Source organism: Triturus cristatus, unplaced genomic scaffold, assembly GCF_964204655.1.
Source record: "Triturus cristatus unplaced genomic scaffold, aTriCri1.1 SCAFFOLD_222, whole genome shotgun sequence".
Classification (NCBI taxonomy): Eukaryota; Metazoa; Chordata; class Amphibia; order Caudata; family Salamandridae; genus Triturus; species Triturus cristatus.
In genome coordinates this window covers 659,122-726,946 of record NW_028187493.1, presented here as the reverse complement: position 1 = coordinate 726,946, position 67,825 = coordinate 659,122, and positions in this window count along the sequence as shown.

Genomic DNA, 67,825 nt, shown 5'->3' with positions numbered 1-67,825 from the left:
GTTTTCTGGCTCTAAAGCAGCTCTGCTGACCTGGTTCTCTGGCTCTAGAGCATGTCTGCTGACCTGGTTCTCTGGCTCTAGAGCAGCTCTGCTGACCTGGTTCTCTGGCTCTAGAGCAGCTCTGCTGACTTGGTTCTCTGGCTCTAGAGCAGCTCTGCTGACCTGGTTCTCTGGCTTGGAAGCATGTCTGCTGACCTGGTTCTCTGGCTCTTGAGCAGCTCTGCTGACCTGGTTCTCTGGCTCTAGAGCAGCTCTGCTGACCTGGTTCTCTGGCTCTAAAGCAGCTCTGCTGACCTAGTTCTCTGGCTCTAGAGCATCTCTGCACAGCTGGTTCTCTACCTCTAAAGCAGTTCTGCTGACCTGGTTCTCTGGCTCTAAAGCATCTCTGCTGACCTTGTTCTCTGGATCTAGAGCAGCTCTGCTGACCTGATTCTATGGCTCGAAAGCAGCTCTGCTGACTTGGTTCTCTGGCTTTGAAGCAGCTCAGCTGACCTGGTTCTCTGGCTCTAAAGCAACTCTGCTGACCTTGTTCTTAGGCTCTAAAACGGCTCTGCTGACCTGGTTTTCTGTCTTTGAAGCCGCGCTGCTTACCTGGTTTTCTGGCTCTAAAGCAGCTCTGCTGACCTGGTTCTCTGGCTCTAGAGCAGCTCTGCTGACATGGTTCTTAGGCTGTAGAGCAACTCTGCTGACCTGGTTCTCTGGCTCTACAACGGCTCTGCTGACTTTGTTTTCTGGCTTTGAAGCAGCGCTACTGACCTGGTTTTCTGGCTCTAAAGCAGCTCTGCTGACCTGGTTCTCTGGCTCTAGAGCAGCTCTGCTGACCTTTTTCTTAGGCTCTAATCAGCTCTGCATTCCTGGTTCTTAGGCTCTAGAGCAGCTCTGCTGACCTGGTTCTCTGGCTCTAAAACGGCTCTGCTGACCAGGTTCTCTGGCTTTGAAGCAGCTCTGCTGACCTGGTTCTCTGGCTTTGAAGTATCTCTGCTGACCTGGTTCTCTCGCTCTAGAGCATCTCTGCAGACCTGGTTCTCTCCCTCTAAAGCAGTTCTGCTGACCTGGTTCTCTGGCTCTAAAGCAGCTCTGCTGACCTGGTTCTCTGGATCTAGAGCAGCTCTGCTGATCTAGTTCTAGGGCTCTAGAGCAGCTCTGCTGACCTGATTCTATGGCTCTAAAGAAGCTCTGCTGACTTGGTTCTCTGGCTTTGAAGCAGCTCAGCTGACCTGGTTCTCTGGCTCTAAAGCAACTCTGCTGACCTGGTTCTATGGCTCTAACGCAGCTCTGCTGACCTGGTTCTCTAGCTTTGAAGCATGTCTGCTGACCTGGTTTTCTGGCTCTAGAGCAGCTCTGCTGACCTGGTTCTCTGGCTCTAGAGCAGCTCTGCTGACCTGGTTCTCTGGCTCTAGAGCAGCTCTGCTGACATGGTTCTCTGGCTTTGAAGCATGTCTGCTGACCTGATTCTCTGGCTCTTGAGCAGATCTGCTGACCTCGTTCTCTGGCTCTAGAGCAGCTCTGCTGACCTGGTTCTCTGGCTCTAGAGCAGCTCTGCTGACCTGGTTCTCTGGCTTTGAAGCATGTCTGCTGACCTGATTCTCTGGCTCTTGAGCAGATCTGCTGACCTGGTTCTCTGGCTCTAGAGCAGCTCTGCTGACCTGGTTCTCTGGCTCCAGTGCAGCTCTGCTGACCTGGTTCTCAGGCACTTGAGCAGCTCCACTGACCTGGTTCTTAGCCTCTAGAGGAGCTCTGCTGACCTGTTTCTTAAGGCTCTAAAGCAGCTCTGCTGACCTAGTTCTATGGCTCTAAAGCAACTCTGCTGACCTGGCTCTATTGCGCTAAAGCAGTTCTGCTGACCTGGTTCTCTGGCTTTGAAGCAGCTCTGCTGACCTGGTTCTCTGGCTCTAGAGCAGCTCTGCTGACCTGGTTCTTAGGCTGTAGAGCAGCTCTGCTGACCTGGTTCTTAGGCTGTAGAGCAACTCTGCTGACCTGGTTCTCTGGCTCTACAGTGGCTCTGCTGACCTGGTTTTCTGGCTTTGAAGCCGTGCTGCTCACCTGGTTTTCTGGCTCTAAAGCAGCTGTGCTGACCTGGTTCTCTGGCTCCAGAGCAGCTCTGCTGACCTTGTTCTTAGGCTCTAAAGCAGCTCTGCATTCCTGGTTCTTATGCTCTAGAGCAGCTCTGCTGACCTGGTTCTCTGGCTCTAAAACGGCTCTGCTGACCTGGTTCTCTGGCTTTGAAGCAGCTCTGCTGACCTGGTTCTCTGGCTTTGAAGCATCTCTGCTGACCTGGTTCTCTGGCTCTAGAGCATCTCTGCAGAGCTGGCTCTCTCCCTCTAAAGCAGTTCTACTGACCTGGTTCTCTGGCTCTAAAGCAGCTCTGCTGACCTGGTTCTCTGGCTCTAAAGCAACTCTGCTGACCTGGTTCTATGGCTCTAACGCAGCTCTGCTGACCTGGTTCTCTAGCTTTGAAGCATGTCTGCTGACCTGGTTTTCTGGCTCTAGAGCAGCTCTGCTGACCTGGTTCTCTGGCTCTAGAGCAGCTCTGCTGACCTGGTTCTCTGGCTCTAGAGCAGCTCTGCTGACATGGTTCTCTGGCTTTGAAGCATGTCTGCTGACCTGATTCTCTGGCTCTTGAGTAGATCTGCTGACCTCGTTCTCTGGCTCTAGAGCAGCTCTGCTGACCTGGTTCTCTGGCTCTAGAGCAGCTCTGCTGACCTGGTTCTCTGGCTTTGAAGCATATCTGCTGACCTGATTCTCTGGCTCTTGAGCAGATCTGCTGACCTGGTTCTCTGGCTCTAGAGCAGCTCTGCTGACCTGGTTCTCTGGCTCCAGTGCAGCTCTGCTGACCTGGTTCTCAGGCACTTGAGCAGCTCCACTGACCTGGTTCTTAGCCTCTAGAGGAGCTCTGCTGACCTGTTTCTTAAGGCTCTAAAGCAGCTCTGCTGACCTAGTTCTATGGCTCTAAAGCAACTCTGCTGACCTGGCTCTATTGCGCTAAAGCAGTTCTGCTGACCTGGTTCTCTGGCTTTGAAGCAGCTCTGCTGACCTGGTTCTCTGGCTCTAGAGCAGCTCTGCTGACCTGGTTCTTAGGCTGTAGAGCAGCTCTGCTGACCTGGTTCTTAGGCTGTAGAGCAACTCTGCTGACCTGGTTCTCTGCCTCTACAGTGGCTCTGCTGACCTGGTTTTCTGGCTTTGAAGCCGTGCTGCTCACCTGGTTTTCTGGCTCTAAAGCAGCTGTGCTGACCTGGTTCTCTGGCTCCAGAGCAGCTCTGCTGACCTTGTTCTTAGGCTCTAAAGCAGCTCTGCATTCCTGGTTCTTATGCTCTAGAGCAGCTCTGCTGACCTGGTTCTCTGGCTCTAAAACGGCTCTGCTGACCTGGTTCTCTGGCTTTGAAGCAGCTCTGCTGACCTGGTTCTCTGGCTTTGAAGCATCTCTGCTGACCTGGTTCTCTGGCTCTAGAGCATCTCTGCAGAGCTGGTTCTCTCCCTCTAAAGCAGTTCTACTGACCTGGTTCTCTGGCTCTAAAGCAGCTCTGCTGACCTGGTTCTCTGGATCTAGAGCAGCTTTGCTGACCTGATTCTATGGCTCTAAAGCAGCTCTGCTGACTTGGTTCTCTGGCTTTGAAGCAGCTCAGCTGACCTGGTTCTCTGGCTCTAAAGCAACTCTGCTGACCTTGTTCTTAGGCTCTAGAGCATCTCCGCAGACCTGGTTCTTAGGCTCTAGAGCAGCTCTGCTGACCTGGTTCTCTTGCTCTAAAACGGCTCTGCTGACCTGGTTTTCTGGCTTTGAAACCGAGCGGCTGACCTGGTTTTCTGGCTCTAAAGCAGCTCTGCTGACCTGGTTCTCTGGCTAAAGAGCAGCTCTGCTGACCTGGTTCTTAGGCTGTAGAGCAACTCTGCTGACCTGGTTCTCTGGCTCTACAACGGCTCTGCTGACCTGGTTTTCTGGCTTTGAAGCCACGCTACTGACTTGGTTTTCTGGCTCTAAAGCAGCTCTGCTGACCTGGTTCTCTGGCTCTAGAGCATGTCTGCTGACCTGGTTCTCTGGCTCTAGAGCAGCTCTGCTGACCTGGTTCTCTGGCTCCAGAGCAGCTCTGCTGACCTTGTTCTTAGGCTCTAAAGCAGCTCTGCATTCCTGGTTCTTATGCTCTAGAGCAGCTCTGCTGACCTGGTTCTCTGGCTCTAAAACGGCTCTGCTGACCTGGTTCTCTGGCTTTGAAGCAGCTCTGCTGACCTGGTTCTCTGGCTTTGAAGCATCTCTGCTGACCTGGTTCTCTGGCTCTAGAGCATCTCTGCAGAGCTGGTTCTCTCCCTCTAAAGCAGTTCTACTGACCTGGTTCTCTGGCTCTAAAGCAGCTCTGCTGACCTGGTTCTCTGGATCTAGAGCAGCTTTGCTGACCTGATTCTATGGCTCTAAAGCAGCTCTGCTGACTTGGTTCTCTGGCTTTGAAGCAGCTCAGCTGACCTGGTTCTCTGGCTCTAAAGCAACTCTGCTGACCTTGTTCTTAGGCTCTAGAGCATCTCCGCAGACCTGGTTCTTAGGCTCTAGAGCAGCTCTGCTGACCTGGTTCTCTTGCTCTAAAACGGCTCTGCTGACCTGGTTTTCTGGCTTTGAAACCGAGCGGCTGACCTGGTTTTCTGGCTCTAAAGCAGCTCTGCTGACCTGGTTCTCTGGCTAAAGAGCAGCTCTGCTGACCTGGTTCTTAGGCTGTAGAGCAACTCTGCTGACCTGGTTCTCTGGCTCTACAACGGCTCTGCTGACCTGGTTTTCTGGCTTTGAAGCCACGCTACTGACTTGGTTTTCTGGCTCTAAAGCAGCTCTGCTGACCTGGTTCTCTGGCTCTAGAGCATGTCTGCTGACCTGGTTCTCTGGCTCTAGAGCAGCTCTGCTGACCTGGTTCTCTGGCTCTAGAGCAGCTCTGCTGACTTGGTTCTCTGGCTCTAGAGCAGCTCTGCTGACCTGGTTCCCTGGCTTGGAAGCATGTCTGCTGACCTGCTTCTCTGGCTCTTGAGCAGCTCTGCTGACCTGGTTCTCTGGCTCTAGAGCAGCTCTGCTGACCTGGTTCTCTGGCTCTAAAGCAGCTCTGCTGACCTAGTTCTCTGGCTCTAGAGCATCTCTGCACAGCTGGTTCTCTACCTCTAAAGCAGTTCTGCTGACCTGGTTCTCTGGCTCTAAAGCAGCTCTGCTGACCTTGTTCTCTGGATCTAGAGCAGCTCTGCTGACCTGATTCTATGGCTCTAAAGCAGCTCTGCTGACTTGGTTCTCTGGCTTTGAAGCAGCTCAGCTGACCTGGTTCTCTGGCTCTAAAGCAACTCTGCTGACCTTGTTCTTAGGCTCTAAAACGGCTCTCCTGACCTGGTTTTCTGTCTTTGAAGCCGCGCTGCTTACCTGGTTTTCTGGCTCTAAAGCAGCTCTGCTGACCTGGTTCTCTGGATCTAGAGCAGCTCTGCTGATCTGGTTCTAGGGCTCTAGAGCAGCTCTGCTGACCTGATTCTATGGCTCTAAAAAAGCTCTGCTGACTTGGTTCTCTGGCTTTGAAGCAGCTCAGCTGACCTGGTTCTCTGGCTCTAAAGCAACTCTGCTGACCTGGTTCTATGGCTCTAAAGCAGCTCTGCTGACCTGGTTCTCTAGCTTTGAAGCATGTCTTCTGACCTGGTTTTCTGGCTCTAGAGCAGCTCTGCTGACCTGATTCTCTGGCTCTTGAGCAGATCTGCTGACCTGGTTCTCTGGCTCTAGAGCAGCTCTGCTGACCTGGTTCTCTGGCTCCAGTGCAGCTCTGCTGACCTGGTTCTCAGGCACTTGAGCAGCTCCACTGACCTGGTTCTTAGCCTCTAGAGGAGCTCTGCTGACCTGTTTCTTAAGGCTCTAAAGCAGCTCTGCTGACCTAGTTCTATGGCTCTAAAGCAACTCTGCTGACCTGGCTCTATTGCGCTAAAGCAGTTCTGCTGACCTGGCTCTCTGGCTTTGAAGCAGCTCTGCTGACCTGGTTCTCTGGCTCTAGAGCAGCTCTGCTGACCTGGTTCTTAGGCTGTAGAGCAACTCTGCTGACCTGGTTCTCTGGCTCTACAGCGGCTCTGCTGACCTGGTTTTCTGGCTTTGAAGCCGTGCTGCTAACCTGGTTTTCTGGCTCTAAAGCAGCTGTGCTGACCTGGTTCTCTGGCTCTAGAGCAGCTCTGCTGACCTTGTTCTTAGGCTCTAAAGCAGCTCTGCATTCCTGGTTCTTATGCTCTAGAGCAGCTCTGCTGACCTGGTTCTCTGGCTCTAAAACGGCTCTGCTGACCTGGTTCTCTGGCTTTGAAGCAGCTCTGCTGACCTGGTTCTCTGGCTTTGAAGCATCTCTGCTGACCTGGTTCTCTGGCTCTAGAGCATCTCTGCAGAGCTGGTTCTCTCCCTCTAAAGCAGTTCTACTGACCTGGTTCTCTGGCTCTAAAGCAGCTCTGCTCACCTGGTTCTCTGGATCTAGAGCAGCTTTGCTGACCTGATTCTATGGCTCTAAAGCAGCTCTGCTTACTTGGTTCTCTGGCTTTGAAGCAGCTCAGCTGACCTGGTTCTCTGGCTCTAAAGCAACTCTGCTGACCTTGTTCTTAGGCTCTAGAGCATCTCCGCAGACCTGGTTCTTAGGCTCTAGAGCAGCTCTGCTGACCTGGTTTTCTGGCTTTGAAACCGCGCTGCTGACCTGGTTTTCTGGCTCTAAAGCAGCTCTGCTGACCTGCTTCTCTGGCTAAAGAGCAGCTCTGCTGACCTGGTTCTTAGGCTGTAGAGCAACTCTGCTGACCTGGTTCTATGGCTCTACAACGGCTCTGCTGACCTGGTTTTCTGGCTTTGAAGCCACGCTGCTGACCTGGTTTTCTGGCTCTAAAGCAGCTCTGCTGACCTGGTTCTCTGGCTCTAGAGCATGTCTGCTGACCTGGTTCTCTGGCTCTAGAGCAGCTCTGCTGACTTGGTTCTCTGGCTCTAGAGCAGCTCTGCTGACCTGGTTCTCTGGCTTGGAAGCATGTCTGCTGACCTGGTTCTCTGGCTCTTGAGCAGCTCTGCTGACCTGGTTCTCTGGCTCTAGAGCAGCTCTGCTGACCTGGTTCTCTGGCTCTAAAGCAGCTCTGCTGACCTAGTTCTCTGGCTCTAGAGCATCTCTGCACAGCTGGTTCTCTACCTCTAAAGCAGTTCTGCTGACCTGGTTCTCTGGCTCTAAAGCAGCTCTGCTGACCTGGTTCTCTGGATCTAGAGCAGCTCTGCTGACCTGATTCTATGGCTCTAAAGCAGCTCTGCTGACTTGGTTCTCTGGCTTTGAAGCAGCTCAGCTGACCTGGTTCTCTGGCTCTAAAGCAACTCTGCTGACCTTGTTCTTAGGCTCTAAAACGGCTCTGCTGACCTGGTGTTCTGTCTTTGAAGCCGCGCTGCTTACCTGGTTTTCTGGCTCTAAAGCAGCTCTGCTGACCTGGTTCTCTGGCTCTAGAGCAGCTCTGCTGACCTGGTTCTTAGGCTGTAGAGCAACTCTGCTGACCTGGTTCTCTGGCTCTACAACGGTTCTGCTGACCTGGTTTTCTGGCTTTGAAGCCACGCTGCTGACCTGGTTTTCTGGCTCTAAAGCAGCTCTGATGACCTGGTTCTCTGGCTCTAGAGCAGCTCTGCTGACCTTGTTCTTAGGCTCTAAAGCAGCTCTGCATTCCTGCTTCTTAGGCTCTAGAGCAGCTCTGCTGACCTGGTTCTCTGGCTCTAAAACGGATCTGCTGACCAGGTTCTCTGGCTTTGAAGCAGCTCTGCTGACCTGGTTCTCTGGCTCTACAGCAGCTCTGCTGACCTGGTTCTCTGACTCTAAAGCAGCTCTGCTGACCTGGGTCTCTGGATCTAGAGCAGCTCTGCTGATCTGGTTCTAGGGCTCTAGAGCAGCTCTGCTGACCTGATTCTATGGCTCTAAAGAAGCTCTGCTGACTTGGTTCTCTGGCTTTGAAGCAGCTCAGCTGACCTGGTTCTCTGGCTCTAAAGCAACTCTGCTGACCTGGTTCTATGGCTCTAAAGCAGCTCTGCTGACCTGGTTCTCTAGCTTTGAAGCATGTCTGCTGACCTGGTTCTCTGGCTCTAGAGCAGCTCTGCTGACCTGGTTCTCTGGCTCTAGAGCAGCTCTGCTGACCTGGTTCTCTGGCTCTAGAGCAGCTGTGCTGACCTGGTTCTCTGGCTTTAAAGCATGTCTGCTGACCTGATTCTCTGGCTCTTGAGCAGATATGCTGACCTCGTTCTCTGGCTCTAGAGCAGCTCTGCTGACCTTGTTCTCTGGCTCTAGAGCAGCTCTGCTGACCTGGTTCTCTGGCTTTGAAGCATGTCTGCTGACCTGATTCTCTGGCTCTTGAGCAGATCTGCTGACCTCGTTCTCTGGCTCTAGAGCAGCTCTGCTGACCTGGTTCTCTGGCTCTAGAGCAGCTCTGCTGACCTGGTTCTCTGGCTCTAGTGCAGCTCTGCTGACCTGGTTCTCAGGCACTTGAGCAGCTCCACTGACCTGGTTCTTAGCCTCTAGAGGAGCTCTGCTGACCTGTTTCTCAAGGCTCTAAAGCAGCTCTGCTGACCTAGTTCTCTGGCTCTAAAGCAACTCTGCTGACCTGGCTCTATTGCGCTAAAGCAGTTCTGCTGACCTGGTTCTCTGGCTTTGAAGCAGCTCTGCTGACCTGATTCTCTGGCTGTAGAGCAGCTCTGCTGACCTGGTTCTTAGGCTGTAGAGCAACTCTGCTGACCTGGTTCTCTGGCTCTACAGCGGCTCTGCTGACCTGGTTCTCTGGCTTTGAAGCAGCTCTGCTGACCTGATTCTCTGGCTGTAAAGCAACTCTGCTGACCTGGTTCTCTGGCTCTAAAGCAGCTGTGCTGACCTGGTTCTCTGGCTCTAGAGCAGCTCTGCTGACCTTGTTCTTAGGCTCTAAAGCAGCTCTGCATTCCTGGTTCTTACGCTCTAGAGCAGCTCTGCTGACCTGGTTCTCTGGCTCTAAAACGGCTCTGCTGACCTGGTTCTCTGGCTTTGAAGCAGCTCTGCTGACCTGGTTCTCTGGCTTTGAAGCATCTCTGCTGACCTGGTTCTCTGGCTCTAGAGCATCTCTGCAGAGCTGGTTCTCTCCCTCTAAAGCAGTTCTACTGACCTGGTTCTCTGGCTCTAAAGCAGCTCTGCTAACCTGGTTCTCTGGATCTAGAGCAGCTTTGCTGACCTGATTCTATGGCTCTAAAGCAGCTCTGCTGACCTGGTTCTCTAGCTTTGAAGCATGTCTGCTGACCTGGTTTTCTGGCTCTAGAGCAGCTCTGCTGACCTGGTTGTCTGGCTCTAGAGCAGCTCTGCTGACCTGGTTCTCTGGCTCTAGAGCAGCTCTGCTGACATGGTTCTCTGGCTTTGAAGCATGTCTGCTGACCTGATTCTCTGGCTCTTCAGCAGATCTGCTGACCTCGTTCTCTGGCTCTAGAGCAGCTCTGCTGACCTGGTTCTCTGGCTCTAGAGCAGCTCTACTGACCTGGTTCTCTGGCTTTGAAGCATATCTGCTGACCTGATTCTCTGGCTCTTGAGCAGATCTGCTGACCTGGTTCTCTGGCTCTAGAGCAGCTCTGCTGACCTGGTTCTCTGGCTCCAGTGCAGCTCTGCTGACCTGGTTCTCAAGCACTTGAGCAGCTCCACTGACCTGGTTCTTAGCCTCTAGAGGAGCTCTGCTGACCTGTTTCTTAAGGCTCTAAAGCAGCTCTGCTGACCTAGTTCTATGGCTCTAAAGCAACTCTGCTGACCTGGCTCTATTGCGCTAAAGCAGTTCTGCTGACCTGGTTCTCTGGCTTTGAAGCAGCTCTGCTGACCTGGTTCTCTGGCTCTAGAGCAGCTCTGCTGACCTGGTTCTTAGGCTGTAGAGCAACTCTGCTGACCTGGTTCTCTGGCTCTACAGCGGCTCTGCTGACCTGGTTTTCTGGCTTTGAAGCCGTGCTGCTAACCTGGTTTTCTGGCTCTAAAGCAGCTGTGCTGACCTGGTTCTCTGGCTCTAGAGCAGCTCTGCTGACCTTGTTCTTAGGCTCTAAAGCAGCTCTGCATTCCTGGTTCTTATGCTCTAGAGCAGCTCTGCTGACCTGGTTCTCTGGCTCTAAAACGGCTCTGCTGACCTGGTTCTCTGGCTTTGAAGCAGCTCTGCTGACCTGGTTCTCTGGCTTTGAAGCATCTCTGCTGACCTGGTTCTCTGGCTCTAGAGCATCTCTGCAGAGCTGGTTCTCTCCCTCTAAAGCAGTTCTACTGACCTGGTTCTCTGGCTCTAAAGCAGCTCTGCTCACCTGGTTCTCTGGATCTAGAGCAGCTTTGCTGACCTGATTCTATGGCTCTAAAGCAGCTCTGCTTACTTGGTTCTCTGGCTTTGAAGCAGCTCAGCTGACCTGGTTCTCTGGCTCTAAAGCAACTCTGCTGACCTTGTTCTTAGGCTCTAGAGCATCTCCGCAGACCTGGTTCTTAGGCTCTAGAGCAGCTCTGCTGACCTGGTTCTCTTGCTCTAAAACGGCTCTGCTGACCTGGTTTTCTGGCTTTGAAACCGCGCTGCTGACCTGGTTTTCTGGCTCTAAAGCAGCTCTGCTGACCTGGTTCTCTGGCTAAAGAGCAGCTCTGCTGACCTGGTTCTTAGGCTGTAGAGCAACTCGGCTGACCTGGTTCTCTGGCTCTACAACGGCTCTGCTGACCTGGTTTTCTGGCTTTGAAGCCACGCTGCTGACCTGGTTTTCTGGCTCTAAAGCAGCTCTGCTGACCTGGTTCTCTGGCTCTAGAGCATGTCTGCTGACCTGGTTCTCTGGCTCTAGAGCAGCTCTGCTGACCTGGTTCTCTGGCTCTAGAGCAGCTCTGCTGACTTGGTTCTCTGGCTCTAGAGCAGCTCTGCTGACCTGGTTCTCTGGCTCTAGAGCAGCTCTGCTGACCTGGTTCTCTGGCTTGGAAGCATGTCTGCTGACCTGGTTCTCTGGCTCTTGAGCAGCTCTGCTGACCTGGTTCTCTGGCTCTAGAGCAGCTCTGCTGACCTGGTTCTCTGGCTCTAAAGCAGCTCTGCTGACCTAGTTCTCTGGCTCTAGAGCATCTCTGCACAGCTGGTTCTCTACCTCTAAAGCAGTTCTGCTGACCTGGTTCTCTGGCTCTAAAGCAGCTCTGCTGACCTTGTTCTCTGGATCTAGAGCAGCTCTGCTGACCTGATTCTATGGCTCTAAAGCAGCTCTGCTGACTTGGTTCTCTGGCTTTGAAGCAGCTCAGCTGACCTGGTTCTCTGGCTCTAAAGCAACTCTGCTGACCTTGTTCTTAGGCTCTAAAACGGCTCTGCTGACCTGGTTTTCTGTCTTTGAAGCCGCGCTGCTTACCTGGTTTTCTGGCTCTAAAGCAGCTCTGCTGACCTGGTTCTCTGGCTCTAGAGCAGCTCTGCTGACCTGGTTCTTAGGCTGTAGAGCAACTCTGCTGACCTGGTTCTCTGGCTCTACAACGGTTCTGCTGACCTGGTTTTCTGGCTTTGAAGCCACGCTGCTGACCTGGTTTTCTGGCTCTAAAGCAGCTCTGATGACCTGGTTCTCTGGCTCTAGAGCAGCTCTGCTGACCTTGTTCTTAGGCTCTAAAGCAGCTCTGCATTCCTGCTTCTTAGGCTCTAGAGCAGCTCTGCTGACCTGGTTCTCTGGCTCTAAAACGGATCTGCTGACCAGGTTCTCTGGCTTTGAAGCAGCTCTGCTGACCTGGTTCTCTGGCTTTGAAGTATCTCTGCTGACCTGGTTCTCTCGCTCTAGAGCATCTCTGCAGACCTGGTTCTCTCCCTCTAAAGCAGTTCTGCTGACCTGGTTCTCTGGCTCTAAAGCAGCTCTGCTGACCTGGGTCTCTGGATCTAGAGCAGCTCTGCTGATCTGGTTCTAGGGCTCTAGAGCAGCTCTGCTGACCTGATTCTATGACTCTAAAGAAGCTCTGCTGACTTGGTTCTATGGCTTTGAAGCAGCTCTGCTGACCTGGTTCTCTAGCTTTGAAGCATGTCTGCTGACCTGGTTCTCTGGCTCTAGAGCAGCTCTGCTGACCTGGTTCTCTGGCTCTAGAGCAGCTCTGCTGACCTGGTTCTCTGGCTCTAGAGCAGCTCTGCTGACCTGGTTCTCTGGCTCTAGAGCAGCTCTGCTGACCTGGTTCTCTGGCTTTAAAGCATGTCTGCTGACCTGATTCTCTGGCTCTTGAGCAGATATGCTGACCTCGTTCTCTGGCTCTAGAGCAGCTCTGCTGACCTTGTTCTCTGGCTCTAGAGCAGCTCTGCTGACCTGGTTCTCTGGCTTTGAAGCATGTCTGCTGACCTGATTCTCTGGCTCTTGAGCAGATCTGCTGACCTCGTTCTCTGGCTCTAGAGCAGCTCTGCTGACCTGGTTCTCTGGCTCTAGAGCAGCTCTGCTGACCTGGTTCTCTGGCTCTAGTGCAGATCTGCTGACCTGGTTCTCAGGCACTTGAGCAGCTCCACTGACCTGGTTCTTAGCCTCTAGAGGAGCTCTGCTGACCTGTTTCTCAAGGCTCTAAAGCAGCTCTGCTGACCTAGTTCTCTGGCTCTAAAGCAACTCTGCTGACCTGGCTCTATTGCGCTAAAGCAGTTCTGCTGACCTGGTTCTCTGGCTTTGAAGCAGCTCTGCTGACCTGATTCTCTGGCTGTAGAGCAGCTCTGCTGACCTGGTTCTTAGGCTGTAGAGCAACTCTGCTGACCTGGTTCTCTGGCTCTACAGCGGCTCTGCTGACCTGGTTTTCTGGCTTTGAAGCCGCGCTGCTAACATGGTTTTCTGGCTCTAAAGCAGCTGTGCTGACCTGGTTCTCTGGCTCTAGAGCAGCTCTGCTGACCTTGTTCTTAGGCTCTAAAGCAGCTCTGCATTCCTGGTTCTTACGCTCTAGAGCAGCTCTGCTGACCTGGTTCTCTGGCTCTAAAACGGCTCTGCTGACCTGGTTCTCTGGCTTTCAAGCAGCTCTGCTGACCTGGTTCTCTGGCTTTGAAGCATCTATGCTGACCTGGTTCTCTGGCTCTAGAGCATCTCTGCAGAGCTGGTTCTCTCCCTCTAAAGCAGTTCTACTGACCTGGTTCTCTGGCTCTAAAGCAGCTCTGCTGACCTGGTTCTCTGGATCTAGAGCAGCTTTGCTGACCTGATTCTATGGCTCTAAAGCAGCTCTGCTGACTTGGTTCTCTGGCTTTGAAGCAGCTCAGCTGACCTGGTTCTCTGGCTCTAAAGCAACTCTGCTGACCTTTTTCTTAGGCTCTAGAGCAGCTCCGCAGACTTGGTTCTTAGGCTCTAGAGCAGCTCTTCTGACCTGGTTCTCTGGCTCTAGAGCAGCTCTGCTGACTTGGTTCTCTGGCTCTAGTGCAGCTCTGCTGACCTGGTTCTCTGGCTTGGAAGCATGTCTGCTGACCTGGTTCTCTGGCTCTTGAGCAGCTCTGCTGACCTGGTTCTCTGGCTCTAGAGCAGCTCTGCTGACCTGGTTCTCTGGCTCTAGAGCAGCTCTGCTGACCTGGTTCTCTGGCTCTAAAGCAGCTCTGCTGACCTAGTTCTCTGGGCTCTAGAGCATCTCTGCTGACCTGGATCTATGGCGCTAAAGCAGTTCTGCTGACCTGGTTCTCTGGCTTTGAAGCAGCTCTGCTGACCTGGTTCTCTGGCTCTAGAGCAGCTCTGCTGAGATGGTTCTTAGGCTGTAGAGCAACTCTGCTGACCTGTTTCTCTGGCTTTACAACGGCTCTGCTGACCTGGTTCTCTGGCTTTGAAGCAGCTCTGCTGACCTGGTTCTCCGGCTCTAAAGCAGCTCTGCTAACCTTGTTCTCTGGGTCTAGAGCAGCTCTGCTGACCTTGTTCTTAGGCTCTAAATCAGCTCTGCATTCCTGGTTCTTAGGCTCTAAAGCAGCTCTGCTGACCTGGTTCTCTGGCTCTAAAACGGCTCTGCTGACCTGGTTCTCTGGCTTTGAAGCAGCTCTGCTGACCTGGTTCTCTGGCTTTGACGCATCTCTGCTGACCTGGTTCTCTGGCTCTAGAGCATCTCTGCTGACCTGGTTTTCTCCCTCTAAAGCAGTTCCGCTGACCTGGTTCTCTGGCTCTAAAGCAGCTCTGCTGACCTAGTTCTCTGTCTCTATAGCAGCTCTGCAGACCTGGTTATTAGGCTCTAGAGCACCTCTGCTGACCTGGTTCTCTGACTCTAAAACGGCTCTGCTGACCTGGAACTCTCGCTTTGAAGCAGCTCTGCTGACCTCGTTCTATGGCTCTAAAGCAGCTCTGCTGACCTGGTTCTCTGGCTTTGAAGCATGTCTGCTGACCTGGTTCTCTGGCTCTTGAGCAGCTCTGCTGACCTGGTTCTCTGGCTCTAGATCAGCTCTGCTGACCTGGTTCTCCGGCTCTAAAGCAGCTCTGCTGACCTTGTTCTCTGGCTCTAGAGCAGCTCTGCTGGCCTTGTTCTTAGGTTCTAAAGCAGCTCTGCATTCCTGGTTCTTAGGCTCTAGAGCAGCTCTGCTGACCTGGTTCTCTGGCTCTAAAAAGGTTCTGCTGTCATGGTTCTCTGGCTTTGAAGCAGCTCTGCTGAACTGGTTCTCTGGCTTTGACGCATCTCTGCTGACCTGGTTCTCTGGCTCTAGAGCATCTCTGCTGACCTGGTTCTCTCCCTCTAAAGCAGTTCTGCTGAAATGGTTCTCTGGCTCTAAAGCAGCTCTGCTGACCTAGTTCTCTGTCTCTATAGCAGCTCTGCAGACCTGGTTATTAGGCTCTAGAGCACCTCTGCTGACCTGGTTCTCTGACTCTAAAACGGCTCTGCTGACCTGGTTCTTATGCTCTAGAGGAGCTCTGCTGACCTGGTTCTCTGGCTCTAGAGCAGCTCTGCTGACCTGGTTCTCTGTCTCTAAAGCAGCTCTGCAGACCTGGTTATTAGGCTCTAGAGCAGCTCTGCTGACCTCGTTCTCTGGCTCTAAAACGGCTCTGCTGACCTGGAACTCTGGCTTTGAAACAGCTCTTCTGACCTGGTTCTATGGCTCTAAAGCAGCTCTGCTGACCTGGTTCTCTGGCTTTGAAACATGTCTGCTGACCTGGTTCTCTGGCTCTAGAGCAGCTCTGCTGACCTGGTTCTCTGGCTCTAGAGCAGCTCTGCTGACCTGGTTCTCTGGCTCTAGAGCAGCTCTGCTGACCTGGTTCTCTGGCTCTAAAGCAGCTCTGCTGACCTGGTTCTCTGGATCTAGAGCAGCTCTGCTGATCTGGTTTTAGGGCTCTAGAGCAGCTCTGCTGACCTGATTCTATGCTCTAAAGAAGCTCTGCTGACTTGGTTCTCTGGCTTTGATGCAGCTCAGCTGACCTGGTTCTCTGGCTCTAAAGCAACTCTGCTAACCTGGTTCTATGGCTCTAAAGCAGCTCTGCTGACCTGGTTCTCTAGCTTTGAAGCATGTCTGCTGACCTGGTTTTCTGGCTCTAGAGCAGCTCTGCTGACCTGGTTCTCTGGCTCTAGAGCAGCTCTGCTGACATGGTTCTCTGGCTTTGAAGCATGTCTGCTGACCTGATTTTCTGGCTCTTGAGCAGATCTGCTGACCTCGTTCTCTGGCTCTAGAGCAGCTCTGCTGACCTGGTTCTCTGGCTCTAGAGCAGCTCTGCTGACCTGGTTCTCTGGATTTGAAGCATATCTGCTGACCTGATTCTCTGGCTCTTGAGCAGATCTGCTGACCTGGTTCTCTGGCTCTAGAGCAGCTTTGCTGACCTGGTTCTCTGGCTCTAGTGCAGCTCTGCTGACCTGGTTCTCAGGCACTTGAGCAGCTCCACTGACCTGGTTCTCTGGCTCTAGAGCAGCTTTGCTGACCTGGTTCTCTGGCTCTAGTGCAGCTCTGCTGACCTGGTTCTCAGGCACTTGAGCAGCTCCACTGACCTGGTTCTCAAGGCTCTAAAGCAGCTCTGCTGACCTAGTTCTATGGCTCTAAAGCAACTCTGCTGACCTGGCTCTATTGCGCTAAAGCAGTTTTGCTGACCTGGTTCTCTGGCTTTGAAGCAGCTCTGCTGACCTGGTTCTCTGGCTCTAGAGCAGCTCTGCTGACCTGGTTCTTAGGCTGTAGAGCAACTCTGCTGACCTGGTTCTCTGGCTCTACAGCGGCTCTGCTGACCTGGTTTTCTGGCTTTGAAGCCACGCTGCTGACCTGGTTTTCTGGCTCTAAAGCAGCTGTGCTGACCTGGTTCTATGGCTCTAGAGCAGCTCTGCTGACCTGGTTCTCTGGCTCTAGAGCAGCTCTGGTGACCTGGTTCTTAGGCTGTAGAGCAACTCTGCTGACCTGGTTCTCTGGCTCTACAGCGGCTCTGCTGACCTGGTTTTCTGGCTTTGAAGCCACGCTGCTGACCTGGTTTTCTGGCTCTAAAGCAGCTCTGCTGACCTGGTTCTCTGGCTTTGAAGCATGTCTGCTGACCTGGTTCTCTGGGTCTAGAGCATCTCTGCAGAGCTGGTTCTCTCCCTCTAAAGCAGTTCTACTGACCTGGCTCTCTGGCTCTAAAGCAGCTCTGCTGACCTGGTTCTCTGGATCTAGAGCAGCTTTGCTGACCTGATTCTATGGCTCTAAAGCCGCTCTGCTGATTGGTTCTCTGGCTTTGAAGCAGCTCAGCTGACCTGGTTCTCTGGCTCTAAAGACACTCTGCTGACCTTGTTCTTAGGCTCTAGAGCAGCTCCGCAGACCTGGTTCTTAGGCTCTAGAGCAGCTCTGCTGACCTGGTTCTCTTGCTCTAAAACGGCTCTGCTGACCTGGTTTTCTGGCTTTGAAGCCGCGCTGCTGACCTGGTTTTCTGGCTCTAAAGCAGCTCTTCTGACCTGGTTCTCTGGCTCTAGAGCAGCTCTGCTGACCTGGTTCTCTGGCTCTAGAGCAGCTCTGCTGACCTGGTTATCTGGCTTGGAAGCATGTCTGCTGACCTGGTTCTCTGGCTCTTGAGCAGCTCTGCTGACCTGGTTCTCTGGCTCTAGATCAGCTCTGCTGACCTGGTTCTCCGGCTCTAAAGCAGCTCTGCTGACCTTGTTCTCTGGCTCTAGAGCAGCTCTGCTGGCCTTGTTCTTAGGTTCTAAAGCAGCTCTGCATTCCTGGTTCTTAGGCTCTAGAGCAGCTCTGCTGACCTGGTTCTCTGGCTCTAAAACGGCTCTGCTGACCTGGTTCTCTGGCTTTGAAGCAGCTCTGCTGAACTGGTTCTCTGGCTTTGACGCATCTCTGCTGACCTGGTTCTCTGGCTCTAGAGCATCTCTGCTGACCTGGTTCTCTCCCTCTAAAGAAGCTCTGCTGACCTAGTTCTCTGTCTCTATAGCAGCTCTGCAGACCTGGTTATTAGGCTCTAGAGAACCTCTGCTGACCTGGTTCTCTGACTCTAAAACGGCTCTGCTGACCTGGAACTCTGGCTTTGAAACAGCTCTTCTGACCTGGTTCTATGGCTCTAAAGCAGCTCTGCTGACCTGGTTCTCTGGCTTTGAAACATGTCTGCTGACCTGGTTCTCTGGCTCTAGAGCAGCTCTGCTGACCTGGTTCTCTGGCTCTAGAGCAGCTCTGCTGACCTGGTTCTCTGGCTCTAGAGCAGCTCTGCTGACCTGGTTCTCTGGCTCTAAAGCAGCTCTGCTGACCTGGTTCTCTGGATCTAGAGCAGCTCTGCTGATCTGGTTTTAGGGCTCTAGAGCAGCTCTGCTGACCTGATTCTATGGCTCTAAAGAAGCTCTGCTGACTTGGTTCTCTGGCTTTGATGCAGCTCAGCTGACCTGGTTCTCTGGCTCTAAAGCAACTCTGCTAACCTGGTTCTATGGCTCTAAAGCAGCTCTGCTGACCTGGTTCTCTAGCTTTGAAGCATGTCTGCTGACCTGGTTTTCTGGCTCTAGAGCAGCTCTGCTGACCTGGTTCTCTGGCTCTAGAGCAGCTCTGCTGACATGGTTCTCTGGCTTTGAAGCATGTCTGCTGACCTGATTTTCTGGCTCTTGAGCAGATCTGCTGACCTCGTTCTCTGGCTCTAGAGCAGCTCTGCTGACCTGGTTCTCTGGCTCTAGAGCAGCTCTGCTGACCTGGTTCTCTGGATTTGAAGCATATCTGCTGACCTGATTCTCTGGCTCTTGAGCAGATCTGCTGACCTGGTTCTCTGGCTCTAGAGCAGCTTTGCTGACCTGGTTCTCTGGCTCTAGTGCAGCTCTGCTGACCTGGTTCTCAGGCACTTGAGCAGCTCCACTGACCTGGTTCTCTGGCTCTAGAGCAGCTTTGCTGACCTGGTTCTCTGGCTCTAGTGCAGCTCTGCTGACCTGGTTCTCAGGCACTTGAGCAGCTCCACTGACCTGGTTCTCAAGGCTCTAAAGCAGCTCTGCTGACCTAGTTCTATGGCTCTAAAGCAACTCTGCTGACCTGGCTCTATTGCGCTAAAGCAGTTTTGCTGACCTGGTTCTCTGGCTTTGAAGCAGCTCTGCTGACCTGGTTCTCTGGCTCTAGAGCAGCTCTGCTGACCTGGTTCTTAGGCTGTAGAGCAACTCTGCTGACCTGGTTCTCTGGCTCTACAGCGGCTCTGCTGACCTGGTTTTCTGGCTTTGAAGCCACGCTGCTGACCTGGTTTTCTGGCTCTAAAGCAGCTGTGCTGACCTGGTTCTATGGCTCTAGAGCAGCTCTGCTGACCTGGTTCTCTGGCTCTAGAGCAGCTCTGGTGACCTGGTTCTTAGGCTGTAGAGCAACTCTGCTGACCTGGTTCTCTGGCTCTACAGCGGCTCTGCTGACCTGGTTTTCTGGCTTTGAAGCCACGCTGCTGACCTGGTTTTCTGGCTCTAAAGCAGCTCTGCTGACCTGGTTCTCTGGCTTTGAAGCATGTCTGCTGACCTGGTTCTCTGGGTCTAGAGCATCTCTGCAGAGCTGGTTCTCTCCCTCTAAAGCAGTTCTACTGACCTGGCTCTCTGGCTCTAAAGCAGCTCTGCTGACCTGGTTCTCTGGATCTAGAGCAGCTTTGCTGACCTGATTCTATGGCTCTAAAGCCGCTCTGCTGATTGGTTCTCTGGCTTTGAAGCAGCTCAGCTGACCTGGTTCTCTGGCTCTAAAGACACTCTGCTGACCTTGTTCTTAGGCTCTAGAGCAGCTCCGCAGACCTGGTTCTTAGGCTCTAGAGCAGCTCTGCTGACCTGGTTCTCTTGCTCTAAAACGGCTCTGCTGACCTGGTTTTCTGGCTTTGAAGCCGCGCTGCTGACCTGGTTTTCTGGCTCTAAAGCAGCTCTTCTGACCTGGTTCTCTGGCTCTAGAGCAGCTCTGCTGACCTGGTTCTCTGGCTCTAGAGCAGCTCTGCTGACCTGGTTATCTGGCTTGGAAGCATGTCTGCTGACCTGGTTCTCTGGCTCTTGAGCAGCTCTGCTGACCTGGTTCTCTGGCTCTAGATCAGCTCTGCTGACCTGGTTCTCCGGCTCTAAAGCAGCTCTGCTGACCTTGTTCTCTGGCTCTAGAGCAGCTCTGCTGGCCTTGTTCTTAGGTTCTAAAGCAGCTCTGCATTCCTGGTTCTTAGGCTCTAGAGCAGCTCTGCTGACCTGGTTCTCTGGCTCTAAAACGGCTCTGCTGACCTGGTTCTCTGGCTTTGAAGCAGCTCTGCTGAACTGGTTCTCTGGCTTTGACGCATCTCTGCTGACCTGGTTCTCTGGCTCTAGAGCATCTCTGCTGACCTGGTTCTCTCCCTCTAAAGAAGCTCTGCTGACCTAGTTCTCTGTCTCTATAGCAGCTCTGCAGACCTGGTTATTAGGCTCTAGAGCACCTCTGCTGACCTGGTTCTCTGACTCTAAAACGGCTCTGCTGACCTGGAACTCTGGCTTTGAAGCAGCTCTGCTGACCTGGTTCTATGGCTCTAAAGCAGCTCTGCTGACCTGGTTCTCTGGCTTTGAAGCATGTCTGCTGACCCGGTTCTCTGGCTCTAGAGCAGCTCTGCTGACCTGGTTCTCTGGCTCTAGAGCAGCTCTGCTGACCTGGTTCTCTGGCACTAGAGCAGCTCTGCTGACCTCGTTCTCTGGCTTTGAAGCATGTCTGCTGACCTGGTTCTCTGGCTCTAGAGCTGCTCTGCTGGCCTGGTTCTCTGGCTCTAGAGCAGCTCTGCTGATCTGGTTCTCTGGCTCTAGAGCAGCTCTGCTGACCTGGTTCTCTGGCTCTAGAGCAGCTCTGCTGACCTAGTTCACTGGCTCTAGAGCAGCTCTGCTGACCTGGTTCTCTGGCTCTAAAGCAGCTCTGCTGACCTGATTCTCTGGCTCTAAAGCAGCTCTGCTGACCTGGTTCTCTGGCTCTAAAGCTGCTCTGCTGACCTAGTTCTCTGGCTCTGGAACAACTTTGCTGACCTGGCTCTATTGCGCTAAAGTAGTTCTGCTGACCTGGTTCTCCGGCTTAGAAGCAGCTCTGTGGCCCTGGTTCTCTGGCGCTAGAGCAGCTCTGCTGACCTGGTTCTTAGGCTGTAGAGCAGCTCTGCTGACCTGGTTCTTAGGCTGTAGAGCACCTCTGCTAACCTGGTTCTCTGGCTCTACAACGGCTCTGCTGACTTTGTTTTCTGGCTTTGAAGCAGCGCTACTGACCTGGTTTTCTGGCTCTAAAGCAGCTCTGCTGACCCGGTTCTCTGCTACTAGAGCAGCTCTGCTGACCTTGTTCTTAGGCTCTACAGCAGCTCTGCATTACTGGTTCTTAGGCTCTAGAGCAGCTCTGCTGACCTGGTTCTCTGGCTCTAAAATGGCTCTGCTGACCCGGTTCTCTGGCTTTGAAGCATCTCTGCTGACCTGGTTCTCTGTTTCTATAGCAGCTCTGCAGACCTGGTTCTAGGGTTCTAGAGCAGCTCTGCAGACCTGATTCTAGGGCTCTAAAGCAGCTCTGCTGCCTTGGTTCTCTGGCTTTGAAGCAGCTAAGCTGACCTGGTTCTCTGGCTCTAAAGCAGCTCTGCTGATCTTGTTCTTAGGCTCTATAGCAGCTCTGCAGACCTGGTTCTTAGGCTCTAGAGCAACTCTGCTGACCTGGTTCACTGGCTCTAAAATGGATCTGCTGATCTGGTTCTATGGCTTTGAAGCATCTCTGCTGACCTGGTTCTCTGGCTCTAGAGCAGCTCTGCTGACCTGGTTCTCTCCCTCTAAAGCCGTTCTGCTGACCTGGTTCTCTGGCTCTAAAGCAGCTCTGCTGCCCTGGTTCTCTCCCTCTAAAGCAGCTCTTCTGACCTGGTTTCTCTGGCTCTACAGCAGCTCTGCTGACCGGGTTCTCTGGAACTTGAGCAGCTCCACTGACCTGGTTCTTATCCTCTAGAGGAGCTCTGCTGACCTGTTTCTCAAGGCTCTAAAGCAGCTCTGCTGACCTAGTTCTCTGGCTCTAGAGCAACTCTGCTGACCTGGCTCTATTGCGCTAAAGCAGTTCTGCTGACCTGGTTCTCTGGCTTTGAAGCAGCTCTGCTGACCTGATTCTCTGGCTGTAGAGCAGCTCTGCTGACCTGATTCTCTGGCTCTAAAGCAGCTCTGCTGACTTGGTTCTCTGGCTTTGAAGCAGCTCAGCTGACCTGGTTCTCTGGCTCTAAAGCAACTCTGCTGACCTTGTTCTTAGGCTCTAAAACGGCTCTGCTGACCTGGTTTTCTATCTTTGAAGCCGCGCTGCTTACCTGGTTTTCTGGCTCTAAAGCAGCTCTGCTGACCTGGTTCTCTGGCTCTAGAGCAGCTCTGCTGACCTGGTTCTTAGGCTTCAGAGCAACTCTGCTGACCTGGTTCTCTGGCTCTACAACGGCTCTGCTGACCTGGTTTTCTGGCTTTGAAGCCGCGCTGCTGACCTCATTTTCTGGCTCTAAAGCAGCTCTGCTGACCTGGTTCTCTGGCTCTAGAGCAGCTCTGCTGGCCTTTTTCTTAGGCTCTAATCAGCTCTGCATTCCTGGTTCTTAGGCTCTAGAGCAGCTCTGCTGACCTGGTTCTCTGACTCTAAAACAGCTCTGCTGACCAGGTTCTCTGGCTTTGAAGCAGCTCTGCTGACCTGGTTCTCTGGCTTTGAAGTATCTCTGCTGACCTGGTTCTCTCGCTCTAGAGCATCTCTGCAGACCTGGTTCTCTCCCTCTAAAGCAGTTCTGCTGACCTGGATCTCTGGCTCTAAAGCAGCTCTGCTGACCTGGTTCTCTGGATCTAGAGCAGCTCTGCTGATCTGGTTCTAGGGCTCTAGAGCAGCTCTGCTGACCTGATTCTATGGCTCTAAAGAAGCTCTGCTGACTTGGTTCTCTGGCTTTGAAGCAGCTCAGCTGACCTGGTTCTCTGGCTCTAAAGCAACTCTGCTGACCTGGTTCTATGGCTCTAAAGCAGCTCTGCTGACCTGGTTCTCTAGCTTTGAAGCATGACTGCTGACCTGGTTTTCTGGCTCTAGAGCAGCTCTGCTGACCTGGTTCTCTGGCTCTAGAGCAGCTCTGCTGACCTGGTTCTCTGGCTCTAGAGCAGCTCTGCTGACATGGTTCTCTGGCTTTGAAGCATGTCTGCTGACCTGATTCTCTGGCTCTTGAGCAGATCTGCTGACCTCGTTCTCTGGCTCTAGAGCAGCTCTGCTGACCTGGTTCTCTGGCTCTAGAGCAGCTCTGCTGACCTGGTTCTCTGGCTTTGAAGCATATCTGCTGAACTGATTCTCTGGCTCTTGAGCAGATCTGCTGACCTGGTTCTCTGGCTCTAGAGCAGCTCTGCTGACCTGGTTCTCTGGCTCCAGTGCAGCTCTGCTGACCTGGTTCTCAGGCACTTGAGCAGCTCCACTGACCTGGTTCTTAGCCTCTAGAGGAGCTCTGCTGACCTGTTTCTTAAGGCTCTAAAGCAGCTCTGCTGACCTAGTTCTATGGCTCTAAAGCAACTCTGCTGACCTGGCTCTATTGCGCTAAAGCAGTTCTGCTGACCTGGTTCTCTGGCTTTGAAGCAACTCTGCTGACCTGGTTCTCTGGCTCTAGAGCAGCTCTGCTGACCTGGTTCTTAGGCTGTAGAGCAACTTTGCTGACCTGGTTCTCTGGCTCTACAGCGGCTCTGCTGACCTGGTTTTCTGGCTTTGAAGCCGTGCTGCTAACCTGGTTTTCTGGCTCTAAAGCAGCTGTGCTGACCTGGTTCTCTGGCTCTAGAGCAGCTCTGCTGACCTTGTTCTTAGGCTCTAAAGCAGCTCTGCATTCCTGGTTCTTATGCTCTAGAGCAGCTCTGCTGACCTGGTTCTCTGGCTCTAAAACGGCTCTGCTGACCTGGTTCTCTGGCTTTGAAGCAGCTCTGCTGACCTGGTTCTCTGGCTTTGAAGCATCTCTGCTGACCTGGTTCTCTGGCTCTAGAGCATCCCTGCAGAGCTGGTTCTCTCCCTCTAAAGCAGTTCTACTGACCTGGTTCTCTGGCTCTAAAGCAGCTCTGCTGACCTGGTTCTCTGGATCTAGAGCAGCTTTGCTGACCTGATTCTATGGCTCTAAAGCAGCTCTGCTGACTTGGTTCTCTGGCTTTGAAGCAGCTCAGCTGACCTGGTTCTCTGGCTCTAAAGCAACTCTGCTGACCTTGTTCTTAGGCTCTAGAGCATCTCCGCAGACCTGGTTCTTAGGCTCTAGAGCAGCTCTGCTGACCTGGTTCTCTTGCTCTAAAACGGCTCTGCTGACCTGGTTTTCTGGCTTTAAAACCGCGCTGCTGACCTGGTTTTCTGGCTCTAAAGCAGCTCTGCTGACCTGGTTCTCTGGCTAAAGAGCAGCTCTGCTGACCTGGTTCTTAGGCTGTAGAGCAACTCTGCTGACCTGGTTCTCTGGCTCTACAACGGCTCTGCTGACCTGGTTTTCTGGCTTTGAAGCCACGCTGCTGACCTGGTTTTCTGGCTCTAAAGCAGCTCTGCTGACCTGGTTCTCTGGCTCTAGAACATGTCTGCTGACCTGGTTCTCTGGCTCTAGAGCAGCTCTGCTGACCTGGTTCTCTGGCTCTAGAGCAGCTCTGCTGACTTGGTTCTCTGGCTCTAGAGCAGCTCTGCTGACCTGGTTCTCTGGCTTGGAAGCATGTCTGCTGACCTGGTTCTCTGGCTCTTGAGCAGCTCTGCTGACCTGGTTCTCTGGCTCTAGAGCAGCTCTGCTGACCTGGTTCTCTGGCTCTAAAGCAGCTCTGCTGACCTAGTTCTCTGGCTCTAGAGCATCTCTGCACAGCTGGTTCTCTACCTCTAAAGCAGTTCTGCTGACCTGGTTCTCTGGCTCTAAAGCAGCTATGCTGACCTTGTTCTCTGGATCTAGAGCAGCTCTGCTGACCTGATTCTATGGCTCTAAAGCAGCTCTGCTGACTTGGTTCTCTGGCTTTGAAGCAGCTCAGCTGACCTGGTTCTCTGGCTCTAAAGCAACTCTGCTGACCTTGTTCTTAGGCTCTAAAACGGCTCTGCTGACCTGGTTTTCTGTCTTTGAAGCCGCGCTGCTTACCTGGTTTTCTGGCTCAAAAGCAGCTCTGCTGACCTGGTTCTCTGGCTCTAGAGCAGCTCTGCTGACCTAGTTCTTAGGCTGTAGAGCAACTCTGCTGACCTGGTTCTCTGGCTCTACAACGGTTCTGCTGACCTGGTTTTCTGGCTTTGAAGCCACGCTGCTGACCTGGTTTTCTGGCTCTAAAGCAGCTCTGATGACCTGGTTCTCTGGCTCTAGAGCAGCTCTGCTGACCTTGTTCTTAGGCTCTAAAGCAGCTCTGCATTCCTGCTTCTTAGGCTCTAGAGCAGCTCTGCTGACCTGGTTCTCTGGCTCTAAAACGGATCTGCTGACCAGGTTCTCTGGCTTTGAAGCAGCTCTGCTGACCTGGTTCTCTGGCTTTGAAGTATCTCTGCTGACCTGGTTCTCTCGCTCTAGAGCATCTCTGCAGACCTGGTTCTCTCCCTCTAAAGCAGTTCTGCTGACCTGGTTCTCTGGCTCTAAAGCAACTCTGCTGATCTGGTTCTAGGGCTCTAGAGCAGCTCTGCTGACCTGATTCTATGGCTCTAAAGAAGCTCTGCTGACTTGGTTCTCTGGCTTTGAAGCAGCTCAGCTGACCTGGTTCTCTGGCTCCAAAGCAACTCTGCTGACCTGGTTCTATGGCTCTAAAGCAGCTCTGCTGACCTGGTTGTCTAGCTTTGAAGCATGTCTGCTGACCTGGTTCACTGGCTCTAGAGCAGCTCTGCTGACCTGGTTCTCTGGCTCTAGAGCAGCTCTGCTGACCTGGTTCTCTGGCTCTAGAGCAGCTCTGCTGACCTGGTTCTCTGGCTTTGAAGCATGTCTGCTGACCTGATTCTCTGGCTCTTAAGCAGATATGCTGACCTCGTTCTCTGGCTCTAAAGCAGCTCTGCTGCCTTGGTTCTCTGGCTTTGAAGCAGCTAAGCTGACCTGGTTCTCTGGCTCTAAAGCAGCTCTGCTGATCTTGTTCTTAGGCTCTATAGCAGCTCTGCAGACCTGGTTCTTAGGCTCTAGAGCAACTCTGCTGACCTGTGTTGGAAGGCGGACCCCGAGGAGTCGGTGAGACCACCAAGGGGGGGCCCTCTCACTGCACGAAGTAGCCGAGCGCTGCCGAGAAGTCTCCTGAGAGATCCTTCTCCTATCCCGTACTAGCACAGTAACACCACCACACCGGACTCAAGGAGGTTGTTCTCAAGACAAGCAATTCTTTATCATCAATAAAAGGTTACGAGTTCAGTATTTACACGAAGGGATCGAGGGATCCACCAAAAGTCTCAATGTCTCTTTGGAAGGGTAGGGGTAGCGGGACAGTCTTTGGCAGGAATGTGGTATGAGGGTACCTGGGGCCCAGTTCTTATCCTCACGCTGGAGGACCTCTGATCTCGGAGGGGTCGAGCCGCGACGGCGTCAGCAAGGCTCTGGCGTACAGTTCGTGGAGAGCCGCGATTCAATCAGCAGGGCTCTCAAGATGGTCTCTGTTCAGCTCGAGCCGCGACGTCGTCAGCAGGGCTCCGAGGAAGGTTCCAGCGAGGTTGGGCCGCGACAGCGTCAGCAGGGCTCCGATGTTCCAGGTGGTTCAGAAAGACATCACAAGAGGGAGCCGCGACGCAGTCAGCAGGGCTCGTGATGGTTCCGACAAGAGTTCTTCTTCGTAGGGTCAGCCGCGATTCAATCAGCAGGGCTCTCGACTCCGGGATACAACTGCCGAGCTGTGGTGGGGTTGCCCCAGATATAGGTCTGGAGCCCTTTGATGTCCGGACCTATGCGCCCGAGGGGGCGGAGTGGCCGGGTGGAGGTGGCCAGACGCCCAGCAGGAGAGGCGCCAGGCCCATGGGAGTTGCCGGGCGATCACACCTCGAGAGGGGAGGACAGTTGGGGGTCCCATCGATACTGTCCTCCGCCGGGGGCGATGAATGGTTCCTGCGGCACCCCCTGGCTAGTTCGTGGTGCCTCGATGTCGGGCTTCGCTGGGGTCGAGGCCGGGTTGGTGCACGGGGTGACGTGGATGCCAACAAGATGGCGGAGCCACGAGGAGTATGCGACCACGTGCAGCTCCGGGTGAAGGGCCTTGGTGCAGTTCAGACGGGTGGCCCGTGAAGGCCGGGGCGGGGAACGGGCACAATCCAGGGGGTTAAGGACCACGCCACGAGGCCGGGTCCAACAGGCGTCCCCCCCAGCCGAAGGCATGGAGAGTCACCCATCTCCTTGGGGATTCTCCTCGTCAAGGCGGAAGAAGCGGGACAGGCCGTCGGCGTTGGCGTGGTCATTGCCGGGCCGGTGTTCGACGTCAAAGTCCATCCCTTGTAGCGAGATGGACCACCACAGCAGCTTGGGGTTCTCGCCCCGCATTTGCATTAACCATTGCAAGGGCCGGTGGTCGGTCTGGACCCGGAAGTGGGTGCCAAAGAGGTAGGGCCGGAGCTTCTTGAGGGCCCACACCACAGCGAAGGCCTCGCGCTCAATAGTGCTCCAGCGTTGCTCTCGGGGCAGTAGTCGTCGGCTGATGAAGGCCACTGGTCGGTCGAGCCCCTTTTCGTCGGCTTGGGATAGGACGGCCCCGATCCCATACTCGGAGGCGTCCGTCTGTACCACGAACTCCTTCTGATAGTCCGGGGCCTGCAGCACCGGGGCAGTACACATGGCTGTCTTTAGGGTGTCGAAGGCTGTTTGGCAGCGGGGTGTCCAGTGTACCTTCTTGGGCTGCTTTTTGGACGTTAACTCTGTGAGGGGGCCAACAATGCTCCCATAGTCCCGGATAAACCGCCGGTAGTATCCGGTGAGACCCAGGAAGGCCCGGACAGCGGTCTGGGTAGTGGGGGGTTCCCAGGTCTGGATGGCATCTATCTTCGCTTGGAGGGGGGCCACCTGCCCGCTCCCCACTTGATGGCCCAGGTAGGTCACGGATCCGTGGCCGATTTGGCATTTGCTGGCCTTGATTGTGAGCCCGGCCCGCTGGAGGGCGGCCAGGACGGCCTCCAGGTGGAGGAGGTGCTCGGCCCAGTGGCTGCTGTACACGGCAATGTCATCTAAGTAGGCCGCGCTGAAGGCCTCAAGCCCGGCCAAAACCTTGTTCACCAGTCTTTGGAAGGTGGCCGGGGCGTTCTTCATTCCGAAGGGCATCACCCGAAAGTGGTAATGCCCATCCGGAGTCGAAAAGGCGGATCTTTCTTGGGCGCCGGGGGTGAGCTGGATTTGCCAGTACCCGGCGGTGAGGTCCAGCGTGCTCAAGTAGCGAGCGGCCCCTAGGCGGTCCATCAGTTCGTCGGCCCGGGGTATCGGGTGTGCGTCCGTCTTTGTTACTCCATTCAGTGCTCGGTAGTCCACGCAGAATCGCAACTCCGGGGGGTGACCGGGAGCTGCGGCCTTGGGCACCAGGACGACAGGGCTGGCCCACGGGCTGTCGGAAGGCTCGATGACCCCCAGGGCCAGCATCTTCGCTACTTCGGCCTGGATGCAGGCCCGCACTCGGTCAGGCACCCGGTAGGCTCTGTGTCGTATGGGGGGGTTCTCCCCGGTGTCGACGTCGTGGACGCACCAGTGGGTCACCCCCGGGGTGAGAGAGAAGAGGGCTGCGTAGTCCCGCAGTAATCGCTGGCAGTCGTTGCGCTGCTCCGGGGTCAGGGACGAGGCGAGTTGGACACCTTCGATCGATCCATCATGGATGTTGGACTGCAAGAGGTCGGGCAAGGGCTCGGAGTCGTCCTCGCTCCCCTCGTCGGTCGCCAGCAGCAGGCTCAGTTCGGTCCGGGCGAAGTGGGGTTTTAGCCTGTTCGCATGTAGGACCCGGAGGGGGTTCCGGGGGGACTCCAGATCGACCAGGTAGGTGACGGGACTTTTCTTCTCCACCACCTTGAAGGGCCCGGTCCACTTGTCCTGGAGGGCGCCGGGTTCGACCGGGGCCATGACCCATACTTTCTGACCTGGCTCGAATTCTACCGTAGAAGTGTTGCGATCGTACCACCGCTTCATGTCCTCCTGGCTGGCCTCGAGGTTGGCTTCGGCTATGGCTCGGAACTTGCGGGTCTGGTTTCGGAGGGTCAGGAGGTATCGGTAGACGTCAGGAGGGGCGCCTCGGGGCTTCATCTCCCAGCCCTCCTTGACCAGGCTGAGTGGTCCGCGGACCGGGTGCCCATACAATAGTTCAAACGGGCTGAACCCCAGGGACTTCTGCGGGACCTCCCGATAGGCAAACAGGAGGCAGGGCAGCAGGACATCCCATTTCCGCCTGAGGGGTTCTTCCAGGCCCTGGATCATCCCTTTCAATGTTCGGTTGAACCGCTCAACCAGCCCGTTCCCCTGAGGGTGATATGGGGTCGTGAACTTGTATGTGACCCCGCATTGTTGCCACAGGGACCGCATGTACCTGGAGATAAAGTTCGTGCCACGGTCGCTCACCACTTCGCTGGGGAATCCCACTCGGGAGAAGATCCCCATCAAGGCCCGGCCTACCACAGGGGCCGTTATAGTTCTGAGCGGGACCGCCTCCGGGTACCTGGTGGCGTGGTCCACGAGGACCAGGATGAAGCGGTGGCCCAGGGCGGTTTGGGGGTCCAGGGGTCCCACAATGTCGATTCCGACTCGTTCAAACGGAGTGCTGACGGCGGGAAAGGGCTGGAGGGGGGCCTTGACCCGACCCCCCGTCTTTCCGCTGGCTTGGCAGGTCTGGCAGGACCGGCAGTGGTTGTCCACATCTCTCCGCATCCGAGGCCAGTAGAAGTGGGTCACCAGACGACTGTACGTTTTGTCTTGCCCCAAGTGTCCGGCGAGGGGCACATCATGGGCCAGGTTGAGAAGGAACTCCCGGAAGCGGAGGGGGACCACCAACACGCGGCCGGCCCCGAGTTCTGCCACTTTCTGTTCACTGTACAACAGGCCCTCGGCCCAGTAGATCCAGTGGGTGCCGGTCTGGTCACCGTTGGCTTGCGCGGTCGCCTGCTGTCGGACCCCTTCGAGAGAGGGACAGGACTGTTGCTCTTGCTGGAACTGCTCTCGGGTGGGGCCCCCTTCATGTTGCCATTGCGTCAGTTCTGGTAGGGCGCTCGGAGAAGCCATCTCTTCGGGGGAGGATTCGCTGGGCCCGGGGTCGGTGTCCGCCTCCTCCTCGCTGCTGGCGGGAGGGGGTGTGAGCCCCTCGGGTCGGGCCGTCCCGGAGGTCGAGGAGGAGCGGGGGGCCTGGGCGGTCATGGACCGGGTGATGGCGCAGGCCCAATCAGCCAGTCCCAACATTCGGAGGTGCTCTCGTCGTTCTACTTGAGCCCAGGGGGAACTCTCCAAGTCGTTCCCCAGGAGGCAGTCGACCGGGGCGTCGTCGCGCACCGTCACCTTCAGCAGGCCCGTCACCCCTCCCCACTCGAAGGGGACCAGGGCCATCTGGCATAGGCTTTCACTGTTGTCGGCCGTCCGCACAGGGCACAGCACATTCGGTAGAATCTGTTCAGGGGTCACCAGGTGGCAGCGGACAGCGGTGATACTGGCGCCGGTGTCGCGAAGGGCTTCGGCCCATTGTCCGTTGACCGTGACCTGCTGCCGGTACTTCTGGGTGTTGGTTGGGATGGGGGTGCAGGGTACCATCTCTCGGCTACCCAGGCAGACCAGGGACATGGCTGCCGGCTCCCACTCAGTGTTTTCTCGGTCGAGGGCCTCTTCTTCCTCCTCTCCCCCCAAGGCGGCGGCTGTCAGCTGCCGGGGCGGGGGCCCGCCGGCCCCGTTTCTTCGGTTCAGGGGGCAGGCCGGGTCGCTGGCAAAGTGTCCGGTTTGTTGGCAGCCATAGCAGGTCACTGGTGGCCGTGGTCCGGGTCGGGCCGGGCCCACCCTTCGCGCTAGGCTCGGGGAGAGATGTGGCTGCGGTGGCCCTCGAGGGGGGCTCCTGGGGGCCCCAGCGGGAGGGTCTCGGTTCCTGTTCGGCCCTCCCCCCCACCGCGCTGGCGTGGGGGTCCGTTGGGGTTCCTCTGGTACTCCCCCATTGAGCTCCGGGGGACCCGGGAGTTGACCCATCGATCGGCCTCGACGGCAAGTTTGCGCGGGTCGGTCATTTTGCTGTCGAGGAGGTGCTGTCTCAGTTCCACGAAGCAATTATTGGAAAGGTGTTCCCAGACGATGAGGTCGACCAGTTGTCCGTAGGTGGTTACTTTGCTGCCTTTGATCCACCCTTCTAGGGCCCGACTGAAAAAGTCCACATATTCCACCCATGTGGTACCCGGGATTTTCTTGCAGTCTCGGAACCGCTGGCGGTACATCTCCGCTGTTAGTCCGTATCGGGTGAGCAGGGCCTCCTTCATGTGATCGTAGGAGGTCATCACCTCCTCCGGTAGCTGGAGCAGCGTGTCCCGCCCTTCACTCAGGAATCGCCCCCACAGGCCTGCGCCCCAGTCTTTTCGGGGCACCCGATGGGAGGTCATGGCCACCTCGTAGGCCTTGAACCATTGTTGGATATCGTCATTCTTGTAATACTCCTTGACGACCTCCTTCGGGATATGCACCTTGGCCTCGGGGGGCGGTAGAGTGTCTCTAGTACTGGGGGTGTCGGTCCCTCCGTTCTTGGCCTTGATCTCGAGCTCCTTGAGACTGCGCTCGTGCTCAAGAGTTATTTTCTTTTCCTTCAACTCCCGGTGTCGTCTCTTCTCTTCTATTTCTTCTTGAAGGCGTAGCTGCTCGAGGGCCAGTTTCTTTTCTGCCAGCTGGAGTTCGCCGTCCAGCCGCAGTCGGGCGAGCTCTAGTTCGTGGCTCCGGACCTTTTCCCGCTCTCGTATTTCTTCCTCGGAGAGGCCGGTTTCTAGGCTCTTTCTTCCTCCGGTTGCCGGGGTCAGTGCGGTTGCTGTGGTCTCCGTCAGGGGCAAGGGCCCTTCTTCCTGGGAGGGGCCTGCCCCAGCCTCCAACCATGCCCTCAGAGCTTTCTGCATCTCTTCCTTGGTACCGAGGCTGGTGGTTGCAATGCCTTTGTCTCTGCAGAACTGTTTTAATTCTTTGTGCGTATATTCCTCCAGCCGTTCGGGCTGGAACTCCATTGTCGCGTTGTTTTCCTGGTTGCTCATGATGCTATTTGTTTGGATGGGTAGCTAGTGGGTATTGGCTGGTACGTACTGCGTTCGGCTCGGATCCCGTCGCTGGCCACCAAATGTTGGAAGGCGGACCCCGAGGAGTCGGTGAGACCACCAAGGGGGGGCCCTCTCACTGCACGAAGTAGCCGAGCGCTGCCGAGAAGTCTCCTGAGAGATCCTTCTCCTATCCCGTACTAGCACAGTAACACCACCACACCGGACTCAAGGAGGTTGTTCTCAAGACAAGCAATTCTTTATCATCAATAAAAGGTTACGAGTTCAGTATTTACACGAAGGGATCGAGGGATCCACCAAAAGTCTCAATGTCTCTTTGGAAGGGTAGGGGTAGCGGGACAGTCTTTGGCAGGAATGTGGTACGAGGGTACCTGGGGCCCAGTTCTTATCCTCACGCTGGAGGACCTCTGATCTCGGAGGGGTCGAGCCGCGACGGCGTCAGCAGGGCTCTGGCGTACAGTTCGTGGAGAGCCGCGATTCAATCAGCAGGGCTCTCAAGATGGTCTCTGTTCAGCTCGAGCCGCGACGTCGTCAGCAGGGCTCCGAGGAAGGTTCCAGCGAGGTTGGGCCGCGACAGCGTCAGCAGGGCTCCGATGTTCCAGGTGGTTCAGAAAGAGTTCACAAGAGGGAGCCGCGACGCAGTCAGCAGGGCTCGTGATGGTTCCGACAAGAGTTCTTCTCCGTAGGGTCAGCCGCGATTCAATCAGCAGGGCTCTCGACTCCGGGATACAACTGCCGAGCTGTGGTGGGGTTGCCCCAGATATAGGTCTGGAGCCCTTTGATGTCCGGACCTATGCGCCCGAGGGGGCGGAGTGGCCGGGTGGAGGTGGCCAGACGCCCAGCAGGAGAGGCGCCAGGCCCATGGGAGTTGCCGGGCGATCACACCTCGAGAGGGGAGGACAGTTGGGGGTCCCATCGATACTGTCCTCCGCCGGGGGCGATGAATGGTTCCTGCGGCACCCCCTGGCTAGTTCGTGGTGCCTCGATGTCGGGCTTCGCTGGGGTCGAGGCAGGGTTGGTGCACGGGGTGACGTGGATGCCAACAAGATGGCGAAGCCACGAGGAGTATGCGACCACGTGCAGCTCCGGGTGAAGGGCCTTGGTGCAGTTCAGACGGGTGGCCCGTGAAGGCCGGGGCGGGGAACGGGCACAATCCAGGGGGTTAAGGACCACGCCACGAGGCCGGGTCCAACAACCTGGTTCACTGGCTCTAAAATGGATCTGCTGATCTGGTTCTATGGCTTTGAAGCATCTCTGCTGACCTGGTTCTCTGGCTCTAGAGCAGCTCTGCTGACCTGGTTCTCTCCCTCTAAAGCCGTTCTGCTGACCTGGTTCTCTGGCTCTAAAGCAGCTCTGCTGCCCTGGTTCTCTCCCTCTAAAGCAGCTCTTCTGACCTGGTTTCTCTGGCTCTACAGCAGCTCTGCTGACCGGGTTCTCTGGCACTTGAGCAGCTCCACTGACCTGGTTCTTATCCTCTAGAGGAGCTCTGCTGACCTGTTTCTCAAGGCTCTAAAGCAGCTCTGCTGACCTAGTTCTCTGGCTCTAGAGCAACTCTGCTGACCTGGCTCTATTGCGCTAAAGCAGTTCTGCTGACCTGGTTCTCTGGCATTGAAGCAGCTCTGCTGACCTGATTCTCTGGCTGTAGAGCAGCTCTGCTGACCTGATTCTCTGGCTCTAAAGCAGCTCTGCTGACTTGGTTCTCTGGCTTTGAAGCAGCTCAGCTGACCTGGTTCTCTGGCTCTAAAGCAACTCTGCTGACCTTGTTCTTAGGCTCTAAAACGGCTCTGCTGACCTGGTTTTCTATCTTTGAAGCCGCGCTGCTTACCTGGTTTTCTGGCTCTAAAGCAGCTCTGCTGACCTGGTTCTCTGGCTCTAGAGCAGCTCTGCTGACCTGGTTCTTAGGCTTCAGAGCAACTCTGCTGACCTGGTTCTCTGGCTCTACAACGGCTCTGCTGACCTGGTTTTCTGGCTTTGAAGCCGCGCTGCTGACCTCATTTTCTGGCTCTAAAGCAGCTCTGCTGACCTGGTTCTCTGGCTCTAGAGCAGCTCTGCTGACCTTTTTCTTAGGCTCTAATCAGCTCTGCATTCCTGGTTCTTAGGCTCTAGAGCAGCTCTGCTGACCTGGTTCTCTGGCTCTAAAACAGCTCTGCTGACCAGGTTCTCTGGCTTTGAAGCAGCTCTGCTGACCTGGTTCTCTGGCTTTGAAGTATCTCTGCTGACCTGGTTCTCTCGCTCTAGAGCATCTCTGCAGACCTGGTTCTCTCCCTCTAAAGCAGTTCTGCTGACCTGGATCTCTGGCTCTAAAGCAGCTCTGCTGACCTGGTTCTCTGGATCTAGAGCAGCTCTGCTGATCTGGTTCTAGGGCTCTAGAGCAGCTCTGCTGACCTGATTCTATGGCTCTAAAGAAGCTCTGCTGACTTGGTTCTCTGGCTTTGAAGCAGCTCAGCTGACCTGGTTCTCTGGCTCTAAAGCAACTCTGCTGACCTGGTTCTATGGCTCTAAAGCAGCTCTGCTGACCTGGTTCTCTAGCTTTGAAGCATGACTGCTGACCTGGTTTTCTGGCTCTAGAGCAGCTCTGCTGACCTGGTTCTCTGGCTCTAGAGCAGCTCTGCTGACCTGGTTCTCTGGCTCTAGAGCAGCTCTGCTGACATGGTTCTCTGGCTTTGAAGCATGTCTGCTGACCTGATTCTCTGGCTCTTGAGCAGATCTGCTGACCTCGTTCTCTGGCTCTAGAGCAGCTCTGCTGACCTGGTTCTCTGGCTCTAGAGCAGCTCTGCTGACCTGGTTCTCTGGCTTTGAAGCATATCTGCTGAACTGATTCTCTGGCTCTTGAGCAGATCTGCTGACCTGGTTCTCTGGCTCTAGAGCAGCTCTGCTGACCTGGTTCTCTGGCTCCAGTGCAGCTCTGCTGACCTGGTTCTCAGGCACTTGAGCAGCTCCACTGACCTGGTTCTTAGCCTCTAGAGGAGCTCTGCTGACCTGTTTCTTAAGGCTCTAAAGCAGCTCTGCTGACCTAGTTCTATGGCTCTAAAGCAACTCTGCTGACCTGGCTCTATTGCGCTAAAGCAGTTCTGCTGACCTGGTTCTCTGGCTTTGAAGCAACTCTGCTGACCTGGTTCTCTGGCTCTAGAGCAGCTCTGCTGACCTGGTTCTTAGGCTGTAGAGCAACTTTGCTGACCTGGTTCTCTGGCTCTACAGCGGCTCTGCTGACCTGGTTTTCTGGCTTTGAAGCCGTGCTGCTAACCTGGTTTTCTGGCTCTAAAGCAGCTGTGCTGACCTGGTTCTCTGGCTCTAGAGCAGCTCTGCTGACCTTGTTCTTAGGCTCTAAAGCAGCTCTGCATTCCTGGTTCTTATGCTCTAGAGCAGCTCTGCTGACCTGGTTCTCTGGCTCTAAAACGGCTCTGCTGACCTGGTTCTCTGGCTTTGAAGCAGCTCTGCTGACCTGGTTCTCTGGCTTTGAAGCATCTCTGCTGACCTGGTTCTCTGGCTCTAGAGCATCTCTGCAGAGCTGGTTCTCTCCCTCTAAAGCAGTTCTACTGACCTGGTTCTCTGGCTCTAAAGCAGCTCTGCTGACCTGGTTCTCTGGATCTAGAGCAGCTTTGCTGACCCGATTCTATGGCTCTAAAGCAGCTCTGCTGACTTGGTTCTCTGGCTTTGAAGCAGCTCAGCTGACCTGGTTCTCTGGCTCTAAAGCAACTCTGCTGACCTTGTTCTTAGGCTCTAGAGCATCTCCGCAGACCTGGTTCTTAGGCTCTAGAGCAGCTCTGCTGACCTGGTTCTCTTGCTCTAAAACGGCTCTGCTGACCTGGTTTTCTGGCTTTAAAACCGCGCTGCTGACCTGGTTTTCTGGCTCTAAAGCAGCTCTGCTGACCTGGTTCTCTGGCTAAAGAGCAGCTCTGCTGACCTGGTTCTTAGGCTGTAGAGCAACTCTGCTGACCTGGTTCTCTGGCTCTACAACGGCTCTGCTGACCTGGTTTTCTGGCTTTGAAGCCACGCTGCTGACCTGGTTTTCTGGCTCTAAAGCAGCTCTGCTGACCTGGTTCTCTGGCTCTAGAGCATGTCTGCTGACCTGGTTCTCTGGCTCTAGAGCAGCTCTGCTGACCTGGTTCTCTGGCTCTAGAGCAGCTCTGCTGACTTGGTTCTCTGGCTCTAGAGCAGCTCTGCTGACCTGGTTCTCTGGCTTGGAAGCATGTCTGCTGACCTGGTTCTCTGGCTCTTGAGCAGCTCTGCTGACCTGGTTCTCTGGCTCTAGAGCAGCTCTGCTGACCTGGTTCTCTGGCTCTAAAGCAGCTCTGCTGACCTAGTTCTCTGGCTCTAGAGCATCTCTGCACAGCTGGTTCTCTACCTCTAAAGCAGTTCTGCTGACCTGGTTCTCTGGCTCTAAAGCAGCTATGCTGACCTTGTTCTCTGGATCTAGAGCAGCTCTGCTGACCTGATTCTATGGCTCTAAAGCAGCTCTGCTGACTTGGTTCTCTGGCTTTGAAGCAGCTCAGCTGACCTGGTTCTCTGGCTCTAAAGCAACTCTGCTGACCTTGTTCTTAGGCTCTAAAATGGCTCTGCTGACCTGGTTTTCTGTCTTTGAAGCCGCGCTGCTTACCTGGTTTTCTGGCTCAAAAGCAGCTCTGCTGACCTGGTTCTCTGGCTCTAGAGCAGCTCTGCTGACCTAGTTCTTAGGCTGTAGAGCAACTCTGCTGACCTGGTTCTCTGGCTCTACAACGGTTCTGCTGACCTGGTTTTCTGGCTTTGAAGCCACGCTGCTGACCTGGTTTTCTGGCTCTAAAGCAGCTCTGATGACCTGGTTCTCTGGCTCTAGAGCAGCTCTGCTGACCTTGTTCTTAGGCTCTAAAGCAGCTCTGCATTCCTGCTTCTTAGGCTCTAGAGCAGCTCTGCTGACCTGGTTCTCTGGCTCTAAAACGGATCTGCTGACCAGGTTCTCTGGCTTTGAAGCAGCTCTGCTGACCTGGTTCTCTGGCTTTGAAGTATCTCTGCTGACCTGGTTCTCTCGCTCTAGAGCATCTCTGCAGACCTGGTTCTCTCCCTCTAAAGCAGTTCTGCTGACCTGGTTCTCTGGCTCTAAAGCAACTCTGCTGATCTGGTTCTAGGGCTCTAGAGCAGCTCTGCTGACCTGATTCTATGGCTCTAAAGAAGCTCTGCTGACTTGGTTCTCTGGCTTTGAAGCAGCTCAGCTGACCTGGTTCTCTGGCTCCAAAGCAACTCTGCTGACCTGGTTCTATGGCTCTAAAGCAGCTCTGCTGACCTGGTTCTCTAGCTTTGAAGCATGTCTGCTGACCTGGTTCACTGGCTCTAGAGCAGCTCTGCTGACCTGGTTCTCTGGCTCTAGAGCAGCTCTGCTGACCTGGTTCTCTGGCTCTAGAGCAGCTCTGCTGACCTGGTTCTCTGGCTTTGAAGCATGTCTGCTGACCTGATTCTCTGGCTCTTAAGCAGATATGCTGACCTCGTTCTCTGGCTCTAGAGCAGCTCTGCTGACCTTGTTCTCTGGCTCTAGAGCAGCTCTGCTGACCTGGTTCTCTGGCTTTGAAGCATGTCTGCTGACCTGATTCTCTGGCTCTTGAGCAGATCTGCTGACCTCGTTCTCTGGCTCTAGAGCAGCTCTGCTGACCTGGTTCTCTGGCTCTAGAGCAGCTCTGCTGACCTGGTTCTCTGGCTCTAGTGCAGCTCTGCTGACCTGGTTCTCAGGCACTTGAGCAGCTCCACTGACCTGGTTCTTAGCCTCTAGAGGAGCTCTGCTGACCTGTTTCTCAAGGCTCTAAAGCAGCTCTGCTGACCTAGTTCTCTGGCTCTAAAGCAACTCTGCTGACCTGGCTCTATTGCGCTAAAGCAGTTCTGCTGACCTGGTTCTCTGGCTTTGAAGCAGCTCTGCTGACCTGATTCTCTGGCTGTAGAGAAGCTCTGCTGACCTGGTTCTTAGGCTGTAGAGAAAATCTGCTGACCTGGTTCTCTGGCTCTACAGCGGCTCTGCTGACCTGGTTTTCTGGCTTTGAAGCCACGCTGCTAACATGGTTTTCTGGCTCTAAAGCAGCTGTGCTGACCTGGTTCTCTGGCTCTAGAGCAGCTCTGCTGACCTTGTTCTTAGGCTCTAAAGCAGCTCTGCATTCCTGGTTCTTACGCTCTAGAGCAGCTCTGCTGACCTGGTTCTCTGGCTCTAAACCGGCTCTGCTGACATGGTTCTCTGGCTTTGAAGCAGCTCTGCTGACCTGGTTCTCTGGCTTTGAAGCATCTCTGCTGACCTGGTTCTCTGGCTCTAGAGCATCTCTGCAGAGCTGGTTCTCTCCCTCTAAAGCAGTTCTACTGACCTGGTTCTCTGGCTCTAAAGCAGCTCTGCTGATCTGGTTCTCTGGATCTAGAGCAGCTTTGCTGACCTCATTCTATGGCTCTAAAGCAGCTCTGCTGACTTGGTTCTCTGGCTTTGAAGCAGCTCAGCTGACCTGGTTCTCTGGCTCTAAAGCAACTCTGCTGACCTTTTTCTTAGGCTCTAGAGCAGCTCCGCAGACCTGGTTCTTAGGCTCTAGAGCAGCTCTGCTGACCTGGTTCTCTTGCTCTAAAACGGCTCTGCTGACCTGGTTTTCTGGCTTTGAAGCCGCGCTGCTGACCTGGTTTTCTGGCTCTAAAGCAGCTCTGCTGACCTGGTTCTCTGGCTAAAGAGCAGCTCTGCTGACCTGGTTCTTAGGCTGTAGAGCAACTCTGCTGACCTGGTTCTCTGGCTCTACAACGGCTCTGCTGACCTGGTTTTCTGGCTTTGAATCCACGCTGCTGACCTGGTTTTCTGGCTCCAAAGCTGCTCTGCTGACCTGGTTCTCTGGCTCTAGAGCATGTCTGCTGACCTGGTTCTCTGGCTCTAGAGCAGCTCTGCTGACCTGGTTCTCTGGCTCTAGAGCAGCTCTGCTGACTTGGTTCTCTGGCTCTAGTGCAGCTCTGCTGACCTGGTTCTCTGGCTTGGAAGCACGTCTGCTGACCTGGTTCTCTGGCTCTTGAGCAGCTCTGCTGACCTGGTTCTCTAGCTCTAGAGCAGCTCTGCTGACCTGGTTCTCTGGCTCTAAAGCAGCTCTGCTGACCTAGTTCTCTGGGCTCTAGAGCATCTCTGCTGACCTGGATCTATGGCGCTAAAGCAGTTCTGCTGACCTGGTTCTCAGGCTTTGAAGCAGCTCTGCTGACCTGGTTCTCTGGCTCTAGAGCAGCTCTGCTGACATGGTTCTTAGGCTGTAGAGCAACTCTGCTGACCTGTTTCTCTGGCTTTACAACGGCTCTGCTGACCAGGTTCTCTGGCTTTGAAGCAGCTCTGCTGACCTGGTTCTCCGGCTCTAAAGCAGCTCTGCTAACCTTGTTCTCTGGGTCTAGAGCAGCTCTGCTGACCTTGTTCTTAGGCTCTAAATCAGCTCTGCATTCCTGGTTCTTAGGCTCTAAAGCAGCTCTGCTGACCTGGTTCTCTGGCTCTAAAACGGCTCTGCTGACCTGGTTCTCTGGCTTTGAAGCAGCTCTGCTGACCTGGTTCTCTGGCTTTGACGCATCTCTGCTGACCTGGTTCTCTGCCTCTAGAGCATCTCTGCTGACCTGGTTTTCTCCCTCTAAAGCAGTTCTGCCGACCTGGTTCTCTGGCTCTAAAGCAGCTCTGCTGACCTAGTTCTCTGTCTCTATAGCAGCTCTGCAGACCTGGTTATTAGGCTCTAGAGCACCTCTGCTGACCTGGTTCTCTGACTCTAAAATGGCTCTGCTGACCTGGAACTCTCGCTTTGAAGCAGCTCTGCTGACCTCGTTCTATGGCTCTAAAGCAGCTCTGCTGACCTGGTTCTCTGGCTTTGAAGCATGTCTGCTGACCTGGTTCTCTGGCTCTAGAGCAGCTCTGCTGACCTGGTTCTCTGGCTCTAGAGCAGCTCTGCTGACCTGGTTCTCTGGCTCTAGAGCAGCTCTGCTGCCCTGGTTCTCTGGCTTTGAAGCATCTCTGCTGACCTGGTTCTCTGGCTCTAGAGCATCTCTGCAGAGCTGGTTCTCTCCCTCTAAAGCAGTTCTACTGACCTGGTTCTCTGGCTCTAAAGCAGCTCTGCTGACCTGGTTCTCTGGATCTAGAGCAGCTTTGCTGACCTGATTCTATGGCTCTAAAGCAGCTCTGCTGACTTGGTTCTCTGGCTTTGAAGCAGCTCAGCTGACCTGGTTCTCTGGCTCTAAAGCAACTCTGCTGAACTTGTTCTTAGGCTCTAGAGCAGCTCCGCAGACCTGGTTCTTAGGCTCTAGAGCAGCTCTGCTGACCTGGTTCTCTTGCTCTAAAACGGCTCTGCTGACCTGGTTTTCTGGCTTTGAAGCCGCGCTGCTGACCTGGTTTTCTGGCTCTAAAGCAGCTCTGCTGACCTGGTTCTCTGGCTAAAGAGCAGCTCTGCTGACCTGGTTCTTAGGCTGTAGAGCAACTCTGCTGACCTGGTTCTCTGGCTCTAAAGCAGCTCTGCTGACCTGGTTCTCTAGCTTTGAAGCATGTCTGCTGACCTGGTTTTCTGGCTCTAGAGCAGCTCTGCTGACCTGGTTCTCTGGCTCTAGAGCAGTTCTGCTGACCTGATTCTCTGGCTCTTGAGCAGATCTGCTGACCTCGTTCTCTGGCTCTAGAGCAGCTCTGCTGACCTGGTTCTCTGGCTCTATAGCAGCTCTGCTGACCTGGTTCTCTGGCTTTGAAGCATGTCTGCTGACCTGATTCTCTGGCTTTTGAGCAGATCTGCTGACCTCGTTCTCTGGCTCTAGAGCAGCTCTGCTGACCTGGTTCTCTGGCTCTAGAGCAGCTCTGCTGACCTGGTTCTCTGGCTCTAGTGCAGCTCTGCTGACTTGGTTCTCAGGCACTTGAGCAGCTCCACTGACCTGGTTCTTAGCCTCTAGAGGAGCTCTGCTGACCTGTTTCTCAAGGCTCTAAAGCAGCTCTGCTGACCTAGTTCTCTGGCTCTAAAGCAACTCTGCTGACCTGGCTCTATTGCGCTAAAGCAGTTCTGCTGACCTGGTTCTCTGGCTTTGAAGCAGCTCTGCTGACCTGGTTCTCTGGCTGTAGAGCAGCTCTGCTGACCTGGTTCTTAGGCTGTAGAGCAACTCTGCTGACCTCGTTCTCTGGCTCTAGAGCAGCTCTGCTGACCTGGTTCTCTGGCTCTAGAGCAGCTCTGCTGACCTGGTTCTCTGGCTCTAGTGCAGCTCTGATGACCTGGTTCTCAGGCACTTGAGCAGCTCCACTGACCTGGTTCTTAGCCTCTAGAGGAGCTCTGCTGACCTGTTTCTCAAGGCTCTAAAGCAGCTCTGCTGACCTAGTTCTCTGGCTCTAAAGCAACTCTGCTGACCTGGCTCTATTGCGCTAAAGCAGTTCTGCTGACCTGGTTCTCTGGCTTTGAAGCAGCTCTGCTGACCTGGTTCTCTGGCTGTAGAGCAGCTCTGCTGACCTGGTTCTTAGGCTGTAGAGCAACTCTGCTGACCTGGTTCTCTGGCTCTACAGCGGCTCTGCTGACCTGGTTTTCTGGCTTTGAAGCCGCGCTGCTAACCTGGTTTTCTGGCTCTAAAGCAGCTGTGCTGACCTGGTTCTCTGGCTCTAGAGCAGCTCTGCTGACCTTGTTCTTAGGCTCTAAAGCAGCTCTGCATTCCTGGTTCTTACGCTCTAGAGCAGCTCTGCTGACCTGGTTCTCTGGCTCTAAAACGGCTCTGCTGACCTGGTTCTCTGGCTTTGAAGCAGCTCTGCTGACCTGGTTCTCTGGCTTTGAAGCATCTCTGCTGACCTGGTTCTCTGGCTCTAGAGCATCTCTGCAGAGCTGGTTCTCTCCCTCTAAAGCAGTTCTACTGACCTGGTTCTCTTTCTCTAAAGCAGCTCTGCTCACCTGGTTCTCTCCTTCTAAAGCAGCTCTGCTGACCTGGTTTCTCAGGCTCTACAGCAGGTCTGATGACCTGGTTCTCAGGCACTTGAGCAGCTCCACTGACCTGGTTCTTAGCCTCTAGAGGAGCTCTGCTGACCTGTTTCTCAAGGCTCTCAAGCAGCTCTGCTGACCTAGTTCTCTGGCTCTAGAGCAACTCTGCTGACCTGGCTCTATTGCGCTAAATCAGTTCTGCTGACCTGGTTCTCTGGCTTTGAAGCAGCTCTGCTGACCTGGTTCTCTGGCTCTACAGCAGCTCTGCTGACCTGGTTCTTAGGCTGTAGAGCAACTCTGCTGACCTTGTTCTCTGGCTCTACAACGGCTCTGCTGACCTGGTTTTCTGGCTTTGAAGCCGTGCTGCTGACCTGGTTTTCTGGCTCTAAAGCAGCTGTGCTGACCTGGTTCTCTGGCTCTAGAGCAGCTCTGCTGACCTTGTTCTTAGGCTCTACAGCAGCTCTGCATTCCTGGTTCTTAGGCTCTAGAGCAGCTCTGCTGACCTGTTTCTCAAGGCTCTAAAGCAGCTCTGCTGACCTAGTTCTCTGGCTCTAGAGCAACTCTGCTGACCTGGCTCTATTGCGCTAAAGCAGTTCTGCTGACCTGGTTCTCTGGCTTTGAAGCAGCTCTGCTGACCTGGTTCTCTGGCTCTAGAGCAGCTCTGCTGACCTGGTTCTTAGGCTGTAGAGCAACTCTGCTGACCTGGTTCTCTGGCTCTACAGCGGCTCTGCTGACCTGGTTTTCTGGCTTTGAAGCAGCTCTGCTGACCTGGTTCTCTGGCTCTACAGCAGCTCTGCTGACCTGGTTCTTACGCTCCAGAGCAGCTCTCCTGACCTGGTTCTCTGGCTCTAAAACGACCCTGCTGACCCGGTTCTCTGGCTTTGAGGCAGCTCTGCTGACCTGGTTCTCTGGCTTTGAAGAATCTCTGCTGACCTGGTTCTCTGGCTCTAGAGCATCTCTGCAGAGCTGGTTCTCTCCCTCTAAAGCAGCTCTGCTGACCTGGTTCTCTGGCTCTAAAGCAGCTCTGCTGACCTGGTTCTCTGGCTCTAGAGCATGTCTGCTGACCTGGTTCTCTGGCTCTAGAGCAGCTCTGCTTACCTGGTTCTCTGGCTCTAGAGCAGCTCTGCTGACTTGGTACTCTGGCTCTAGAGCAGCTCTGCTGACCTGGTTCTCTGGCTTGGAAGCATGTCTGCTGACCTGGTTCTCTGGCTCTTGAGCAGCTCTGCTGACCTGGTTCTCTGGCTCTAGAGCAGCTCTGCTGACCTGGTTCTCTGGCTCTAAAGAAGCTCTGCTGACCTAGTTCTCTGGCTCTAGAGCATCTCTGCACAGCTGGTTCTCTACCTCTAAAGCAGGTTTGCTGACCTGGTTCTCTGGCTCTAAAGCAGCTATGCTGACCTTGTTCTCTGGATCTAGAGCAGGTCTGCTGACCTGATTCTATGGCTCTAAAGCAGCTCTGCTGACTTGGTTCTCTGGCTTTGAAGCAGCTCAGCTGACCTGGTTCTCTGGCTCTAAAGCAACTCTGCTGACCTTGTTCTTAGGCTCTAAAACGGCTCTGCTGACCTGGTTTTCTGTCTTTGAAGCCGCGCTGCTTACCTGGTTTTCTGGCTCTAAAGCAGCTCTGCTGACCTGGTTCTCTGGCTCTAGAGCAGCTCTGCTGACCTGGTTCTTAGGCTGTAGAGCAACTCTGCTGACCTGGTTCTCTGGCTCTACAGCGGTTCTGCTGACCTGGTTCTCTGGCTTTGAAGCAGCTCTGCTGACCTGATTCTCTGGCTGTAGAGCAGTTCTGCTGACCTGGTTCTCTGGCTTTGAAGCAGCTCTGCTGACCTGGTTCTCTGGCTCTAGAGCAGCTCTGCTGACCTGGTTCTTAGGCTGTAGAGCAACTCTGCTGACCTGGTTCTCTGGCTCTACAGCGGCTCTGCTGACCTGGTTTTCTGGCTTTGAAGCAGCTCTGCTGACCTGGTTCTCTGGCTCTACAGCAGCTCTGCTGACCTGGTTCTTACGCTCCAGAGCAGCTCTCCTGACCTGGTTCTCTGGCTCTAAAACGACCCTGCTGACCCGGTTCTCTGGCTTTGAGGCAGCTCTGCTGACCTGGTTCTCTGGCTTTGAAGAATCTCTGCTGACCTGGTTCTCTGGCTCTAGAGCATCTCTGCAGAGCTGGTTCTCTCCCTCTAAAGCAGCTCTGCTGACCTGGTTCTCTGGCTCTAAAGCAGCTCTGCTGACCTGGTTCTCTGGCTCTAGAGCATGTCTGCTGACCTGGTTCTCTGGCTCTAGAGCAGCTCTGCTGACCTGGTTCTCTGGCTCTAGAGCAGCTCTGCTGACTTGGTACTCTGGCTCTAGAGCAGCTCTGCTGACCTGGTTCTCTGGCTTGGAAGCATGTCTGCTGACCTGGTTCTCTGGCTCTTGAGCAGCTCTGCTGACCTGGTTCTCTGGCTCTAGAGCAGCTCTGCTGACCTGGTTCTCTGGCTCTAAAGAAGCTCTGCTGACCTAGTTCTCTGGCTCTAGAGCATCTCTGCACAGCTGGTTCTCTACCTCTAAAGCAGTTCTGCTGACCTGGTTCTCTGGCTCTAAAGCAGCTATGCTGACCTTGTTCTCTGGATCTAGAGCAGGTCTGCTGACCTGATTCTATGGCTCTAAAGCAGCTCTGCTGACTTGGTTCTCTGGCTTTGAAGCAGCTCAGCTGACCTGGTTCTCTGGCTCTAAAGCAACTCTGCTGACCTTGTTCTTAGGCTCTAAAACGGCTCTGCTGACCTGGTTTTCTGTCTTTGAAGCCGCGCTGCTTACCTGGTTTTCTGGCTCTAAAGCAGCTCTGCTGACCTGGTTCTCTGGCTCTAGAGCAGCTCTGCTGACCTAGTTCTTAGGCTGTAGAGCAACTCTGCTGACCTGGTTCTCTGGCTCTACAACGGTTCTGCTGACCTGGTTTTCTGGCTTTGAAGCCACGCTGCTGACCTGGTTTTCTGGCTCTAAAGCAGCTCTGATGACCTGGTTCTCTGGCTCTAGAGCAGCTCTGCTGACCTTGTTCTTAGGCTCTAAAGCAGCTCTGCATTCCTGCTTCTTAGGCTCTAGAGCAGCTCTGCTGACCTGGTTCTCTGGCTCTAAAACGGATCTGCTGACCAGGTTCTCTGGCTTTGAAGCAGCTCTGCTGACCTGGTTCTCTGGCTTTGAAGTATCTCTGCTGACCTGGTTCTCTCGCTCTAGAGCATCTCTGCAGACCTGGTTCTCTCCCTCTAAAGCAGTTCTGCTGACCTGGTTCTCTGGCTCTAAAGCAGCTCTGCTGACCTGGGTCTCTGGATCTAGAGCAGCTCTGCTGATCTGGTTCTAGGGCTCTAGAGCAGCTCTGCTGACCTGATTCTATGGCTCTAAAGAAGCTCTGCTGACTTGGTTCTCTGGCTTTGAAGCAGCTCAGCTGACCTGGTTCTCTGGCTCCAAAGCAACTCTGCTTACCTGGTTCTATGGCTCTAAAGCAGCTCTGCTGACCTGGTTCTCTAGCTTTGAAGCATGTCTGCTGACCTGGTTCACTGGCTCTAGAGCAGCTCTGCTGACCTGGTTCTCTGGCTCTAGAGCAGCTCTGCTGACCTGGTTCTCTGGCTCTAGAGCAGCTCTGCTGACCTGGTTCTCTGGCTCTAGAGCAGCTCTGCTGACCTGGTTCTCTGGCTCTAGAGCAGCTCTGCTGACCTCGTTCTCTGGCTCTAGAGCAGCTCTGCTGACCTTGTTCTCTGGCTCTAGAGCAGCTCTGCTGACCTGGTTCTCTGGCTTTGAAGCATGTCTGCTGACCTGATTCTCTGGCTCTTGAGCAGATCTGCTGACCTCGTTTTCTGGCTCTAGAGCAGCTCTGCTGACCTGGTTCTCTGGCTCTAGAGTAGCTCTGCTGACCTGGTTCTCTGGCTCTAGTGCAGCTCTGCTGACCTGGTTCTCAGGCACTTGAGCAGCTCCACTGACCTGGTTCTTAGCCTCTAGAGGAGCTCTGCTGACCTGTTTCTCAAGGCTCTAAAGCAGCTCTGCTGACCTAGTTCTCTGGCTCTAAAGCAACTCTGCTGACCTGGCTCAATTGCGCTAAAGCAGTTCTGCTGACCTGGTTCTCTGGCTTTGAAGCAGCTCTGCTGACCTGATTCTCTGGCTGTAGAGCAGCTCTGCTGACCTGGTTCTTAGGCTGTAGAGAAACTCTGCTGACCTGGTTCTCTGGCTCTACAGCGGCTCTGCTGACCTGGTTTTCTGGCTTTGAAGCCACGCTGCTAACATGGTTTTCTGGCTCTAAAGCAGCTGTGCTGACCTGGTTCTCTGGCTCTAGAGCAGCTCTGCTGACCTTGTTCTTAGGCTCTAAAGCAGCTCTGCATTCCTGGTTCTTACGCTCTAGAGCAGCTCTGCTGACCTGGTTCTCTGGCTCTAAACCGGCTCTGCTGACCTGGTTCTCTGGCTTTGAAGCAGCTCTGCTGACCTGGTTCTCTGGCTTTGAAGCATCTCTGCTGACCTGGTTCTCTGGCTCTAGAGCATCTCTGCAGAGCTGGTTCTCTCCCTCTAAAGCAGTTCTACTGACCTGGTTCTCTGGCTCTAAAGCAGCTCTGCTGATCTGGTTCTCTGGATCTAGAGCAGCTTTGCTGACCTGATTCTATGGCTCTAAAGCAGCTCTGCTGACTTGGTTCTCTGGCTTTGAAGCAGCTCAGCTGACCTGGTTCTCTGGCTCTAAAGCAACTCTGCTGACCTTTTTCTTAGGCTCTAGAGCAGCTGTGCTGACCTGGTACTCTTGCTCTAAAACGGCTCTGCTGACCTGGTTTTCTGGCTTTGAAGCCGCGCTGCTGACCTGGTTTTCTGGCTCTAAAGCAGCTCTGCTGACCTGGTTCTCTGGCTAAAGAGCAGCTCTGCTGACCTGGTTCTTAGGCTGTAGAGCAACTCTGCTGACCTGGTTCTCTGGCTCTACAACGGCTCTGCTGACCTGGTTTTCTGGCTTTGAATCCACGCTGCTGACCTGGTTTTCTGGCTCCAAAGCTGCTCTGCTGACCTGGTTCTCTGGCTCTAGAGCATGTCTGCTGACCTGGTTCTCTGGCTCTAGAGCAGCTCTGCTGACCTGGTTCTCTGGCTCTAGAGCAGCTCTGCTGACTTGGTTCTCTGGCTCTAGTGCAGCTCTGCTGACCTGGTTCTCTGGCTTGGAAGCATGTCTGCTGACCTGGTTCTCTGGCTCTTGAGCAGCTCTGCTGACCTGGTTCTCTAGCTCTAGAGCAGCTCTGCTGACCTGGTTCTCTGGCTCTAAAGCAGCTCTGCTGACCTAGTTCTCTGGGCTCTAGAGCATCTCTGCTGACCTGGATCTATGGCGCTAAAGCAGTTCTGCTGACCTGGTTCTCAGGCTTTGAAGCAGCTCTGCTGACCTGGTTCTCTGGCTCTAGAGCAGCTCTGCTGACATGGTTCTTAGGCTGTAGAGCAACTCTGCTGACCTGTTTCTCTGGCTTTACAACGGCTCTGCTGACCAGGTTCTCTGGCTTTGAAGCAGCTCTGCTGACCTGGTTCTCCGGCTCTAAAGCAGCTCTGCTAACCTTGTTCTCTGGGTCTAGAGCAGCTCTGCTGACCTTGTTCTTAGGCTCTAAATCAGCTCTGCATTCCTGGTTCTTAGGCTCTAAAGCAGCTCTGCTGACCTGGTTCTCTGGCTCTAAAACGGCTCTGCTGACCTGGTTCTCTGGCTTTGAAGCAGCTCTGCTGACCTGGTTCTCTGGCTTTGACGCATCTCTGCTGACCTGGTTCTCTGGCTCTAGAGCATCTCTGCTGACCTGGTTTTCTCCCTCTAAAGCAGTTCTGCCGACCTGGTTCTCTGGCTCTAAAGCAGCTCTGCTGACCTAGTTCTCTGTCTCTATAGCAGCTCTGCAGACCTGGTTATTAGGCTCTAGAGCACCTCTGCTGACCTGGTTCTCTGACTCTAAAACGGCTCTGCTGACCTGGAACTCTCGCTTTGAAGCAGCTCTGCTGACCTCGTTCTATGGCTCTAAAGCAGCTCTGCTGACCTGGTTCTCTGGCTTTGAAGCATGTCTGCTGACCTGGTTCTCTGGCTCTAGAGCAGCTCTGCTGACCTGGTTCTCTAGCTCTAGAGCAGCTCTGCTGACCTGGTTCTCTGGCTCTACAGCAGCTCTGCTGCCCTGGTTCTCTGGCTTTGAAGCATCTCTGCTGACCTGGTTCTCTGGCTCTAGAGCATCTCTGCAGAGCTGGTTCTCTCCCTCTAAAGCAGTTCTACTGACCTGGTTCTCTGGCTCTAAAGCAGCTCTGCTGACCTGGTTCTCTGGATCTAGAGCAGCTTTGCTGACCTGATTCTATGGCTCTAAAGCAGCTCTGCTGACTTGGTTCTCTGGCTTTGAAGCAGCTCAGCTGACCTGGTTCTCTGGCTCTAAAGCAACTCTGCTGAACTTGTTCTTAGGCTCTAGAGCAGCTCCGCAGACCTGGTTCTTAGGCTCTAGAGCAGCTCTGCTGACCTGGTTCTCTTGCTCTAAAACGGCTCTGCTGACCTGGTTTTCTGGCTTTGAAGCCGCGCTGCTGACCTGGTTTTCTGGCTCTAAAGCAGCTCTGCTGACCTGGTTCTCTGGCTAAAGAGCAGCTCTGCTGACCTGGTTCTTAGGCTGTAGAGCAACTCTGCTGACCTGGTTCTCTGGCTCTAAAGCAGCTCTGCTGACCTGGTTCTCTAGCTTTGAAGCATGTCTGCTGACCTGGTTTTCTGGCTCTAGAGCAGCTCTGCTGACCTGGTTCTCTGGCTCTAGAGCAGTTCTGCTGACCTGATTCTCTGGCTCTTGAGCAGATCTGCTGACCTTGTTCTCTGGCTCTAGAGCAGCTCTGCTGACCTGGTTCTCTGGCTCTAAAGCAGCTCTGCTGACCTGGTTCTCTGGCTTTGAAGCATGTCTGCTGACCTGATTCTCTGGCTTTTGAGCAGATCTGCTGACCTCGTTCTCTGGCTCTAGAGCAGCTCTGCTGACCTGGTTCTCTGGCTCTAGAGCAGCTCTGCTGACCTGGTTCTCTGGCTCTAGTGCAGCTCTGCTGACTTGGTTCTCAGGCACTTGAGCAGCTCCACTGACCTGGTTCTTAGCCTCTAGAGGAGCTCTGCTGACCTGTTTCTCAAGGCTCTAAAGCAGCTCTGCTGACCTAGTTCTCTGGCTCTAAAGCAACTCTGCTGACCTGGCTCTATTGCGCTAAAGCAGTTCTGCTGACCTGGTTCTCTGGCTTTGAAGCAGCTCTGCTGACCTGGTTCTCTGGCTGTAGAGCAGCTCTGCTGACCTGGTTCTTAGGCTGTAGAGCAACTCTGCTGACCTCGTTCTCTGGCTCTAGAGCAGCTCTGCTGACCTGGTTCTCTGGCTCTAGAGCAGCTCTGCTGACCTGGTTCTCTGGCTCTAGTGCAGCTCTGATGACCTGGTTCTCAGGCACTTGAGCAGCTCCACTGACCTGGTTCTTAGCCTCTAGAGGAGCTCTGCTGACCTGTTTATCAAGGCTCTAAAGCAGCTCTGCTGACCTAGTTCTCTGGCTCTAAAGCAACTCTGCTGACCTGGCTCTATTGCGCTAAAGCAGTTCTGCTGACCTGGTTCTCTGGCTTTGAAGCAGCTCTGCTGACCTGGTTCTCTGGCTGTAGAGCAGCTCTGCTGACCTGGTTCTTAGGCTGTAGAGCAACTCTGCTGACCTGGTTCTCTGGCTCTACAGCGGCTCTGCTGACCTGGTTTTCTGGCTTTGAAGCCGCGCTGCTAACCTGGTTTTCTGGCTCGAAAGCAGCTGTGCTGACCTGGTTCTCTGGCTCTAGAGCAGCTCTGCTGACCTTGTTCTTAGGCTCTAAAGCAGCTCTGCATTCCTGGTTCTTACGCTCTAGAGCAGCTCTGCTGACCTGGTTCTCTGGCTCTAAAACGGCTCTGCTGACCTGGTTCTCTGGCTTTGAAGCAGCTCTGCTGACCTGGTTCTCTGGCTTTGAAGCATCTCTGCTGACCTGGTTCTCTGGCTCTAGAGCATCTCTGCAGAGCTGGTTCTCTCCCTCTAAAGCAGTTCTACTGACCTGGTTCTCTTTCTCTAAAGCAGCTCTGCTCACCTGGTTCTCTCCTTCTAAAGCAGCTCTGCTGACCTGGTTTCTCATGCTCTACAGCAGGTCTGATGACCTGGTTCTCAGGCACTTGAGCAGCTCCACTGACCTGGTTCTTAGCCTCTAGAGGAGCTCTGCTGACCTGTTTCTCAAGCTCTCAAGCAGCTCTGCTGACCTAGTTCTCTGGCTCTAGAGCAACTCTGCTGACCTGGCTCTATTGCGCTAAATCAGTTCTGCTGACCTGGTTCTCTGGCTTTGAAGCAGCTCTGCTGACCTGGTTCTCTGGCTCTACAGCAGCTCTGCTGACCTGGTTCTTAGGCTGCAGAGCAACTCTGCTGACCTTGTTCTCTGGCTCTACAACGGCTCTGCTGACCTGGTTTTCTGGCTTTGAAGCCGTGCTGCTGACCTGGTTTTCTGGCTCTAAAGCAGCTGTGCTGACCTGGTTCTCTGGCTCTAGAGCAGCTCTGCTGACCTTGTTCTTAGGCTCTACAGCAGCTCTGCATTCCTGGTTCTTAGGCTCTAGAGCAGCTCTGCTGACCTGTTTCTCAAGGCTCTAAAGCAGCTCTGCTGACCTAGTTCTCTGGCTCTAGAGCAACTCTGCTGACCTGGCTCTATTGCGCTAAAGCAGTTCTGCTGACCTGGTTCTCTGGCTTTGAAGCAGCTCTGCTGACCTGGTTCTCTGGCTCTAGAGCAGCTCTGCTGACCTGGTTCTTAGGCTGTAGAGCAACTCTGCTGACCTGGTTCTCTGGCTCTACAGCGGCTCTGCTGACCTGGTTTTCTGGCTTTGAAGCAGCTCTGCTGACCTGGTTCTCTGGCTCTACAGCAGCTCTGCTGACCTGGTTCTTACGCTCCAGAGCAGCTCTCCTGACCTGGTTCTCTGGCTCTAAAACGACCCTGCTGACCCGGTTCTCTGGCTTTGAGGCAGCTCTGCTGACCTGGTTCTCTGGCTTTGAAGAATCTCTGCTGACCTGGTTCTCTGGCTCTAGAGCATCTCTGCAGAGCTGGTTCTCTCCCTCTAAAGCAGCTCTGCTGACCTGGTTCTCTGGCTCTAAAGCAGCTCTGCTGACCTGGTTCTCTGGATCTAGAGCAGCTCTGCTGACCTGATTCTATGGCTCTAAAGCAGCTCTGCTGACTTGGTTCTCTGGCTTTGAAGCAGCTCAGCTGACCTGGTTCTCTGGCTCTAAAGCAACTCTGCTGACCTTGTTCTTAGGCTCTAAAACGGCTATGCTGACCTGGTTTTCTGTCTTTGAAGCAGCGCTGCTTACTTGCTTTTCTGGCTCTAAAGCAGCTCTGCTGACCTGGTTCTCTGGCTCTAGAGCAGCTCTGCTGACCTGGTTCTTAGCCTGTAGAGCAACTCTGCTGACCTGGTTCTCTGGCTGTACAACGGCTCTGCTGACCCGGTTTTCTGGCTTTGAAGCCGCGCTGCTGACCTGGTTTTCTGGCTCTAAAGCAGCTCTGCTGACCTGGTTCTCTGGCTCTAGAGCATGTCTGCTGACCTGGTTCTCTGGCTCTAGAGCAGCTCTGCTGACCTGGTTCTCTGGCTCTAGAGCAGCTCTGCTGACCTGGTTCTCTGGCTCTAGAGCAGCTCTGCTGACCTGGTTATCTGGCTTGGAAGCATGTCTGCTGACATGGTTCTCTGGCTCTTGAGCAGCTCTGCTGACCTGGTTCTCTGGCTCTAGATCAGCTCTGCTGACCTGGTTCTCCGGCTCTAAAGCAGCTCTGCTGACCTTGTTCTTTGGCTTTAGAGCAGCTCTGCTGGCCTTGTTCTTAGGTTCTAAAGCAGCTCTGCATTCCTGGTTCTTAGGCTCTAGAGCAGCTCTGCTGACCTGGTTCTCTGGCTCTAAAACGGCTCTGCTGACCTGGTTCTCTGGCTTTGAAGCAGCTCTGCTGAACTAGTTCTCTGGCTTTGACGCATCTCTGCTGACCTGGTTCTCTGGCTCTAGAGCATCTCTGCTGACCTGGTTCTCTCCCTCTAAAGCAGTTCTGCTGACCTGGTTCTCTGGCTCTAAAGCAGCTCTGCTGACCTAGTTCTCTGTCTCTATAGTAGCTCTGCTGACCTGGTTCTCTGGCACTAGAGCAGCTCTGCTGACCTGGTTATTAGGCTCTAGAGCACCTCTGCTGACCTGGTTCTCTGACTCTAAAACGGCTCTGCTGACCTGGAACTCTGGCTTTGAAGCAGCTCTGCTGACCTGGTTCTATGGCTCTAAAGCAGCTCTGCTGACCTGGTTCTCTGGCTTTGAAGCATGTCTGCTGGCCCGGTTCTCTGGCTCTAGAGCAGCTCTGCTGACCTGGTTCTCTGGCTCTAGAGCAGCTCTGCTGACCTGGTTCTCTGGCACTAGAGCAGCTCTGCTGACCTCGTTCTCTGGCTTTGAAGCATGTCTGCTGACCTGGTTCTCTGGCTCTAGAGCAGCTCTGCTGGCCTGGTTCTCTGGCTCTAGAGCAGCTCTGCTGAACTGGTTCTCTGGCTCTAGAGCAGCTCTGCTGACCTGGTTCTCTGGCTCTAGAGCAGCTCTGCTGACCTGGTTCACTGGCTCTAGAGCAGCTCTGCTGACCTGGTTCTCTGGCTCTAAAGCAGCTCTGCTGACCTGATTCTCTGGCTCTAGAGCAACTCTGCTGACCTGGTTCTCTGGCTCTACAACGGTTCTGCTGACCTGGTTTTCTGGCTTTGAAGCCACGCTGCTGACCTGGTTTTCTGGCTCTAAAGCAGCTCTGCTGACCTTGTTCTTAGGCTCTAAAGCAGCTCTGCATTCCTGCTTCTTAGGCTCTAGAGCAGCTCTGCTGACCTGGTTCTCTGGCTCTAAAACGGATCTGCTGACCAGGTTCTCTGGCTTTGAAGCAGCTCTGCTGACCTGGTTCTCTGGCTTTGAAGTATCTCTGCTGACCTGGTTCTCTCGCTCTAGAGCATCTCTGCAGACCTGGTTCACTCCCTCTAAAGCAGTTCTGCTGACCTGGTTCTCTGGTTCTAAAGCAGCTCTGCTGACCTGGGTCTCTGGATCTAGAGCAGCTCTGCTGATCTGGTTCTAGGGCTCTAGAGCAGCTCTGCTGACCTGATTCTATGGCTCTAAAGAAGCTCTGCTGACTTGGTTCTCTGGCTTTGAAGCAGCTCAGCTGACCTGGTTCTCTGGCTCCAAAGCAACTCTGCTGACCTGGTTCTATGGCTCTAAAGCAGCTCTGCTGACCTGGTTCTCTAGCTTTGAAGCATGTCTGCTGACCTGGTTCACTGGCTCTAGAGCAGCTCTGCTGACCTGGTTCTCTGGCTCTAGAGCAGCTCTGCTGACCTGGTTCTCTGGCTCTAGAGCAGCTCTGCTGACCTGGTTCTCTGGCTTTGAAGCATGTCTGCTGACCTGATTCTCTGGCTCTTAAGCAGATATGCTGACCTCGTTCTCTGGCTCTAGAGCAGCTCTGCTGACCTTGTTCTCTGGCTCTAGAGCAGCTCTGCTGACCTGGTTCTCCGGCTTTGAAGCATGTCTGCTGACCTGATTCTCTGGCTCTTGAGCAGATCTGCTGACCTCGTTCTCTGGCTCTAGAGCAGCTCTGCTGACATGGTTCTCTGGCTCTAGAGCAGCTCTGCTGACCTGGTTCTCTGGCTCTAGTGCAGCTCTGCTGACCTGGTTCTCAGGCACTTGAGCAGCTCCACTGACCTGGTTCTTAGCCTCTAGAGGAGCTCTGCTGACCTGTTTCTCAAGGCTCTAAAGCAGCTCTGCTGACCTAGTTCTCTGGCTCTAAAGCAACTCTGCTGACCTGGCTTTTTTGCGCTAAAGCAGTTCTGCTGACCTGGTTCTCTGGCTTTGAAGCAGCTCTGCTGACCTGATTCTCTGGCTGTAGAGCAGCTCTGCTGACCTGGTTCTTAGGCTGTAGAGAAACTCTGCTGACCTGGTTCTCTGGCTCTACAGCGGCTCTGCTGACCTGGTTTTCTGGCTTTGAAGCCACGCTGCTAACATGGTTTTCTGGCTCTAAAGCAGCTGTGCTGACCTGGTTCTCTGGCTCTAGAGCAGCTCTGCTGACCTTGTTCTTAGGCTCTAAAGCAGCTCTGCATTCCTGGTTCTTACACTCTAGAGCAGCTCTGCTGACCTGGTTCTCTGGCTCTAAAACGGATCTGCTGACCAGGTTCTCTGGCTTTGAAGCAGCTCTGCTGACCTGGTTCTCTGGCTTTGAAGTATCTCTGCTGACCTGGTTCTCTCGCTCTAGAGCATCTCTGCAGACCTGGTTCTCTCCCTCTAAAGCAGTTCTGCTGACCTGGTTCTCTGGCTCTAAAGCAACTCTGCTGATCTGGTTCTAGGGCTCTAGAGCAGCTCTGCTGACCTGATTCTATGGCTCTAAAGAAGCTCTGCTGACTTGGTTCTCTGGCTTTGAAGCAGCTCAGCTGACCTGGTTCTCTGGCTCCAAAGCAACTCTGCTGACCTGGTTCTATGGCTCTAAAGCAGCTCTGCTGACCTGGTTCTCTAGCTTTGAAGCATGTCTGCTGACCTGGTTCACTGGCTCTAGAGCAGCTCTGCTGACCTGGTTCTCTGGCTCTAGAGCAGCTCTGCTGACCTGGTTCTCTGGCTCTAGAGCAGCTCTGCTGACCTGGTTCTCTGGCTTTGAAGCATGTCTGCTGACCTGATTCTCTGGCTCTTAAGCAGATATGCTGACCTCGTTCTCTGGCTCTAGAGCAGCTCTGCTGACCTTGTTCTCTGGCTCTAGAGCAGCTCTGCTGACCTGGTTCTCTGGCTTTGAAGCATGTCTGCTGACCTGATTCTCTGGCTCTTGAGCAGATCTGCTGACCTCGTTCTCTGGCTCTAGAGCAGCTCTGCTGACCTGGTTCTCTGGCTCTAGAGCAGCTCTGCTGACCTGGTTCTCTGGCTCTAGTGCAGCTCTGCTGACCTGGTTCTCAGGCACTTGAGCAGCTCCACTGACCTGGTTCTTAGCCTCTAGAGGAGCTCTGCTGACCTGTTTCTCAAGGCTCTAAAGCAGCTCTGCTGACCTAGTTCTCTGGCTCTAAAGCAACTCTGCTGACCTGGCTCTATTGCGCTAAAGCAGTTCTGCTGACCTGGTTCTCTGGCTTTGAAGCAGCTCTGCTGACCTGATTCTCTGGCTGTAGAGCAGCTCTGCTGACCTGGTTCTTAGGCTGTAGAGAAACTCTGCTGACCTGGTTCTCTGGCTCTACAGCGGCTCTGCTGACCTGGTTTTCTGGCTTTGAAGCCACGCTGCTAACATGGTTTTCTGGCTCTAAAGCAGCTGTGCTGACCTGGTTCTCTGGCTCTAGAGCAGCTCTGCTGACCTTGTTCTTAGGCTCTAAAGCAGCTCTGCATTCCTGGTTCTTACGCTCTAGAGCAGCTCTGCTGACCTGGTTCTCTGGCTCTAAACCGGCTCTGCTGACCTGGTTCTCTGGCTTTGAAGCAGCTCTGCTGACCTGGTTCTCTGGCTTTGAAGCATCTCTGCTGACCTGGTTCTCTGGCTCTAGAGCATCTCTGCAGAGCTGGTTCTCTCCCTCTAAAGCAGTTCTACTGACCTGGTTCTCTGGCTCTAAAGCAGCTCTGCTGATCTGGTTCTCTGGATCTAGAGCAGCTTTGCTGACCTGATTCTATGGCTCTAAAGCAGCTCTGCTGACTTGGTTCTCTGGCTTTGAAGCAGCTCAGCTGACCTGGTTCTCTGGCTCTAAAGCAACTCTGCTGACCTTTTTCTTAGGCTCTAGAGCAGCTCCGCAGACCTGGTTCTTAGGCTCTAGAGCAGCTCTGCTGACCTGGTTCTCTTGCTCTAAAACGGCTCTGCTGACCTGGTTTTCTGGCTTTGAAGCCGCGCTGCTGACCTGGTTTTCTGGCTCTAAAGCAGCTCTGCTGACCTGGTTCTCTGGCTAAAGAGCAGCTCTGCTGACCTGGTTCTTAGGCTGTAGAGCAACTCTGCTGACCTGGTTCTCTGGCTCTAAACCGGCTCTGCTGACCTGGTTCTCTGGCTTTGAAGCAGCTCTGCTGACCTGGTTCTCTGGCTTTGAAGCATCTCTGCTGACCTGGTTCTCTGGCTCTAGAGCATCTCTGCAGAGCTGGTTCTCTCCCTCTAAAGCAGTTCTACTGACCTGGTTCTCTGGCTCTAAAGCAGCTCTGCTGATCTGGTTCTCTGGATCTAGAGCAGCTTTGCTGACCTGATTCTATGGCTCTAAAGCAGCTCTGCTGACTTGGTTCTCTGGCTTTGAAGCAGCTCAGCTGACCTGGTTCTCTGGCTCTAGAGCATGTCTGCTGACCTGGTTCTCTGGCTCTAGAGCAGCTCTGCTGACCTGGTTCTCTGGCTCTAGAGCAGCTCTGCTGACTTGGTTCTCTGGCTCTAGTGCAGCTCTGCTGACCTGGTTCTCTGGCTTGGAAGCATGTCTGCTGACCTGGTTCTCTGGCTCTTGAGCAGCTCTGCTGACCTGGTTCTCTAGCTCTAGAGCAGCTCTGCTGACCTGGTTCTCTGGCTCTAAAGCAGCTCTGCTGACCTAGTTCTCTGGGCTCTAGAGCATCTCTGCTGACCTGGATCTATGGCGCTAAAGCAGTTCTGCTGACCTGGTTCTCAGGCTTTGAAGCAGCTCTGCTGACCTGGTTCTCTGGCTCTAGAGCAGCTCTGCTGACATGGTTCTTAGGCTGTAGAGCAACTCTGCTGACCTGTTTCTCTGGCTTTACAACGGCTCTGCTGACCAGGTTCTCTGGCTTTGAAGCAGCTCTGCTGACCTGGTTCTCCGGCTCTAAAGCAGCTCTGCTAACCTTGTTCTCTGGGTCTAGAGCAGCTCTGCTGACCTTGTTCTTAGGCTCTAAATCAGCTCTGCATTCCTGGTTCTTAGGCTCTAAAGCAGCTCTGCTGACCTGGTTCTCTGGCTCTAAAACGGCTCTGCTGACCTGGTTCTCTGGCTTTGAAGCAGCTCTGCTGACCTGGTTCTCTGGCTTTGACGCATCTCTGCTGACCTGGTTCTCTGCCTCTAGAGCATCTCTGCTGACCTGGTTTTCTCCCTCTAAAGCAGTTCTGCCGACCTGGTTCTCTGGCTCTAAAGCAGCTCTGCTGACCTAGTTCTCTGTCTCTATAGCAGCTCTGCAGACCTGGTTATTAGGCTCTACAGCACCTCTGCTGACCTGGTTCTCTGACTCTAAAACGGCTCTGCTGACCTGGAACTCTCGCTTTGAAGCAGCTCTGCTGACCTCGTTCTATGGCTCTAAAGCAGCTCTGCTGACCTGGTTCTCTGGCTTTGAAGCATGTCTGCTGACCTGGTTCTCTGGCTCTAGAGCAGCTCTGCTGACCTGGTTCTCTGGCTCTAGAGCAGCTCTGCTGACCTGGTTCTCTGGCTCTAGAGCAGCTCTGCTGCCCTGGTTCTCTGGCTTTGAAGCATCTCTGCTGACCTGGTTCTCTGGCTCTAGAGCATCTCTGCAGAGCTGGTTCTCTCCCTCTAAAGCAGTTCTACTGACCTGGTTCTCTGGCTCTAAAGCAGCTCTGCTGACCTGGTTCTCTGGATCTAGAGCAGCTTTGCTGACCTGATTCTATGGCTCTAAAGCAGCTCTGCTGACTTGGTTCTCTTGCTTTGAAGCAGCTCCGCAGACCTGGTTCTTAGGCTCTAGAGCAGCTCTGCTGACCTGGTTCTCTTGCTCTAAAACGGCTCTGCTGACCTGGTTTTCTGGCTTTGAAGCCGCGCTGCTGACCTGGTTTTCTGGCTCTAAAGCAGCTCTGCTGACCTGGTTCTCTGGCTAAAGAGCAGCTCTGCTGACCTGGTTCTTAGGCTGTAGAGCAACTCTGCTGACCTGGTTCTCTGGCTCTAAAGCAGCTCTGCTGACCTGGTTCTCTAGCTTTGAAGCATGTCTGCTGACCTGGTTTTCTGGCTCTAGAGCAGCTCTGCTGACCTGGTTCTCTGGCTCTAGAGCAGTTCTGCTGACCTGATTCTCTGGCTCTTGAGCAGATCTGCTGACCTCGTTCTCTGGCTCTAGAGCAGCTCTGCTGACCTGGTTCTCTGGCTCTAGAGCAGCTCTGCTGACCTGGTTCTCTGGCTTTGAAGCATGTCTGCTGACCTGATTCTCTGGCTTTTGAGCAGATCTGCTGACCTCGTTCTCTGGCTCTAGAGCAGCTCTGCTGACCTGGTTCTCTGGCTCTAGAGCAGCTCTGCTGACCTGGTTCTCTGGCTCTAGTGCAGCTCTGCTGACTTGGTTCTCAGGCACTTGAGCAGCTCCACTGACCTGGTTCTTAGCCTCTAGAGGAGCTCTGCTGACCTGTTTCTCAAGGCTCTAAAGCAGCTCTGCTGACCTAGTTCCCTGGCTCTAAAGCAACTCTGCTGACCTGGCTCTATTGCGCTAAAGCAGTTCTGCTGACCTGGTTCTCTGGCTTTGAAGCAGCTCTGCTGACCTGGTTCTCTGGCTGTAGAGCAGCTCTGCTGACCTGGTTCTTAGGCTGTAGAGCAACTCTGCTGACCTCGTTCTCTGGCTCTAGAGCAGCTCTGCTGACCTGGTTCTCTGGCTCTAGAGCAGCTCTGCTGACCTGGTTCTCTGGCTCTAGTGCAGCTCTGATGACCTGGTTCTCAGGCACTTGAGCAGCTCCACTGACCTGGTTCTTAGCCTCTAGAGGAGCTCTGCTGACCTGTTTCTCAAGGCTCTAAAGCAGCTCTGCTGACCTAGTTCTCTGGCTCTAAAGCAACTCTGCTGACCTGGCTCTATTGCGCTAAAGCAGTTCTGCTGACCTGGTTCTCTGGCTTTGAAGCAGCTCTGCTGACCTGGTTCTCTGGCTGTAGAGCAGCTCTGCTGACCTGGTTCTTAGGCTGTAGAGCAACTCTGCTGACCTGGTTCTCTGGCTCTACAGCGGCTCTGCTGACCTGGTTTTCTGGCTTTGAAGCCGCGCTGCTAACCTGGTTTTCTGGCTCTAAAGCAGCTGTGCTGACCTGGTTCTCTGGCTCTAGAGCAGCTCTGCTGACCTTGTTCTTAGGCTCTAAAGCAGCTCTGCATTCCTGGTTCTTACGCTCTAGAGCAGCTCTGCTGACCTGGTTCTCTGGCTCTAAAACGGCTCTGCTGACCTGGTTCTCTGGCTTTGAAGCAGCTCTGCTGACCTGGTTCTCTGGCTTTGAAGCATCTCTGCTGACCTGGTTCTCTGGCTCTAGAGCATCTCTGCAGAGCTGGTTCTCTCCCTCTAAAGCAGTTCTACTGACCTGGTTCTCTTTCTCTAAAGCAGCTCTGCTCACCTGGTTCTCTCCTTCTAAAGCAGCTCTGCTGACCTGGTTTCTCAGGCTCTACAGCAGGTCTGATGACCTGGTTCTCAGGCACTTGAGCAGCTCCACTGACCTGGTTCTTAGCCTCTAGAGGAGCTCTGCTGACCTGTTTCTCAAGGCTCTAAAGCAGCTCTGCTGACCTAGTTCTCTGGCTCTAGAGCAACTCTGCTGACCTGGCTCTATTGCGCTAAATCAGTTCTGCTGACCTGGTTCTCTGGCTTTGAAGCAGCTCTGCTGACCTGGTTCTCTGGCTCTACAGCAGCTCTGCTGACCTGGTTCTTAGGCTGTAGAGCAACTCTGCTGACCTTGTTCTCTGGCTCTACAACGGCTCTGCTGACCTGGTTTTCTGGCTTTGAAGCCGTGCTGCTGACCTGGTTTTCTGGCTCTAAAGCAGCTGTGCTGACCTGGTTCTCTGGCTCTAGAGCAGCTCTGCTGACCTTGTTCTTAGGCTCTACAGCAGCTCTGCATTCCTGGTTCTTAGGCTCTAGAGCAGCTCTGCTGACCTGTTTCTCAAGGCTCTAAAGCAGCTCTGCTGACCTAGTTCTCTGGCTCTAGAGCAACTCTGCTGACCTGGCTCTATTGCGCTAAAGCAGTTCTGCTGACCTGGTTCTCTGGCTTTGAAGCAGCTCTGCTGACCTGGTTCTCTGGCTCTAGAGCAGCTCTGCTGACCTGGTTCTTAGGCTGTAGAGCAACTCTGCTGACCTGGTTCTCTGGCTCTACAGCGGCTCTGCTGACCTGGTTTTCTGGCTTTGAAGCAGCTCTGCTGACCTGGTTCTCTGGCTCTACAGCAGCTCTGCTGACCTGGTTCTTACGCTCCAGAGCAGCTTTCCTGACCTGGTTCTCTGGCTCTAAAACGACCCTGCTGACCCGGTTCTCTGGCTTTGAGGCAGCTCTGCTGACCTGGTTCTCTGGCTTTGAAGAATCTCTGCTGACCTGGTTCTCTGGCTCTAGAGCATCTCTGCAGAGCTGGTTCTCTCCCTTTAAAGCAGCTCTGCTGACCTGGTTCTCTGGCTCTAAAGCAGCTCTGCTGACCTGGTTCTCTGGCTCTAGAGCATGTCTGCTGACCTGGTTCTCTGGCTCTAGAGCAGCTCTGCTGACCTGGTTCTCTGGCTCTAGAGCAGCTCTGCTGACTTGGTACTCTGGCTCTAGAGCAGCTCTGCTGACCTGGTTCTCTGGCTTGGAAGCATGTCTGCTGACCTGGTTCTCTGGCTCTTGAGCAGCTCTGCTGACCTGGTTCTCTGGCTCTAGAGCAGCTCTGCTGACCTGGTTCTCTGGCTCTAAAGCAGCTCTGCTGACCTAGTTCTCTGGCTCTAGAGCATCTCTGCACAGCTGGTTCTCTACCTCTAAAGCAGTTCTGCTGACCTGGTTCTCTGGCTCTAAAGCAGCTATGCTGACCTTGTTCTCTGGATCTAGAGAAGCTCTGCTGACCTGATTCTATGGCTCTAAAGCAGCTCTGCTGACTTGGTTCTCTGGCTTTGAAGCAGCTCAGCTGACCTGGTTCTCTGGCTCTAAAGCAACTCTGCTGACCTTGTTCTTAGGCTCTAAAACGGCTCTGCTGACCTGGTTTTCTGTCTTTGAAGCCGCGCTGCTTACCTGGTTTTCTGGCTCTAAAGCAGCTCTGCTGACCTGGTTCTCTGGCTCTAGAGCAGCTCTGCTGACCTAGTTCTTAGGCTGTAGAGCAACTCTGCTGACCTGGTTCTCTGGCTCTACAACGGTTCTGCTGACCTGGTTTTCTGGCTTTGAAGCCACGCTGCTGACCTGGTTTTCTGGCTCTAAAGCAGCTCTGATGACCTGGTTCTCTGGCTCTAGAGCAGCTCTGCTGACCTTGTTCTTAGGCTCTAAAGCAGCTCTGCATTCCTGCTTCTTAGGCTCTAGAGCAGCTCTGCTGACCTGGTTCTCTGGCTCTAAAACGGATCTGCTGACCAGGTTCTCTGGCTTTGAAGCAGCTCTGCTGACCTGGTTCTCTGGCTTTGAAGTATCTCTGCTGACCTGGTTCTCTCGCTCTAGAGCATCTCTGCAGACCTGGTTCTCTCCCTCTAAAGCAGTTCTGCTGACCTGGTTCTCTGGCTCTAAAGCAGCTCTGCTGACCTGGGTCTCTGGATCTAGAGCAGCTCTGCTGATCTGGTTCTAGGGCTCTAGAGCAGCTCTGCTGACCTGATTCTATGGCTCTAAAGAAGCTCTGCTGACTTGGTTATCTGGCTTTGAAGCAGCTCAGCTGACCTGGTTCTCTGGCTCCAAAGCAACTCTGCTGACCTGGTTCTATGGCTCTAAAGCAGCTCTGCTGACCTGGTTCTCTAGCTTTGAAGCATGTCTGCTGACCTGGTTCACTGGCTCTAGAGCAGCTCTGCTGACCTGGTTCTCTGGCTCTAGAGCAGCTCTGCTGACCTGGTTCTCTGGCTCTAGAGCAGCTCTGCTGACCTGGTTCTCTGGCTTTGAAGCATGTCTGCTGACCTGATTCTCTGGCTCTTAAGCAGATATGCTGACCTCGTTCTCTGGCTCTAGAGCAGCTCTGCTGACCTTGTTCTCTGGCTCTAGAGCAGCTCTGCTGACCTGGTTCTCTGGCTTTGAAGCATGTCTGCTGACCTGATTCTCTGGCTCTTGAGCAGATCTGCTGACCTCGTTTTCTGGCTCTAGAGCAGCTCTGCTGACCTGGTTCTCTGGCTCTAGAGCAGCTCTGCTGACCTGGTTCTCTGGCTCTAGTGCAGCTCTGCTGACCTGGTTCTCAGGCACTTGAGCAGCTCCACTGACCTGGTTCTTAGCCTCTAGAGGAGCTCTGCTGACCTGTTTCTCAAGGCTCTAAAGCAGCTCTGCTGACCTAGTTCTCTGGCTCTAAAGCAACTCTGCTGACCTGGCTCAATTGCGCTAAAGCAGTTCTGCTGACCTGGTTCTCTGGCTTTGAAGCAGCTCTGCTGACCTGATTCTCTGGCTGTAGAGCAGATCTGCTGACCTGGTTCTTAGGCTGTAGAGAAACTCTGCTGACCTGGTTCTCTGGCTCTACAGCGGCTCTGCTGACCTGGTTTTCTGGCTTTGAAGCCACGCTGCTAACATGGTTTTCTGGCTCTAAAGCAGCTGTGCTGACCTGGTTCTCTGGCTCTAGAGCAGCTCTGCTGACCTTGTTCTTAGGCTCTAAAGCAGCTCTGCATTCCTGGTTCTTACGCTCTAGAGCAGCTCTGCTGACCTGGTTCTCTGGCTCTAAACCGGCTCTGCTGACCTGGTTCTCTGGCTTTGAAGCAGCTCTGCTGACCTGGTTCTCTGGCTTTGAAGCATCTCTGCTGACCTGGTTCTCTGGCTCTAGAGCATCTCTGCAGAGCTGGTTCTCTCCCTCTAAAGCAGTTCTACTGACCTGGTTCTCTGGCTCTAAAGCAGCTCTGCTGATCTGGTTCTCTGGATCTAGAGCAGCTTTGCTGACCTGATTCTATGGCTCTAAAGCAGCTCTGCTGACTTGGTTCTCTGGCTTTGAAGCAGCTCAGCTGACCTGGTTCTCTGGCTCTAAAGCAACTCTGCTGACCTTTTTCTTAGGCTCTAGAGCAGCTCCGCAGACCTGGTTCTTAGGCTCTAGAGCAGCTCTGCTGACCTGGTTTTCTGGCTTTGAAGCCGCGCTGCTGACCTGGTTTTCTGGCTCTAAAGCAGCTCTGCTGACCTGGTTCTCTGGCTAAAGAGCAGCTCTGCTGACCTGGTTCTTAGGCTGTAGAGCAACTCTGCTGACCTGGTTCTCTGGCTCTACAACGGCTCTGCTGACCTGGTTTTCTGGCTCTGAATCCACGCTGCTGACCTGGTTTTCTGGCTCCAAAGCTGCTCTGCTGACCTGGTTCTCTGGCTCTAGAGCATGTCTGCTGACCTGGTTCTCTGGCTCTAGAGCAGCTCTGCTGACCTGGTTCTCTGGCTCTAGAGCAGCTCTGCTGACTTGGTTCTCTGGCTCTAGTGCAGCTCTGCTGACCTGGTTCTCTGGCTTGGAAGCATGTCTGCTGACCTGGTTCTCTGGCTCTTGAGCAGCTCTGCTGACCTGGTTCTCTAGCTCTAGAGCAGCTCTGCTGACCTGGTTCTCTGGCTCTAAAGCAGCTCTGCTGACCTAGTTCTCTGGGCTCTAGAGCATCTCTGCTGACCTGGATCTATGGCGCTAAAGCAGTTCTGCTGACCTGGTTCTCAGGCTTTGAAGCAGCTCTGCTGACCTGGTTCTCTGGCTCTAGAGCAGCTCTGCTGACATGGTTCTTAGGCTGTAGAGCAACTCTGCTGACCTGGTTCTCTGGCTTTACAACGGCTCTGCTGACCAGGTTCTCTGGCTTTGAAGCAGCTCTGCTGACCTGGTTCTCCGGCTCTAAAGCAGCTCTGCTAACCTTGTTCTCTGGGTCTAGAGCAGCTCTGCTGACCTTGTTCTTAGGCTCTAAATCAGCTCTGCATTCCTGGTTCTTAGGCTCTAAAGCAGCTCTGCTGACCTGGTTCTCTGGCTCTAAAACGGCTCTGCTGACCTGGTTCTCTGGCTTTGAAGCAGCTCTGCTGACCTGGTTCTCTGGCTTTGACGCATCTCTGCTGACCTGGTTCTCTGGCTCTAGAGCATCTCTGCTGACCTGGTTTTCTCCCTCTAAAGCAGTTCTGCCGACCTGGTTCTCTGGCTCTAAAGCAGCTCTGCTGACCTAGTTCTCTGTCTCTATAGCAGCTCTGCAGACCTGGTTATTAGGCTCTAGAGCACCTCTGCTGACCTGGTTCTCTGACTCTAAAACGGCTCTGCTGACCTGGAACTCTCGCTTTGAAGCAGCTCTGCTGACCTCGTTCTATGGCTCTAAAGCAGCTCTGCTGACCTGGTTCTCTGGCTTTGAAGCATGTCTGCTGACCTGGTTCTCTGGCTCTAGAGCAGCTCTGCTGACCTGGTTCTCTGGCTCTAGAGCAGCTCTGCTGACCTGGTTCTCTGGCTCTAGAGCAGCTCTGCTGCCCTGGTTCTCTGGCTTTGAAGCATCTCTGCTGACCTGGTTCTCTGGCTGTAGAGCATCTCTGCAGAGCTGGTTCTCTCCCTCTAAAGCAGTTCTACTGACCTGGTTCTCTGGCTCTAAAGCAGCTCTGCTGACCTGGTTCTCTGGATCTAGAGCAGCTTTGCTGACCTGATTCTATGGCTCTAAAGCAGCTCTGCTGACTTGGTTCTCTGGCTTTGAAGCAGCTCAGCTGACCTGGTTCTCTGGCTCTAAAGCAACTCTGCTGAACTTGTTCTTAGGCTCTAGAGCAGCTCCGCAGACCTGGTTCTTAGGCTCTAGAGCAGCTCTGCTGACCTGGTTCTCTTGCTCTAAAACGGCTCTGCTGACCTGGTTTTCTGGCTTTGAAGCCGCGCTGCTGACCTGGTTTTCTGGCTCTAAAGCAGCTCTGCTGACCTGGTTCTCTGGCTAAAGAGCAGCTCTGCTGACCTGGTTCTTAGGCTGTAGAGCAACTCTGCTGACCTGGTTCTCTGGCTCTAAAGCAGCTCTGCTGACCTGGTTCTCTAGCTTTGAAGCATGTCTGCTGACCTGGTTTTCTGGCTCTAGAGCAGCTCTGCTGACCAGGTTCTCTGGCTCTAGAGCAGTTCTGCTGACCTGATTCTCTGGCTCTTGAGCAGATCTGCTGACCTCGTTCTCTGGCTCTAGAGCAGCTCTGCTGACCTGGTTCTCTGGCTCTAGAGCAGCTCTGCTGACCTGGTTCTCTGGCTTTGAAGCATGTCTGCTGACCTGATTCTCTGGCTTTTGAGCAGATCTGCTGACCTCGTTCTCTGGCTCTAGAGCAGCTCTGCTGACCTGGTTCTCTGGCTCTAGAGCAGCTCTGCTGACCTGGTTCTCTGGCTCTAGTGCAGCTCTGCTGACTTGGTTCTCAGGCACTTGAGCAGCTCCACTGACCTGGTTCTTAGCCTCTAGAGGAGCTCTGCTGACCTGTTTCTCAAGGCTCTAAAGCAGCTCTGCTGACCTAGTTCTCTGGCTCTAAAGCAACTCTGCTGACCTGGCTCTATTGCGCTAAAGCAGTTCTGCTGACCTGGTTCTCTGGCTTTGAAGCAGCTCTGCTGACCTGGTTCTCTGGCTGTAGAGCAGCTCTGCTGACCTGGTTCTTAGGCTGTAGAGCAACTCTGCTGACCTCGTTCTCTGGCTCTAGAGCAGCTCTGCTGACCTGGTTCTCTGGCTCTAGAGCAGCACTACTGACCTGGTTCTCTGGCTCTAGTGCAGCTCTGATGACCTGGTTCTCAGGCACTTGAGCAGCTCCACTGACCTGGTTCTTAGCCTCTAGAGGAGCTCTGCTGACCTGTTTCTCAAGGCTCTAAAGCAGCTCTGCTGACCTAGTTCTCTGGCTCTAAAGCAACTCTGCTGACCTGGCTCTATTGCGCTAAAGCAGTTCTGCTGACCTGGTTCTCTGGCTTTGAAGCAGCTCTGCTGACCTGGTTCTCTGGCTGTAGAGCAGCTCTGCTGACCTGGTTCTTAGGCTGTAGAGCAACTCTGCTGACCTGGTTCTCTGGCTCTACAGCGGCTCTGCTGACCTGGTTTTCTGGCTTTGAAGCCGCGCTGCTAACCTGGTTTTCTGGCTCTAAAGCAGCTGTGCTGACCTGGTTCTCTGGCTCTAGAGCAGCTCTGCTGACCTTGTTCTTAGGCTCTAAAGCAGCTCTGCATTCCTGGTTCTTACGCTCTAGAGCAGCTCTGCTGACCTGGTTCTCTGGCTCTAAAACGGCTCTGCTGACCTGGTTCTCTGGCTTTGAAGCAGCTCTGCTGACCTGGTTCTCTGGCTTTGAAGCATTTCTGCTGACCTGGTTCTCTGGCTCTAGAGCATCTCTGCAGAGCTGGTTCTCTCCCTCTAAAGCAGTTCTACTGACCTGGTTCTCTTTCTCTAAAGCAGCTCTGCTCACCTGGTTCTCTCCTTCTAAAGCAGCTCTGCTGACCTGGTTTCTCAGGCTCTACAGCAGGTCTGATGACCTGGTTCTCAGGCACTTGAGCAGCTCCACTGACCTGGTTCTTAGCCTCTAGAGGAGCTCTGCTGACCTGTTTCTCAAGGCTCTCAAGCAGCTCTGCTGACCTAGATCTCTGGCTCTAGAGCAACTCTGCTGACCTGGCTCTATTGCGCTAAATCAGTTCTGCTGACCTGGTTCTCTGGCTTTGAAGCAGCTCTGCTGACCTGGTTCTCTGGCTCTACAGCAGCTCTGCTGACCTGGTTCTTAGGCTGTAGAGCAACTCTGCTGACCTTGTTCTCTGGCTCTACAACGGCTCTGCTGACCTGGTTTTCTGGCTTTGAAGCCGTGCTGCTGACCTGGTTTTCTGGCTCTAAAGCAGCTGTGCTGACCTGGTTCTCTGGCTCTAGAGCAGCTCTGCTGACCTGTTTCTCAAGGCTCTAAAGCAGCTCTGCTGACCTAGTTCTCTGGCTCTAGAGCAACTCTGCTGACCTGGCTCTATTGCGCTAAAGCAGTTCTGCTGACCTGGTTCTCTGGCTTTGAAGCAGCTCTGCTGACCTGGTTCTCTGGCTCTTGAGCAGCTCTGCTGACCTGGTTCTTAGGCTGTAGAGCAACTCTGCTGACCTGGTTCTCTGGCTCTACAGCGGCTCTGCTGACCTGGTTTTCTGGCTTTGAAGCAGCTCTGCTGACCTGGTTCTCTGGCTCTACAGCAGCTCTGCTGACCTGGTTCTTACGCTCCAGAGCAGCTCTCCTGACCTGGTTCTCTGGCTCTAAAACGACCCTGCTGACCCGGTTCTCTGGCTTTGAGGCAGCTCTGCTGACCTGGTTCTCTGGCTTTGAAGAATCTCTGCTGACCTGGTTCTCTGGCTCTAGAGCATCTCTGCAGAGCTGGTTCTCTCCCTCTAAAGCAGCTCTGCTGACCTGGTTCTCTGGCTTTGAAGCAGCTCAGCTGACCTGGTTCTCTGGCTCTAAAGCAACTCTGCTGACCTTGTTCTTAGGCTCTAAAACGGCTATGCTGACCTGGTTTTCTGTCTTTGAAGCAGCGCTGCTTACCTGCTTTTCTGGCTCTAAAGCAGCTCTGCTGACCTGGTTCTCTGGCTCTAGAGCAGCTCTGCTGACCTGGTTCTTAGCCTGTAGAGCAACTCTGCTGACCTGGTTCTCTGGCTGTACAACGGCTCTGCTGACCCGGTTTTCTGGCTTTGAAGCCGCGCTGCTGACCTGGTTTTCTGGCTCTAAAGCAGCTCTGCTGACCTGGTTCTCTGGCTCTAGAGCATGTCTGCTGACCTGGTTCTCTGGCTCTAGAGCAGCTCTGCTGACCTGGTTCTCTGGCTCTAGAGCAGCTCTGCTGACCTGGTTCTCTGGCTCTAGAGCAGCTCTGCTGACCTGGTTATCTGGCTTTGAAGCATGTCTGCTGACCTGGTTCTCTGGCTCTTGAGCAGCTCTGCTGACCTGGTTCTCTGGCTCTAGATCAGCTCTGCTGACCTGGTTCTCCGGCTCTAAAGCAGCTCTGCTGACCTTGTTCTTTGGCTCTAGAGCAGCTCTGCTGGCCTTGTTCTTAGGTTCTAAAGCAGCTCTGCATTCCTGGTTCTTAGGCTCTAGAGCAGCTCTGCTGACCTGGTTCTCTGGCTCTAAAACGGCTCTGCTGACCTGGTTCTCTGGCTTTGAAGCAGCTCTGCTGAACTAGTTCTCTGGCTTTGACGCATCTCTGCTGACCTGGTTCTCTGGCTCTAGAGCATCTCTGCTGACCTGGTTCTCTCCCTCTAAAGCAGTTCTGCTGACCTGGTTCTCTGGCTCTAAAGCAGCTCTGCTGACCTAGTTGTCTGTCTCTATAGCAGCTCTGCAGACCTGGTTATTAGGCTCTAGAGCACCTCTGCTGACCTGGTTCTCTGACTCTAAAACGGCTCTGCTGACCTGGAACTCTGGCTTTGAAGCAGCTCTGCTGACCTGGTTCTATGGCTCTAAAGCAGCTCTGCTGACCTGGTTCTCTGGCTTTGAAGCATGTCTGCTGGCCCGGTTCTCTGGCTCTAGAGCAGCTCTGCTGACCTGGTTCTCTGGCTCTAGAGCAGCTCTGCTGACCTGGTTCTCTGGCACTAGAGCAGCTCTGCTGACCTCGTTCTCTGGCTTTGAAGCATGTCTGCTGACCTGGTTCTCTGGCTCTAGAGCAGCTCTGCTGGCCTGGTTCTCTGGCTCTAGAGCAGCTCTGCTGAACTGGTTCTCTGGCTCTAGAGCAGCTCTGCTGACCTGGTTCTCTGGCTCTAGAGCAGCTCTGCTGACCTGGTTCACTGGCTCTAGAGCTGCTCTGCTGACCTGGTTCTCTGGCTCTAAAGCAGCTCTGCTGACCTGATTCTCTGGCTCTAGAGCAACTCTGCTGACCTGGTTCTCTGGCTCTACAACGGTTCTGCTGACCTGGTTTTCTGGCTTTGAAGCCACGCTGCTGACCTGGTTTTCTGGCTGTAAAGCAGCTCTGATGACCTGGTTCTCTGGCTCTA